Source organism: Bufo bufo, chromosome 5, assembly GCF_905171765.1.
Source record: "Bufo bufo chromosome 5, aBufBuf1.1, whole genome shotgun sequence".
Lineage (NCBI taxonomy): Eukaryota > Metazoa > Chordata > Amphibia > Anura > Bufonidae > Bufo > Bufo bufo.
This window is the reverse complement of record NC_053393.1, coordinates 311319032-311391120: the sequence shown is the minus strand read 5'-3', so window position 1 is coordinate 311391120 and position 72089 is coordinate 311319032. Positions and strand designations below refer to the sequence as shown.

The 72089-nt window shown below is 44.2% G+C and overlaps 2 protein-coding genes across 3 annotated transcripts; one reads left to right on the top strand and one right to left on the bottom strand.

Moving 5' to 3' along the window:
- Positions 1-4060: 4060 nt before the first annotated feature.
- LOC121002503 (secreted RxLR effector protein 161-like) lies at positions 4061-4669 on the bottom strand. The gene has a single exon (XM_040433954.1). It carries the CDS (start codon positions 4667-4669, stop codon positions 4061-4063), a length of 609 nt encoding a protein of 202 aa, XP_040289888.1.
- Positions 4670-33271: 28602 nt separating this feature from the next.
- EXOC3 (exocyst complex component 3) lies at positions 33272-70699 on the top strand. 2 transcript variants are annotated; one of them, XM_040432145.1, is made up of 13 exons: positions 33272-33350; positions 35088-35232; positions 36319-36538; positions 49199-49880; positions 52253-52370; positions 56328-56453; positions 61471-61571; positions 62041-62151; positions 65447-65594; positions 67334-67456; positions 67607-67768; positions 68138-68265; positions 68368-70699. In XM_040432145.1, exons 2-13 carry the CDS (start codon positions 35089-35091, stop codon positions 68540-68542), a joined length of 2238 nt encoding a protein of 745 aa, XP_040288079.1. In that variant the 5' UTR covers positions 33272-33350; position 35088; the 3' UTR covers positions 68543-70699. The 2 variants fall into 2 exon arrangements, with proteins under 2 accessions (XP_040288079.1, XP_040288078.1); XM_040432144.1 differs by having other exon boundaries at positions 33278-33350; positions 35083-35232.
- Positions 70700-72089: the final 1390 nt, after the last annotated feature.

The window sequence follows — 72089 nt, the reverse complement described above, 5'->3', positions numbered from 1 at the left end:
GCCTCCAAATCAGAATATAGAGCAGAAACAACTACCCCCTCCGCCAAAATGGGACCCGGGTCCTCAGAGTTTCCTCCTCCCGGAAAACAGCGAGAGAGAGCATCAGCCTTCACATTTTTTATCCCAGGTCGGAATGTAACAACAAAATTAAATCTGGAGAAGAACAGAGACCATCTGGCCTGTCTCGGATTCATACGCCTGGCCGACTCCAAGTATGCCAGATTCTTATGGTCGGTAAAAACGGTGATAGGGTGCCTGGCCCCCTCCAACCAATGGCGCCATTCCTCGAAAGCCAACTTGATGGCCAACAACTCCCTATCGCCCACATCATAGTTTCTCTCTGCCGGGGAGAGTTTTTTAGAGAAAAAGGCACAGGGTCGCCACTTGGCAGGGGAAGGGCCCTGGGACAAAACCGCACCCACACCCACCTCGGAAGCATCCACCTCAACAATAAAAGGTAAGGAAACATCGGGATGCACCAAGACGGGAGCAGACGCAAAATTCTCTTTAATCTTAGAAAAGGCTGCAAGCGCCTCCTCCGACCAAGAGGAAAAATCCGCCCCCTTTTTTGTCATGTCAGTGAGGGGTTTGACAACAGAGGAATAATTCAAAATGAACTTTCTGTAATAGTTCGCAAAACCCAGAAAGCGCATCAATGCCTTTTGATTCTCAGGAAGCTCCCACTCAAGTACAGCACGGACCTTCTCGGGATCCATGCGAAAACCAGAAGCAGAGAGGAGAAAACCCAGAAATTGAATCTCCGATACCATAAAAAGACATTTCTCCAGCTTGGCGTACAATTTATTTTCCCGCAGAATCTGCAGAACCTGAAAAAGATGATCCTGATGGGTCTGAACATCAGGGGAAAAAATCAAAATATCATCAAGATACACCAATACAAATTTCCCCATTAAATGATAGAAAATACTATTAACAAAATGCTGAAAGATGGCCGGAGCATTCATCAGGCCGAAAGGCATAACGAGATTCTCGAAATGCCCGTCAGGGGTATTAAAGGCCGTTTTCCATTCATCCCCCTCTCTGACCCTGACCAGGTTGTACGCGCCTCTCAAATCCAATTTGGAAAACACCTTGGCCCCAACAATTTGATTGAAGAGGTCCGGGATCAGAGGAAGGGGATAGGGATCGCGAATCGTGATACGGTTCAGCTCCCTAAAATCTAGGCAAGGTCTCAGAGAGCCATCTTTCTTTTTAACAAAAAAAAAACCCGCGGCCACAGGTGACTTTGAGGGACGAATATGCCCCTTTTCGAGACTCTCGGAGATGTAAGTTCGCATAGCGATTCTTTCCGGTTGTGAGAGATTGTAGAGGCGTGCTTTTGGCAGCTTGGCGCCGGGAATGAGGTTAATGGGACAGTCAAACTCCCGGTGAGGAGGTAGCTCCTGAACACCGCTCTCGGAAAACACGTCCGAGAAATCAGAGAGAAATGATGGCACCGTTTTAGTAGACACCTCTGCAAAAGTCGCTGTGAGACAATTCTCTCTACAAAAGTCACTCCACTCATTTATTTGCCTTCCTTGCCAATCAATAGTGGGGTTATGTCTAGTGAGCCAGGGTAACCCCAAAACTAGAGGAGATGGCAATCCGTTAAGGACAAAACAAGATATATCCTCCACATGAGTGTCACCTACAGCTAGCCGGATATTGTGAACAATGCCTTTCAGAGATCTCTGTGAGAGTGGAGCAGAGTCAATAGCAAAAACAGGTATATCTTTATCTAATGTGCAAACCTGAAAACCATGCATGGCTACAAATTGAGTGTCAATAAGATTGACGGCCGCTCCACTATCGACAAAAATCTCACAAGAAATGACTTTGCTCTCTAGCGCCACCCTGGCAGACAGGAGAAAACGGGAACTGCAGGTCAGAGGAAAAGCATCAAATCCTACATCAACTTTGCCCAAAGTAGCAGATGAAGCAGAACTTGATGATTTACCTTTTGAGATTTTTCTCTTATTATCGCTCTTAGTACGGTTCAAGAATCTCCTAGATGGACAAACATTTGCCAAATGACCTATGCCCCCACAACAAAAACAGACCATACTCTGAGGACTAAATCCTCTTTTATCAGGGGCAAGTCGAGCTAGCTGCATGGGCTCCTCCTCAGAGGGGAGCGAGACAGGATGAGGCCCCTGCACACTGAATGAGTCCGCACCACTTCCCCTAGACTGACAATGGCTGGACAGAGAGGTCTCGTTTCTTTCTCTTAGACGCCTGTCAAGGCGTACCGCCAATGACATGGCAGACTCTAAGGACGTTGGTCTCTCATGGAAAGCAAACACATCTTTTAATCTCTCCGAGAGACCATGACAGAACTGACTCCGGAGTGCAGCATCATTCCAACCCGAATCAGCTGCCCATCTCCGAAATTCAGAACAATAAAGCTCCGCAGACCGTTTGTTCTGGCATAAAACACGTAGGTTAGATTCGGCCAGAGCAACACGATCCGGGTCATCATAAATCTGCCCCAGGGCCACAAAAAATCCCTCCACGGATCGAAGGGAGGGATCCCCTGATGGCAGCGAAAAAGCCCAAGTCTGAGCATTACCCCTGAGCAGGGAGATGACAATCCTCACCCTCTGCTCTTGATTACCAGAAGAGTGAGGACACAAGCAAAAATGGAGTTTGCATGCCTCTCTGAAACGAACAAAATTCTCACTGCCCCCGGAGAACGTCTCCGGAAGTGAGACCTTTGGCTCGCAACAGACTCCATGAGCCGGAGCAGGGCCCAATGCTTGAAGCTGAGTCATAGATTGACGGAGATCCGCTACTTCCAAAGAAAGACCCTGCATGCGGTCAACCAGGCCAGAAAGCGGATCCATGTCAAAAAAGGACGGTTTTGGTGGATTATAATGTCACGGCTGTATGGGGGCAACAATAGTAATACACAGTACAGAGCTACTGACTGGACCCAGAACTAGGGAGGATAACGGGTGACCCCTGTCCGACCCTCAACGCTCTCCCTATTCTGCTAAAGCACATGCCCGGATCCAAATGGCGGAAAGAGGCATGCCCACGTGCCTAAGACTAATGACCACTGTAACCCCTACAATAGTGGAAGGGGCACGGCCACCAGTGCCCTACTCAGTATATGGAGGGAACCGTGGCCACCTCAGATCCAGTCAGAAAATAAACAGGAACACAACAATGTCTGCACACTTAGCTGACGGTGTTGCAGCCGCAGAGAAGACGGATCCAAGGACAGGCTGGCAATATCCGGAGTGCTAGCTGCAGCAGAACACAGGTCCAGTGAACTGATAGCTACAAGTGAAGAAACTAAAGCCAGAGCTACAACTGAAGTGAGAACTATAATCCACATCCTATCATAGGAGGAGGGGTGATATAAAGAGAGGAAAATCAAACACATGAAGGACAGCTGTGGTGAAAGAAACCAAAAGTAAACAGAGTAGTGAGAACTCCTCCCAGCTCTAGTAGTGACATCATCACAGGGGTGGAGAAACAGAGCTGTGAGAACGTCCCAAAGCTCTGGTAGTGACAGTAGTGTGCGATCACATTTGCATTTTCCGTTTGTATATGTATTTCGCCATAGCGATCTGCACCTACAGGCAGGTTGTGCTGACCCAACCCCTTATTTTTTTATTTTGATTATAATGTCATTAGATAATATTGTATACGTATGAAAATGCCCAACAATACAAGACATTTCAGCAAACTGTAACAGCAGCCATCTTTGTATAATGAGAGAGAGAAAGAGAAACCAACAAGTATTACATATATACACAACTGGTAACCTTAACATACAGTGCCATCTACTGGTCAAGTGATATTAATACACAATACTGTATATGGTACATGCTGTTGCATCCCCAACACCCCTTCTCAACGGCATGTGCATAATTATACGACATTCAGTCTCTTTTGTAGTAAACAATGACGTTCCCATGGCAAAGGTTTGGTGAGTGCGTCTGCAGTCATCTCCTCTGATGGACAGTACTGGATGTTGATAACTCCTTGTTCTTGCATGTCCCTGAGCAGATGATATTTTACATCAATGTGCTTGGTTCTTGGGTTAATCTTCTCAGAGTGTGTAAGGTGCAGCTGCTATGAATTCCACTTCAGTTGAAGAGAGTGCAACAGTCACTTGTTTCCAACTAGACCAGCTTATTGTTCCTTGTCCATACTGGAAGATTGTAGATTTGCAGTCAGTGGTGTCTCCAGCCCAATCGGCGTCCACATATCCAATCAGTTTTGGGCTTGATGATGCTGGAAGTCGCAGCTTCATCCGATTTGTTCCCTTTAGGTACTGCATTACCCTCTTTACTGCGTTCCAGTCGCATTGACACGGTGTTGCGACTTTCCTGCAAAGTATTCCCACTGCTACGGCGATGTCTGGTCTTGTCACAGTGGCGATGTATAGCAATTTTCCGATTGCCCTGCGGTAATAATCATTGTTAGGTAACAAGTTTTTTGCTCCATTGTTTTTCGGATAATCTGGTTCCATTGGTGTTCTCGCTTCCTTTGCATCTTGCATGTGAAACCGTTCTAATATTTCTGTCATTTTCTGACTTTGGTTAAGATAGCTTCCATCCTCTTCCCGCTCTATTTGAATTCCTAGGTAGAGAGTAATGTTCCCCAACTCTTTAATTTCTAAATTTAGTTTCAGTTTGTGAACTGCATATTTGGTCATAGTCCCCTTCTTGTTCAAAACACGTCAAGATGTCATCAACGTAAATTGGGATGTATGTCCATTTGTTCTCTTGATTCTTTGAATACAGAGATGGATCTGCTTTACTTCTTCAGAATCCTTCTTTTGTGAGTATTTCATTCACTTTTTCATTCCACACTCTCGCAGCTTGCTTGAGCCCATAGATGCTCTTTTGCAGTTTGCATACAAGGTTCTTTTCCTTCTTAAATCCTGGTGGCTGTTCCATGTATAGATCCTCCTTGATGTCTCCATACAGAAAAGAAATTTTGACATCTAGGTTAGGCATGCTCAGACTGCACCCCTTCAGCTGTTGCAAAACTACAACTCCCAGCATGCCCGAACAGCCTACAGCTATCAGCCTACAGCAGGGCATTGTGGGAGTTGTAGTTTTCCAACAGCTGGAGGGCCACAGGTTGAGCATACCTGGTCTAGGTGCTTCACTTGCATTCCCTTTCTGGCAGCAATGCTAAGGAGTGTTCTTATGGTGGAATGTTACACAACTGGAGCAAATGTCTCATCGTAATCTTCTCCAATCTTGCTTTATATCTATAGATGTTTCCTTCTGCATCGTATTTCACTTTAAAAGTCCATTTGCTTCCGATAGTTTTGCGACCAGGAGGGAGTTCCGTTAGTGACCAAGTTTTATTTTCTTGAAGTGATTTTATTTCTTCTTCAGCTGCTTTTCTCCACTGATCGGCTTCCCTTCTTGGCAAAGTTTCTGTCTTCCCAGGATATTGTCTCCTGTGTTTGATGTGTTTTTGCAGTGTATGATAACCTATGGGGTGGAATCCCTTTTGTCATCCGAGAGGATCTTCTGATTTCTTGTTGTTCAGTGGGTTCTACTTGCTCGTTGATTGTAAGTTCTACTTCTTGTTCTGGCTCTTGTCCTGCTTCACATGGGTCAGCATTTCTTGCTGATTCAGTGCACAAATCCTCTCCAAATTTTTCAAGTATTGTATTATCTGGTGCTTCACTTTCATCAAAATAAACACTGTGGCTTACTGTGACCGTGTTGCTCTTTGGACAAAGGTTTCTATATCCCTTACTCTGCTCACTGTAGCCCACCAGAACGCCTTCTATAGCTTTGTTCTCCAACTTGGAGTGTTTCTCACTTTACAGCCAAACACTCCGATGTGCCCTACGTTGGTGTACTTTCAATAGCTTTAGATGGGAGCCTGTTTTGTAGGTATGTTGCAGTCATTATCGCTTCTCCCCAGTATTTGTTAGGTAATGCAGCATCTGAAATCATACATCTGGTCATTTCTACAAGAGTGCGATTCTTTCTTTCTGCTACGCTGTTTTGCTCAGGAGTGTATGGTACAGTTGTTTGGTGTATAATACATTGTTTCTTTAGGTATGATTCCATCTCTGTACTCACATACTCCCCTCCATTGTCAGTGCGTATTATTCCAGGTTTTCTTTAGAAAAACTTCAAGAGTTTGTAGCTATGACAAGCAACAAGTTTCAATGTCTCACTTTTGTGCTTCATTAGATACGTTATTGTGTACCTAGAATCAGGGCCGTCGTTAGGGGGGCGCAAACTGGGCAATTGCCTTGGGCCCCCATCACCAAAGGGGCCCCCTTCAGGTGGTCTTCCTCCAATCTTTACAGAAAACAATGCTGTGAGGCTCTGGAGTCGGGCGCAGAGGTGACCCGGAATCAGTCTGCACTAGCCGGACAGCAGCTACTCCTTCTGTCTGTTAGCAGCTGATGTACAGGCTGTGCTCCTACTGTACACTCCCCGCTCCCCCGACACACACAGATTATCAGCCCCTTAGGACTCTTTCACACGAGCGTGACAGATTAGGTCCGGATGCATTCAGGTTGCGTTCAGCGAAACTCGCACCATTTTGCAAGCAAGTTCAGTCAGTTTTGTCTGCGATTCCGTTCAGTTGTTCAGTTTTGATGCATTTTTCATGTGCGTGATAAAAAAACTGAAGGTTTACAAACAACATCACTTAGCAACCATCAGTGAAAAACGCATTGCATCCGCATGGTCATCACTTCTACCCTTTATAGTCTGACCCCACCCTTCTGACTATGCGGTAGATAGCGTCATTTGGGTTTGGCTGAGCTGGTGTGAGTTTATCTCTGGTGTTCCTGCTCGTCCGTCTCTACAGAAGTTAAGTGTCGCGTTTGTTTGTGTTTGTTATATTCCCTGTTGTTTGTATCTGGGCCTGAGACAGAGACTTCCATTCATCCATATGGGGAGGAATGGGTTGTCTCTGGTCCTAACCTTTTCCAGGGCCTAATAGGGATATGAAGGCCTAGGTATCCTGCATATGAATATTCCTACCTTCAGGGTCTATTCATATTGATAGATAGTTAGGGCCCGGATTAGGGTTGTCTAGGAGGTGACCTGTTTCTTCCCTAGTTTCCAGGCCCAGTTAAGCCCCTTTCACACGGGCGAGTTTTCCGCGCGGGTGCAATGTGTGAGGTGAACGCATTGCACCCGCACTGAATCGGACCTATTCCTTTCTATGGGGTTGTGCACATAAGCGTTGATTTTCACGCATCACTTGTACATTGCGTGAAAATCGCAGCATGCTCTATATTGTTCGTTTTTCACGCAACTCAGGCCCCACAGAAGTGAACGCGCTGTGTGAAAATCGCAAGCATCCACAAGCATCCTAATTTCTAGGTGACGATCGGGATGGGGACCTGATCATTATTATTTTCCCTTATAACATGGTTATAAGGGAAAATAATAGCATTCTTAATGCAGAATGCTAAGTAAATTAGGCATGGAGGGGTTAATTTTTTATTTATTTAACTCACCTCACCCACTTGTTTGCGCAGGCCGGTTCGTCTTCTTTCTTCTTCTTTGATGACCTGGGAGGAAAAGGACCTTTGGCGACGTCACTGCGCTCATCCCTAATTTACTTAGCATTCTGTATTAAGAATGCTATTATTTTCCCTTATAACCAGGTTATAAGGGAAAATAATAACATCTACACAACACCGATCCCAAACCCGAACTTCTGTGAAGAAGTCTGGGTTCGGGTCTGGGTACCAAACATGGCGATTTTTCTCACGCGCGTGCAAAACGCATTAAAACACTTTGCACTCGCGCAGAAAAATCGCGCATTTTCCCGCGACGCACCTGCATCCTATCTGGCCCTTACACGCAACGCCCATGTGAAAGAGGCCTAACTGTTCCCCTTCCTTCCTGTATTCAGTGTGGAGTTTCCCCCCCACACTGATCGTGACAGATATGTAGGATAAATTAGGATAAAACTAGATGATTATGCTCACCTTTAGGCCTCCTGCACACGACCGTATGGCTTTTTCTGTATTTTGCAGTTCATTTTAAATGGATCCATTTTTTTGTTTCAGTAGTGTTTCCGCTTCCGTTCTGTTTTGCCGTTCCAATTTTCCATTAGTTTTCTGTTTGTGATTCGTTTTTTGCGGATCCCAAATGGAAAAGGAAGCATACAATAATGTTTAAACAATAAGTACATAAATAAAATTGGACTGGGCATAATATTTTCAATAGATGGTTCCGTAAAAACGGAATGGATATGGAAGACATACGGATGCATTCCGTTATTTTTTGCGGAACCATTGACTTGAATGGAGCCACGGAACATGATTTGCGGGCAATAATAGGACATGTTCTATCTTTGAACGGAACAGAAATATGGAAACGGAATGCATACGGAGTACCTTCCGTTGTTTTTGAGGACCCATTGAAGTGAATGGTTCCGCATACGGAACATAAAAAAACGGAAAGGAAACTGAATAAAAAAAATGTTTGTGTGCAAGAGGCCTTGAGTGTTGTGCAATCATAGGCACAACACTAGTGAAAGGTGTGTAGGTGCGATTGGTCGGTGCTGCCAGTGTCGTTAGGTCCTCAACACAAAGGGCGGCCAGCATAGGAAAGTTAATAGTATAAGCAAGGGGGTGCAAACGGTCGACACTGTGCAATGTTCTGACACCTCTGGGCGCAAACACGACCACAATAGGAGGGAATAGATTAAAAAGGATTAATAAGTGTAATAAGATTAATAATTAATAGGATGGAATAAATAAATGGAGCTGTTTTTCTTATTTTTTATTTTGTTACCAATAAAGAAAAATCAATTCCATCCTATTGTGTTTGTGTTTGACCCAGAGGTGTCAGAGCATTAAAGAGTGTTGATCATCTGCACCCCCTTGCTTATACAGTCCTGATCAAAAGTTTAAGACCACTTGAAAAATGGCAAAAAATCATATTTAGCATGGCTGGATCTTAACAAGGTTCCAAGTAGAGCTTCAACATGCAACAAGAAGAAATGGGAGTGAGACAAAACATTTTTTGAGCATTCAATTTAATGAAAACAACGAATAAACTGAAACAGGCTGTTTTTCAGCTGATCAAAAGTTTAGGACCACATGCCTTTAAAAGGCCAAATCTGTGCAAAGATGTGGATTTATTGTCATTTTCTGTCAGGTAGTCACACGTTGTGATGGCAAAGGCAAAAAAACTCTCCCTTTTTGAACGTGGTCGGGTTGTTGAACTGCATAAGCAGGGTCTCTCCAGGGCCGATCCTAGGGTCACAGGCGCCTGGGTGCAGAAATATTTCTGGCGCCCCCACATGGGCGTGGTTATCTTACTAACTCCTCCCCTTTACAATGTAGTGGTAATAGAGTCTGAAGGGTCTATAAAAGCAGCTACACTATTTTTACAAAGCATTGAAGCTCTATTAACACTACTATCAACATAAGGTCATCTAGAGAAACCGTAGGTTTTTATTTATTTTTTCTTTCTCTTTAGGTGTTAAAACATAACTTTAATTAGATTGCTCTAACACCTAAATGGGAAAAATAAGAATTTTAAAAACCTGCTTTTTCTAGTCTAGATGACCTTATGTTAATAGTTAATAGTAGTGTTAATAGAGTCTCAAAGGTCTGTAAAAATAGTGTAGCTGCTTTTATAGACCATTGAGACTCTATTACCACTACCATAAACATAAGGTCATCTAGAGAAACAGCAGGTTTTTAAAATAATTTGGGGGATCTGTGGATGACACATTGTTATGGGAGATCTGTGGATAACACACACTGTTATGGGGGACATTATACAGGGGTAATATAACTGAGGGGTATCAGGTAAATTATACAGGGGGTAATATAACTAAGGGGTATCAGGGTACACTATACAGGGGTAATATAAGTTATATTACCCCTGTATAATAATGTCCCCTGATACCCCTTAGTTAGGCCCCAGAATTCAGAACACAGTGTTACCTGAAGTCTGGGGCCGGATGCGGCAGTGTGGGTCAAATTCTATATACCCCTTACCCTACCGAGAAACAGATATGTGCATGGGTAATATTATTACAGGAGAATGCCGCACCATACCTGTTACATCCAGTGACGTCTCCTGTGATGTACACTTTTCTCAACGTCTTCATCCAGAGATAAGACCGCCATGACACCTTCTTTCAGCCGCTTCTCGTCTCTGCAGAGTTTCACAGATTATTTTTTAGGTTCCTCACTTTACTCTCATCCTCTCCTTCCTGGGGTCTCAACAACTCATCCTGCTGCCCCCCAATACTGTGCTAGAGCCAGACAGGTAGTCCCCCATTCCTCATAATATTATTCCCCCTGTATATTATAATGGCCCCCTCTTCATCATTAATGTAATGGCCCCCACTTTATTATTAATATAATGGCCCCTCTTTAATAACAAAGAGGGGGCCATTACATTAATAATAAAGAGGGGGCATTACATTAATAATAAAGAGGGGGCCATTATATTAATAATAAAGAGGGGGACATTATATTAATAATAAATAGGGGGCCATTATATTAATAATAATGTATTGGCCCCCTCTTTGTTATTAATATAATGGCCCCCTCTTTATTAATATAATGACCCCCTCTTTGTTATTAATGTAGTGGCCCCCTCTTTATTAATATAATGGCCCCCTCTTTGTTATTAATGTAGTGGCCCCCTCTTTATTATTAATGTAATGACCCCCTCTTTATTAATAATATAATGTCCCCCTCGTTGTTAATATAATAGCCCCCTCTTTATTATTAATATAATGGTAGTCTCTCCAGTCTCCACTCTTATTAATACTATGATGTCCACTGACTGAGTACTGTCAGTGGTCCTCCTCTCGTGCCCCCAGTGCCTCTGCAATAAGGGTAGAACGTAGGGTACATAAAAAAATAATAATAATTAATACTTACCTCTCTCTCCTTCACAGCTTGTGGCATCCTGGTACAGGCGGTCATCATGCCTCACTCACTGTGCCTTCCCGCGCCGCGTCATCTCGCGAGATCCGACGCAGGAGGTCACAGTGAGGTACGTGACTAAGTCCTGCGTCGCACCTCAATTGAAGCCGCTCCCCCGGCCCCTCCTCCTCACTTCGCCTGCCCAGCTGCCCTGCACAGTGCGCGTCACACAGGGCCTCTCCTCTCGGCCTCCGCTCCGCCCCCTGTAAATTGTATCTTAGTTATTCAGCTGCGGCTGCGTTCTCCTGGCTTGAGGGGGCCCTGTGGGCCCCCCTGACTAAGGGGCCCGGTCGCAATTGCGACCGCTGCGACCCCTATAGCTACGCCACTGCGGGCATTATAAAATAAAATAAAATAAAAAGTCAAAAAAAAAAAAGTCCCGGCGGCTCGCTCGGCGCCTTTCGGGTGACAGCGCTGGGGTGCGGGGCACCCACTGCACCCCGTGTAGGATCGGCCCTGGGTCTCTCACAGTGCGCCATCGCTGCTGAGGTGGGACGCAGTAAGACAGTCATTTGGAATTTCTCAAATGATCCTGAGGGTTATGGAACAAAAAAGTCAAGTGGAAGACCCCAAAAAATTTCATCAGCACTGAGCCGGAGGATCCAATTGGCTGTCCGTCAAGACACTGGACGATCCTCGACCCAAATTAAGGCCCTTACTGGTGCTGACCGCAGCCCCATAACCATCAGACGGCATCTGAGACTGAAGGGCTACAAAAACAAAAAACGTCTTCAAAGACCTCGTCTCCTTGAACGCCACAGAACTGCTCGTTTGGACTTTGCAAGAGAGCACCAAACATGGGACATTCAAAGGTGGAAGAAAGTTTTATTCTCTGATGAGAAAAAATTTAACCTAGATGGTCCTGATGGTTTCCAACGTTACTGGCATGACAAGCAGATCCTACCTGAGATGTTTTTTACGCGCCACAGTGGAGGGGGCGCCATAATGGTCTGGGGTGCTTTTTCCTTCAGTGGAACAATGGAGCTTCAGGAAGTGCAGGGGTGTTAAACGGCCGCTGGCTATGTCCAGATGTTGCAGAGAGCATTCCTCATGACTGAGGGCCCTCATCTGTGTGGTAACGACTGGGTTTTTCAACAGGACAACGCTACAGTACACAATGCCCGCAGGACAAGGGACTTCTTCCAGGAGAATAATATCACTCTTTTGGCCCATCCTGCGTGTTCCCCTGATCTAAATCCAATTGAGAACCTTTGGGGATGGATGGCAAGGGAAGTTTACAAAAATGGACAACAGTTCCAGACAGTAGATGGCCTTCGTGCGGCCGTCTTCACCACTTGGAGAAATGTTCCCACTTACCTCATGGAAACGCTTGCATCAAGCATGCCGAAACGAATTTTGGAAGTGATAAACAATAACGGCGGAGCTACTCATTACTGAGTTCATGTTTGGAAGTTGGATTTCTGTTTTGGGGGGTTCAGGTTTTTTTGGGAGGTGTGGTCCTAAACTTTTGATCAGCTGAAAAACAGCCTGTTTCAGTTTATTCGTTGTTTTCATTAAATTGAATGCTCAAAAAATGTTTTGTCTCACTCCCATTTCTTCTTGTTGCATGTTGAAGCTCTACTTGGAACCTTGTTAAGATCTACTTGGAACCTTGTTAAGATCCAGCCATGCTAAAGATTTTTTGCCATTTTTCAAGTGGTCTTAAACTTTTGATCAGGACTGTACTATTCAGTAGTGGTAATGGTATGGTAGTGGTTATGGTGCCCCATATATTGGTATTATTGGTAATACTGGCCCTTGTACAGTTTGTTTTGTTGATCTTTAGTGTGGACGTTGGACTGGATAAACCTTTTTTTTCAATCTTATCAACTACACAACTAATAAATTTATATTTAATCAATTTATAGTGGTAACATTTGGTCCTGGTATAGTAGTATTATTTGATAATTACTATATACACGACACTATATACATGACATTCTGCGGATTTCTAAATCCACATGACAGGTCACTTTGCACAAGGAACAAAGAAGCAAAATGTACATGAGATTTGTCTAATCTTATACACCTTGCTAGTACTGCATTACGTTGCAGTTTCTCCACATGAGAATCTGCGTGATAAAACCATGCTTATCTGCAATCTGCGCAGGTAGGCTATATATGACTGTGTGTTTGGGCAATATTTCATTTAGGGCCCCACTTAAAATTTTGCCCAGGGCCACTCTTTGTCTAAAACCGGCCCTGCCTAGAATAATCGTCGATGAAAGTCAGTAAATATCTGTTTCCACCGGGTGTGGTGGTTTTCATTGGTCCGAACACATCACTGTGTATCAGTTCCATGGGTTTAGTGGTTTTACTCTGACTGGTCTGTGGAAGAGAGGTTCGGGTGGCCTTTGCTTTGATGCAACACGTGCACTTGAGTGCAAGGCAATATTTTCATGTCTTCTGATAGACCTCCCTTTGCAAAGTCCTTTATAGCTTCTGGGTTTCGATGCCCCAATCTTCTATGCCACAGGTGGATGCACTTGTCACGTGGGTTATGAGTTGCCGCTTTAGCTTTCTCACTTTCAGTGCCGAGTTTGTACAGATGTTCATTTAACCTTCCTCTTGCTAGAATTTGCTTTCCATTTTGAATTGTGCATTCATTACCGGCATTGCTGGCAGGGGTTTTAACTGATAGGAGGCTTCCTTCTAGACTTGGAACATACAGAACATTCTTTACTAGGATGCTCTGCTTGCCCCCTGATGGCGTTTTGCAATTCATAAACCTCTGACCATTACCTTCCGCTGTAATACTTTTCCCATTTGCTAGGAAGACTTTGTCTTTTACACTAAAATCTATTTCTGTGAAGAATGTTTCGTCGTTGTCATGTGACTTGTTGCCCCTGAATCAATGTACCATCCGTGTGAGGTACTATTCTGAGTCACTTTAAAAGTACCACTCCATGATGCACTTTCATTTTCTTTCATGACTGCTTTAGCTGTTTCTCTTGTGGGTAGCTCCCGCTGCTCAGCTTTCCAGATTGAACAGTTCTTTTTCAGATGACCGACCTTTTTGCAGCGAAAACATACCCTGGTTTCTTTGCTTTGTCTTATGCCTTCATGCACCTTCAGAGCTGTTTCTGATCTCTCGTTCTCTTCACTATGCAGATTTTCCTTTCTTCTGCTGTATTCATCAATTAATTTTCCCTTAACATGGTCTAGCGTCAGTTCAGTTTCCGGTCTAGTTAGTAGAGCATTTATAAGGGCACTGTATGATTCTGGAAGGCTGCATAGCAGTAATGCTACTACATGATTGTCTTTCATTTCTTCACCTATTGCACCCAGCTGGTCCACAATCTCTAGCACAGCCTTTACATGTTCACCCATTTCCTGCTCTTTTTCCAGCCTCATCTTATACAGTTTGCGCAGCAGATATAGTTTACTGTTTAGGCTTGCACATTCATGCAGTTTTTGTAATGCAGTCCACATACCTTTAGCTATGTTTCCTTATATGAATGAGTTGATCATCCTCCACTAACAGGCTTATGACTGCTTTTGCTTGTCTGTTTTTCCTGTCCCATTCTTCCGGGTTGTCATTGGATCTATGTGTATCTAGTACCTGCCACAAGTCATCTTTGTATAACAACATTTCAAGGTTAAACTTCCATAGCTGGTAGTTGGTATTGTTGAGCTTTGCTATTGTAAACTTCATATCTGAAGCACTTGCCATCTTTTAGTGAATTGGATGCAGTTCTTGTTTCCTCACACAGGATTTGGTAAGATCGTAGATGCAGCACTTACTTGCTTGCAGTTTTCCTTTTTCTAGTGTCTAGATCTGGGCCATAACCTGTTGGTTGTGGGTTGGAGAAGACACTAGTAGCTTGTGATGAGGCAGAACTTGGTTTACTTGTGTGGAGTAAGTTCTAAACATACAAGATATTTCAGCAAACTGTAACAGCAGCCATCTTTGTATAAGGAGAGAGAGAAAGAGAAACCAAGTGTTACAGATATACACAACTGGTAACCTTAACATCTACTGGTCAAGTGATATTAATACACAATACTGTATATGGTACATGCTGTTGCATCCCCAACAGGTAGGCCATCCCTGAGTTAGATAACTTCATATTCTGTTGATATAATTTTGCTTAAATCACGGCCGCCTTCGATTTTATTAAACACGATCGTATATAATTAAAAGCAAATTTCAAAGATCGAAGGTCCACTAACAAAGGGAATGCAATGGTTAACCTTTAAGGACCTGCGGTGACATCATCAAAGGTCTTTTAGTTTTAGGATCATAGACGGATCAAATAGCTATTGTCAATATTTCTAATGGCTTTCATAATGCCTTAGTAAGAGGTTAATATAAGCTTAATTTAATTTTATTTTTAAAGATATTAAAACTTAATTGGACTTCCGGTTCCGGCGCGCACATGTGAGGACGTGCGGTGGAGGAGCTCCGTACACCCTGCTATATATCGGGGGTTTGCCGGGACCAGAAGCGGGATCGCAGCTACCTATCTTGAACCGGGTGGCTCATGGACAGGTACCTGGTCCGCAACGGCCCCCCACTGATGACCTCTTCACTCCTGCAGAGAGAACTGGCGCTGACGCGATCCGACAAGATGGCGGAGGGTAAGCGGAGAACAACCCGCTCCTCTTCACAGCCCCCCCTACCCCCCGATGAATCATCTAGAGGGGAATCGCCACCGCAATCGCAGCAGTCGCTGCAGCTCCAGGAGCTGGAGCTCCCTAGCAAAGAAATCGCTTTGGCGGTGGCGCAAATACTGGCCCCAGATATTAAGGCCACGTTGGAGTCCACCATTGCTGGGACTATGAAACAGCTACAGCTGGACATTGCGCAGAACTCTTCCCATATTCGGGAATTAGAGCAGAGGACAGGGACCCTGGAAGACGAGCTTTGCAAAACTCAGTCTCAAGTAAAAGACATAATTCGTATTAACCAGGCCCTGCAAGATAAAGTGGAGGACCTGGAGAACCGCTCCCGTAGGAGTAATATTCGCATAGTGGGTCTCCCTGAAGATATCCCAGCACATCATTTGGCGCACTTTTGCTCCTCAGAACTCCCGCAGGCGCTGGGATTTGAGTTGCCGCTCACTGTAGAGAGGGCCCATAGAATTGGCCCCCCCAGAGAACCACGCGTGGATAACCAGCCATCCAGGCCGAGGCCGGTTATTGTTAAATTTCTCAATTATGCTGACAAGGAGGCCATCTTGGGGAAATACAGACGCCTGACTCAACCCCTCAGAGTTAAAGGGAATAAGGTCCTTTTATTCGGCGATTATTCTATGGAAGTAGCTAAAAGAAGGAGAGCGTTTTCCCAGATATGCACACAGTTGGTCCAGAGGAAAATCCGCTTTGCTCTCATTTATCCGGCTGTATTGCGTGTATTTAAACAAAATGGAGGAACTGACACCTACTTAACACCGAGAGAAGCGACAGAGGCCTTAGAAGACGGCGACTCCTCGGACGGCTCGAGGCCCAGGTCAACACCCAGGGGTCGTACTTCACCCAGAGGAGGACGCTCTGGTGGTCAATTATCGCCGAGACCTGGTGACATGTCTCAGAATAGGCCTGGTGAAGCCTTTAGCCAGGTATCCCGATCAGACTGGGACTGATATCTGCTGTAACAAACAGCTATGGCGGGAAAATGAATATACATAACTTGTGAGTTGTTAACCTGATATTGCCGGGACTATGTTTATTCTTATACCACTACCTTCTAGATGGTCATTGATAGAAATACCTTTAAATGAAAGCAAGGTGGAGGAGGGAAGGGAGAATAGAGTGGAGGGTTTTGTTGGTTAATCATCTATGGGTTGTGGAGTTGATGGTAAAATGTATTTTCACAGGAGGGAATCTGGCGGGACAGAGTCCGTATGTACTCGCCAGTTCAGTGCGAAAAAAGTGAAGTCTAAAGTGCCTTATGACGGATTTATGTGGGGTATACTCACTCAATGGTTTATTGTTAATGCTGTTGTTTACAGGTTGGGGGGAATGTTTTTAGCCACTTTTACAGTCATGCTCCATGGATGTTCTGCACTGTCTATTTCGAGTATAAGCTGCTGGGGGCGGCCTCTCCCAGGTGATACCCCTTGCAAACCCTTTATTCGGAATCAATTATGAAAGTAGTCACTTGGAATGTAAAGGGCCTTAGAGCCCCGCAGAAAAGAATGATGGTCCTCAAACACCTCAAGAAATTGAAAGCAGATATTGCATTACTGCAGGAGACGCACCTGGGGGAGGCTGACCTATGGCGCATGAAGCGTCTTTGGGTATGGCATGTCATGGGATCCTCATCATGCGGTAGGAAAGCGGGGATGATAATTCTCATACATAAGCGAGTAAGCCATAATGTGATCGCTTCTGAATGTGATGAAGAGGGCAGGATTGTACATCTTAAATTGTCCACGGACGCGGGTCTTATAGACCTATTCAATGTTTATGGACCTAACACTGGTCAGGCCCCTTTTTTTAGGGTCTTAGAAAGCCAAATTCTACAGGAGGCAGGAAACCAGATTTTAGTCATGGGGGATCTTAACGCAGTGCATAATCTAGAAGAAGATAGGAAACAGACGCACCCTTCGCTCCAATCTACGCAGCCTAGCAGGGGTGGAAGATTTTCTTTAGAACCTCTTATTAAATCCACGGGCTTGATAGATATTTGGAGATTCCTGAACCCAGTAGAAAGGGAATTCACCCATTTTTCACATGTCCACCGGTCGTGGTCCAGGATCGATTATGCCCTGACCTCGCCACAACTTTCGAAAAAAGTCCTTCAGGCTGAGATCACGGACATGGTGATATCTGACCACGCCCCGGTGTGCATCACTATTGCAGAAAACACCCCCAGAGGCACTGATAGGGTTTGGCGTTTACCTAGCTACCTTATGGCCGACAATGATTTTTTAGATAGACTGAAAGGCTGGTGGTGGGAATTTCTGGATAATAATTTGGGCCATCGTGATAATCCTTGCCTCCTGTGGGATACAGCTAAAGCAGTTATTTGCGGTAATATAATTTCATATACAACAGCAAAAAAAAGGAAAATATGGCTAGGGCTCCAGCATGCCACCGATGAGGTCCGTTCTGCTTACACTTCTTACTTAAAGGGTTTCTGTCACCCCGCAAAACTCATTTTTTTTTTTTTGGATAGTTAGATTCTTCATAGTGCGATATAGGAGAATATAATGCTCTTACTTACTTTCATGCGGCCGATTCTTTATAAAACGAACTTTTATAATATGTAAATGAGGGCTCTACCAGCAAGTAGGGCGTCTACTTGCTGGTAGCTGCTGCAGAAATCCGCCCCCTCGCCGTGTTGATTGACAGGGCCAGCCGTGATCTCCTCCTCCGGCCGGCCCTGTCAGTAATTCAAAAATCGCGCGCCTCTGGTCATTCGGCGCAGGCGCTCTGAGATGAGGAGGCTCGTATGCTCAGCACTCCCTCAGTGCGCCTGCGCCGATGACATCACCGAAAGAGAAGACGTCATCGGCGCAGGCGCACTGAGGGAGTGCTGAGGAGACGAGCCTCCTCATCTCAGAGCGCCTGCGCCGAATGACCAGAGGCGCGCGATTTTTGAATTACTGACAGGGCCGGCCGGAGGAGGAGATCACGGCTGGCCCTGTCAATCAACACGGCGAGGGGGCGGATTTCTGCAGCAGCTACCAGCAAGTAGACGCCCTACTTGCTGGTAGAGCCCTCATTTACATATTATAAAAGTTCGTTTTATAAAGAATCGGCCGCATGAAAGTAAGTAAGAGCATTATATTCTCCTATATCGCACTATGAGGAATCTAACTATCCAAAAAAAAAATAATGAGTTTTGCGGGGTGACAGAAACCCTTTAACGAATCCTACCGACATAAATAGGATTAAGTGGGTGACAGCAAAACACAATTATGATCACAAGTTAGAGCAACAAGTCAAACTCCATATGGATTATCACTCGGCCAAGTTGTTTAAATATGGCAATAAGGCAGGTAAAATGCTAGCTAATTTAATTAACACACAACTTTATAACCCTGCCATTAGGTCAATTTTAGATGAAGGGGGGAAAAAGCTCACTAGTCCGAAAGACATAATTGAATGCTTTAGAATATATTATGAAGCACTCTATTCCCAAGACGAGTTTAACCAGTCACGAGCGGAAGAACTTCTAGCTAATGTCTCTCTCCCCAAACTTTCAGAAGATATGTTAAATAGCCTTAATAAACCAATTACAGTAGAGGAGGTTCAGGACACCATTAAGTCACTTGGCAACGGGAAAGCTCCGGGTCCGGATGGATTCCCGGCGGAGTTCTTCAAGGCCCTTGCGGCGGATGTCTCCCCGGTTTTGCAGGAGCTTTTTGACTCCTGTTTACACGGGGGGGACATTATGTCTACAGGGAAGCTGGCCCATATCAAACTGATTCCTAAACCAGGTAAAGATATTGCTCAGATGGGATCTTACTGCCGAATATCGCTAATTAACCAGGACCTAAAAATTATGACTAAACTAATGACCAATAGACTAGCAGATCTCATGCCATCCCTGATCGGACCACACCAGGTCGGGTTCACAAAGGGGAGAGCAGCGGTCACTAATATCAGAACAGTTTTAACGATACAAGATCACCTTTTTTATAATCAGAATCCAGCTGATTGCCCTGCCCTGCTGTCTGTGGACGCGGAAAAGGCCTTCGACAATGTTAATTGGAATTGGCTTGGGAAAACGCTGGAGGCCTTTGGCTTTACAGGGCCTTTCCGGACGTTCCTAGATAAACTATATGCTGGCCCAATGGCCCAGGTCCATCTACCTGGTTTTCTGTCAACGCCTTTCTGCCTCCACAGGGGCACGAGACAGGGTTGCCCCTATCCCCTCTCCTCTTTAACTTAGCCCTGGAACCTTTAGTTAGATTCCTGATACATTCTGATGTGTATCAAGGGATTAAGGTGGGAACTAAAGAAACTAAACTTATATGTTTCGCAGATGACATACTTATCTTCCTTAACTCCCCAGAAACAGATCTTAATAAAGTATTAGATTCTCTACAATATTTTGGGGAGGTGACAGGCTATCGGGTGAACGTGAGCAAAAGTCAATTGCTATATTTAAAAGGATATACTAGAGATCGCACCGCACCAATTATACTCCAGGAGGTAGAAGTAGTCCCCCAATATTTGACCTATCTGGGGATTAAAATAGGTAGAAGTCCGCTGTCCCTTTATAAATTAAACTATAGCCCACTAATCAGAAAAATAGAGGAAGAACTTGATAAGTGGCTGAATTTGCCATTGTCTTTATTCGGGAGAGCCCATTTAGTGAAGATGGTCAGCTTTGCTAGACTACTTTATCCCATGCAAACAATTCCTCTCCTGATAACACATATGGATGTTGCCAAGATCCAAAAGGCTTTCTCACGCTTTTTATGGCGAGGTAGGAGACCGAGGATTGCATACGCGAAGCTATGTCTATTGAAATGGGAGGGGGGCATACAGATGCCTAATATCAGGAATTACAACCTTGGAGAAGGAATTAGCCGCTCCATGGGATTTGAGAGCTATTTTACACACCAGAATCCGGAGACATTCCTCTGGCTTTGAGGAAATATACACTTCTGAAGGACACTTTAGCTACGTGGAGAGGGGTTCGTAAACTTTTTAGATTACCTATGTATCTATCCCCATACATGCCACTATGGACCCTCCCAGCCTTCCCAGCAGGGAGACAATCAGTAATGTTTACACTCTGGAAAGGGAAGGGAATTATTACCTTGAAACAGTTGCTTAACCCTATGGGAAGTGAGTTATTGTCCTGGCAAAATATCAGGTCCCAGTTCCGGTTGCCTCCCTCGCACTTTCTCCCATATAGTCAAATTAATTCCTATTGCCGGTCTCAGTCACTGGACATGGGTGACCAAGAAAGGAGAGTCTGGTTCGATGCCCTAATGGGAACTCTAAATAATTCTCTTTCAGATCTATACAGGAAAATTCAAAATACTCATTCGATTCCTATTGAAGCAAAAGTTTTCCAGAAATGGGAAGTTGAGCTGGGGGAAGAGGCGTTGACCCCAAAGCTAAGGGAAGGCTTGGAACGTGTGAGGCAGGCAACAGGAAATGAGACTTGGAGGGAAATGCACTTCAGGATTTTGCACAAAGCAACATATGCGTTTGACTTATCTTATAGGGATGCTCCAGCACACTATCTTAGATGGTGCCCAAAATGTCAACTCCAGAAAGCCAATCTGTTGCATGGGCTGTGGAGCTGCCCGTCTTTAATTCCCCTGTGGAAGGGTGCGCTAGAACTCATGAAACAGATCTGGGGGGTGGAAGTACAATTGAATCCACTACATTGTATTTTTCACTATATACCTTGGGATGCTAAGGGGGAAATAACTCACTCCATACATATCAAAGGTATTCATCTGTTTTTACTAGCAGTAAAGAAAACGATAATGAGACACTGGATATTCCCCACCATTCCCACTTTGGATAAAACAGTGGGCATTATGAGCCGTATTCTCTATATGGATAGGCTGGAGGCAGAAAACAATAAAGATAAATCCACGAAATCCTTCTTCAGTAAGTGGAGGAAATTTATCAGCCATGTTCTAACTCCTACGGAGATTCAGGAGGTTATGAAGCCTTTTCGCCACACTAAATGGTATCTGGAAGAACAGATAAAGGGGACATTAGGTGCACTAGAGATAGATACCCCGTGATGGTAGCTTTCGCTAACTAGAGGTGTAGACATGATTCCTTTAGGTTATAGATATAGGGGCCGGCAAGCGACCGTGAGGAAGACATCTTTGATGGAGAGTTCTTTTACTTGACCGAAGGTTGGGGCACACAGTTGGGGTGATAAAAGTTCATGGGAGGGGGGAAGTGGGTGGGAGAAAATGGAAAATTGGGAAATATTATTATCTTTTGCAATATATGACACTCTATTGTACGTGTATCTGGAAATGACATGTGTATCTGCTAAGTGTCTTTTTTCATATGTATCCTGCTAATTAATGTTTTCCTAAATAAAAATATAAAAAAAAAAAATATTTAATTACGGACGTAATATCAGATCTAACAGAATAAAGGGGATGTGAATGGGCGGTATTTAGGCAGAGTTTAGGGACTGGGAGGGGTTGTTGGCAGAGTGGGTGGGGTTATGGGCAGAGAAAGGGGCATGTCCACCTATCACTTTTAATTTGATGAGGAGTATCCCCCTATACTACTGGTCAGGCAGGAGCAGTGTCTGAATATAGGCCAAGGTAGTCAGTCATCTAGTCAGGGCCGGTAGCATAGGTGCAGGCTGGGTCAGGAGCAGGATATCAGAACAGGGATTATAGGTCAAAGAACAGGAACACAAGCCGGGATCAGGTACATGGATAAATAGATAAAATTTCTCCCTTTTATTAGAACATGTACTTTCCTTATAAATATCAGAAAGGGAGTACACGCCACCGGAAGGGCAGACACTATGGCCTCAGTTGAAGCAAGTGCATGTGTATCCCAGCATGGAGGAGCAGTGTACAGACAGCATATATGGAAGTTAACATGGTTGCTGTCTATATAAGCCGGGGACCTCTCCTACATGACAACTTCTTAGTATATAAGAGATGGAGAAGGTCTTTCTGGAGTCTGGGAAATAGTCATTTCTATATAAGCCGGCTAAATACCATCCCTCAGAGGGACCTCTCCTACATGACTCCTTCTCAGTATATAATAGACGGAGAAGGTCCTTCTGGAGTCCAGGAAATAGTAATTTCTAAATGAGCTGGCTAAATCCCATCACTCAGAGGGAACTCCCCTACATGACACCTTCTCAGTATATAATAGATGGAAAAGGTCCATCTAGAGGAGTCCGGGAAATAGTAATTTCTATATAAACTAGCTAAATCTCATTACTCAAAGGGACCTCTCCTACATGACTCCTTCTCAGTATATAATAGATGGAGAAGGTCCTTCTGGAGTCCGGGAAATAGTCATTTCTATATGAGATGGCTAAATCCCATCACTCAGAGGGACCTCTCCTACATGACACCTTCTCAGTATATAATAGATGAAAAAGGTCCTTCTAGTGGAGTCCGGGAAATAGTGATTTCTATATGAGTCGGCTAAATCCCATCACTCAGAGAGACCTCTCCCACATGACTCCTTCTCAGTATATAATAGATGGAGAAGGTCTTTCTGGAGTCTGGGAAATAGTCATTTCTATATAAGCCGGCTCAATACCATCCCTCGGAGGGACCTCTCCTACATGACTCCTTCTCAGTATATAATAGACGGAGAAGATCCTTCTGGAGTCCAGGAAATAGTAATTTCTATATGAGCTGGCTAAATCCCATCACTCAGAGGGAACTCCCCTACATGACACCTTCTCAGTATATAATAGATGGAAAAGGTCCATCTAGAGGAGTCCGGGAAATAGTCATTTCTATATAAACTAGCTAAATCTCATTACTCAGAGGTACCTCTCCTACATGACTCCTTCTCAGTATATAATAGATGGAGAAGGTCCTTCTGGAGTCCGGGAAATAGTCATTTCTATATGAGTCGGCTAAATCCCATCCCTTAGAGGGACCTCTACCACATGACTCCTTCTCAGTATATAATAGATGGAGAAGGTCTTTCTGGAGTCTGGGAAATAGTCATTTCTATATGAGCTGGCTAAATCCCATCACTCAGAGGGAACTCCCCTACATGACACCTTCTCAGTATATAATAGATGGAAAAGGTCCATCTAGAGGAGTCCGGGAAATAGTCATTTCTATATAAACTAGCTAAATCTCATTACTCAGAGGTACCTCTCCTACATGACTCCTTCTCAGTATATAATAGATGGAGAAGGTCCTTCTGGAGTCTGGGAAATAGTCATTTCTATATGAGATGGCTAAATCCCATCACTCAGAGGGACCTCTCCTACATGACACTTTATCAGTATGTAATAGATAGAAAAGGTCCTTCTGAAGTCAGGGAAATAGTCATTTCTATATAAGCCGTCTAAATACCATCACTCAGAGGGACCTCTCCTACATGACACCTTCTCAGTATATAATAGATGGAGAAGGTCCTTCTGGAATCCGGGAAATAGTGATTTCTATATGAGTCGGCTAAATCCCATCACTCAGAGGGACCTCTCCTACATGACACCTTCTCAGTATATAATAGATGAAAAAGGTCCTTCTAGTGGAGTCCGGGAAATAGTGATTTCTATATGAGTCGGCTAAATCCCATCCCTCAGAGAAACCTCTCCCACATGACTCCTTCTCAGTATATAATAGATGGAGAAGGTCCTTCTGGAGTCCAGGAAATAGTCATTTCTATATGAGTCGGCTAAATCCCATCACTCAGAGGGACCTCTCCCACATGACTCCTTCTGAGTATGTAATAGATGGAGAAGGTCCTTCTAGAGTTCAGGAAATAGCCATTTCTATATGAGCTGGCTAAATCCCATCACTCAGAGGGACCTCTCCTACATGACACCTTCTCAGTATATAATAGATGGAAAAGGTCCATCTAGAGCAGTCCTGGAAATAGTCATTTCTATATGAGCCGGCTAAATCTCATCCCTCAGAGGGACCTCTCCTACATGACTCCTTCTCAGTATATAATAGATGGAGAAGGTCCTTCTGGAGTCCAGGAAATAGTGATTTCTATATGAGTCGGCTAAATCCCATTCCTCAGAGGGACCTCTCCCACATGACTCCTTCTCAGTATATAATAGATGGAGAAGGTCCTTCTGGAGTCGAGGAAATAGTCATTTCTATATGAGTCGGCTAAATCCCATCACTCAGAGGGACCTCTCCCACATGACTCCTTCTCAGTATGTAATAGATGGAAAAGGTCCTTCTGGAATCCAGGAAATAGCCATTTCTATATGAGTCGGCTAAATCCCATCACTCAGAGGGACCTCTCTTACATGACACCTTCTCAGTATATAATAGATGGAAAAGGTCCATCTAGAGGAGTCCGGGAAATAGTCATTTCTATATGAGTCGGCTAAATCCCATCCCTCAGAGGGACCTCTCCCACATGACTCCTTCTCAGTATATAATAGATAGAGAAGGTCCTTCTGGAGTCCGGGAAATAGTCATTTCTATATGAGTCGGCTAAATCCCATCCCTTAGAGGGACCTCTACCACATGACTCCTTCTCAGTATATAATAGATGGAGAAGGTCCTTATGGAGTCCAGGAAATAGTTATTTCTATATGAGTCGGCTAAATCCCATCCCTCAGAGGGACCTCTCCTATATCACTCCTTCTCAGTATATAATAGATGGAAAAGGTCCTTCTGGAGTCCAGGAAATAGTCATTTCTATATGAGTCGGCTAAATCCCATCACTCAGAGGGACCTCTCCTACATGACACCTTCTCAGTATATAATAGATGGAGAAGGTCCTTCTGGAATCCAGGAAATAGTCATTTCTATATGAGTCGGCTAAATCCCATCACTCAGAGGGACCTCTCCTACATGACACCTTCTCAGTATATAATAGATGAAAAAGGTCCTTCTAGTGGAGTCCGGGAAATAGTGATTTCTATATGAGTCGGCTAAATCCCATCCCTCAGAGGGACCTCTCCCACATGACTCCTTCTCAGTATATAATAGATAGAGAAGGTCCTTCTGGAGTCGAGGAAATAGTCATTTCTATATGAGTCGGCTAAATCCCATCACTCAGAGGGACCTCTCCCAAATGACTCCTTCTCAGTATGTAATAGATGGAGAAGGTCCTTCTGGAGTCCAGGAAATAGCCATTTCTATATGAGCCGGCTAAATCTCATCCCTCAGAGGGACCTCTCCTACATGACACCTTCTCAGTATATAATAGATGGAGAAGGTCCTTCTGGAGTCTGGGAATTAGTCATTTCTATATGAGTCGGCTAAATCCCATTCCTCAGAGGGACCTCTCCTACATGACACCTTCTCAGTATATAATAGATGGAAAAGGTCCTTCTAGAGGAGTCCGGGAAATAGCCATTTCTATATGAGCCGGCTAAATCCCATCCCTCAGAGGGACCTTTCCTACATGACTCCTTCCCAGGATATAATAGATGGAGAAGGTCCTTCTGGAGTCCAGGAAATAGTCATTTCTTTATGAGTCGGTTAAATCCCATCACTCAGAGGGACCTCTCCTACATGACTCCTTCTCAGTTTATAATAGATGGAGAAGGTCCTTCTGGAGTCTGGGAATTAGTAATTTCTATATGAGTCGGCTAAATCCCATTCCTCAGAGGGACCTCTCCTACATGACACCTTCTCAGTATATAAGAGATGGAGAAGGTCCTTCTGGCATCCAGGAAATAGAAAATAACTATAAAGACTTTATTGTCCACCGTTCACCTGTGTTACTTTAGTCAATGCTACAAAGTGAAACAAATACAAAGAACAATGTCACCGAAGCTTTACCAGAATGGTTCTTGTGCAGAGAATGGGATTTAGCTAATTCACTGTGAAGCTAAATACTATGATAGATCAGGTCCAGGACAATAGGGGAATAAATGGTCCCTGCAGATTATAGGACATAGATGGCTGCTATAGAGCTGGCTATTTTTCATTATTAGTGAGGAGCAGGTCCTTCTAAATCATGTGAAATAGCCAATTCACTATAACATGGCTAAATACTGTATCTATACAGGACCCCACCACTAGGGGGCAAAAGGGTCCTTACCAGTTATGGGAAATAGACTGCTGCTGTAGAGCCGATGTAACGTTACATTACCCTACTTCGTGAGATTTCCCTACCTCCTAACTTCCGGTCGCACTGCTAATGACGTGAGGAGGCGTTCCTGAGTTTTGACGATCTGCGCATGCGCAAACGGACAGTTTTGGGAAAATCTCACAGCGGAGTTCAGCTGCACACCGGGACACTGCGCATGATGCGCCGGAGAGCCTCAGTAGGGAAATATTACGGCCCAGTGCGCAAGTGCGGCTAACTCCAGAAGATCCATCCGATCTCCGCGCCTGCGCAGTGTGGGGGTAGGGAGATCTCATGGCCATATTTTCTGTTAAATAAATATATATATATTTATTTAACAGAAAATATGGCCATGAGATCTCCCTAGGCAAAGTGTGGATAAATTTATAGATAAATAATTATGGATTTATAAATATATATATATATATATTTATTTAAAGGGAACCTGTCACCGGGATTTTGTGTATAGCGCTGAGGACATGAGATGCTAGATGGCCCCTAGCACATCCGCAATACCCATTCCCCATAGCTCTGTGTGCTTTTATTGTGGAAAAAACCCTGATTTGAAGCATATGCAAATTAACCTGAGATGAGTCAGAGCTTGAAAATATGACTCTTCTCTGGTCACACAAGTAAGATATGACTCTTTTATGTTAATTTGCATATGTATCAAATCAGTTTTTTTCCACAATAAAAGCACACAGAGCTATGGGGACTGGGAATTGTGGATGTGCTAGCGGCCATCTAGCAGCCCATGTCCTCAGCTCTATACACAAAATCCCGGTGACAGGTTCCCTTTAACAGAAAATATGGCCATGAGAACTCCCTACCCCCACACTGCGCAGGCGCGGAGATCGGATGGATCTTCTGGAGTTAGCCGCGCTTGCGCACTGGGCCGTAATATTTCCTACTGAGGCTCTCCGGCGCATGCGCAGTGTCCCGGTGTGCAGGTGAACTCTCCGCTGAGATTTTCCCTAAACTGTCCGTTTGCGCATGCGCAGATCGTCAAAACCCAGGAACAAGTAGGGTAATAGTTAATTTCTAACGATAATTTGTTTTCCCTTAGTCCTAACAGTGGCACAAATGGGGTATTCTGCCCCTGTGGACTGGTTAGGACAGGTGGAAGTTTAATGAAACAATAAAAATAAAAAAAACACTGGCATGCACACGCCCTCCCTGCCCCCAATAAAGAGGGGTGTGACCCTCCAAACCATGTGTAATTACAAGTAGACAACCATAATCTCAATTAATAAACATAGGGGGGGAAATTTGTGTGCCACTGTTAGGACTAAGGGAAAACAAATTATCGTTAGAAATTAACGATTCCCTTACGTCCTAACCAGTGGCACAAATGGGGATTTAGCAGGTAGAAACCCCCATGGGAGGGTCCTCATGCCTGGCGGAAGATAACACTGTCCGGCCAAATGAGGAATAACTATGTATTCTGGTATCCACTCTATAGTGTGAGATAAAAGTGGAGTGAGAACTCCAAGAAGCTGACTTACAGATCACGTCCAATGGGATCGAGCTTCTCTCTGCAAAAGAAGTGGCCACTGCTCGAGTAGAGTGGGCCCTTACAAATTCAGGGGGCTCCGAGCCCTGAGACATATAAGACTCCCGAATTGCCTCTTTAATCCAGCGACTGATGGAGGGCTTAGAGGCTTTCCTCCCCTTATGGGTACCGGAAAAAAGGATAAGGAGGTTTTCATCCTTCCTAAATACCTTGGAGCGTTCCAGGTAAATCCTAAGACATCTCGCAATATCGAGGGTATAGAGCCCTCTTTCCTCAGAGGAGGGGGGTGGAGCCAAAGTTGGTAGGGAGATCACCTGATTGATATTGTCAAAGGAAGGAACCTTTGGGATGAAGGTAGGTAAAAATTTTAGAAGTACCCGATCCTGTAGGAACTTCGTATATGGCTCAAAGGCAGAAAAAGCCTGGAGTTCCCCAACTCCCCAACTTGCAGAGGTAACAGCTAACAAGAAGGTGATCTTCCAGGTCAGGAACCTGAATCCCGCCTCCTCTAGGGGCTCAAAGGGGGGAGATGATAACCCCCTGAGCACGACCGACAAATCCCAGGACGGGATAGGTCTGATTACTGTAGGCTTTAATCTTGAGGCTCCCTTCAGGAACCTCTTGATAAGGGGGTCTTGAGAAATAGCTCTGTTGAGACAAGCAGAGATTGCTGAAATCTGCACTTTAAGGGTAGCTGGTGATAGCCCCCTGTCCAGACCGTCCTGAAGAAATTGGAGGATCATCGGGATGGAAGCTTCAGCGGATCTTTGCTGATGTCTTGTACACCAGGATGAAAAGATCTTCCAGATTCTGGAGTAGGCCTTATTGGTAGCTTCTGATCTGGAGTGCTCCAGGGTTCTCAAGACAGACCCCGATAGCCCTTCTATCCCTGGAAGGGACTGATCAACCTCCAGGCCGTCATGTTGAACATTTGAGGAGACCTGGGTGCCCCCCGACACCAGTACTCTCTCTGGGGGAAGCCTCAGAAATTGACCCCGACTCATCTGTAAGAGTTGGGTAAACCAAGCTCTTTTCGGCCAGTATGGGATAATGGCGATAACTGACGCTTGGTCCTGCCTGATTTTCATCAAGACCCTTGGTATCAAGGAAATTGGAGGGAAGATGTAGGCCAGCCTGAACCTCCATGGGATAGACAGCACATCTATTGCCACCGGGTTGTCCTCCCTGTAAAGGGAGCAATACTTCTCCACCTTGGTGTTGAACCTCGTTGCCATGAGATCGATCTCTGGCATGCCCCACCTGAGCGTTATCTCCTTGAAGACCTCTGGATGAAGTGACCATTCTCCGGTTGGAAGACCTCGGCTCGGACGATCCGCAATCACATTGGGAACTCCGCGAATGTGAACGGCTGATAAGTGGGTGAGGTTCAGTTCTGCCCAATCCAAAATCACCCCTATCTCTCTCAGGAGACTTTGTGACCTCGTGCCTCCCTGCTTGTTGATATACAGTACAGCGGTTATGCTGTCTGACTGTACCTTCACTGCCTTCCCTCGCATGATGGGAGCAAAATGAAGAAGAGCTAGTCTGATTGCTCTGATCTCCAGGAGATTCGATGACAATAACCTCTCCTGAGGTGTCCAAGTTCCCTGGACTGTTTTGTCCTGAAGATGCGCACCCCAGCCTACTAGGGATGCGTCTGAAGTAAGTATGATCCAAGAGGGTTGGATCAGGGACTTGCCGTCCGTGAGGTAGGACCACCACCCCAGAGAGGATCGGACTTTGTAAGGCAGGGAGAGCACGGAATTGAGTCCCACCGGACTGTAATTCCACTTGGCTAATACTTCCGACTGGAGCCGACGTAGGTGCCATAATGCCCAAGGTACCGCCTCTGCGGTTGAAGACATTAGTCCCAACAACCTCATCCACGTTCGAATCGTTACCTGTTTTGGTACAGAGAGAGAACGGGCTGTTTGTTGCACGGATTGCCTTCTTTCGGGAGTGAGATGAATTGTCATCCTGATTGAATCCACCATGAACCACAGGAACCTTACCGAGGTGGCTGGTTGAAGTTGGGATTTGTCCCAATTGATTATCCATCCTAACTGATGTAGGAATGTAACAGCCTGTTGGATGTGTTGGGACAGGATCGCTTGGGAAGGAGCTCTGAGGAGCCAGTCGTCCAGGTATAGAACTATGCTCAGGCCCTGAAGCCTTAGAGCGGCCACCACAGAGACCACTACTTTGGTGAACGTGTGTGGGGCTGAAGAAATCCCAAATGGGAGGGCCACAAACTGAAAATGTTTTAGGACCCCCCTGATGTTTACCGCGATCCTTAAGAATCTTCTGGACCCAGGATGGATGGGAATATGGAGATAAGCATCCTTGAGGTCTAAGGTTGCCAAGAAATCTCCCGGCATAAGAAGATTGGTCACTGACTGGATAGTTTCCATACGGAACTTCTTCTGTTTTATGAAACGGTTGAAGAACCTCAGATCTATAATCATCCTCCAACCACCGGTACTCTTGGGTACCAGGAAAACTGGGGAGTAGATACCTGTTCCCCTCTCTTGGAGAGGAACCTCTTCTAAGGCCCCCTTCTGGAAGTATTCTAGCAAGTAGCTTTCTAGAATCTTCTGCTTGTTGCTGGGAAGAAGCCTTGTCTGGACAAACTTGTCCAGAGGCAAACTGCTCAAGTCTACAAGGTAGCCATGAGAAATTACACGCAGGACCCAACTGTCCTGGATATGATCCTGCCAACAAGGTAGAAAGTGCTGTAGGCGGCCGCCTACGGGAATGTGGGGAGAAGGGAGCCCGAGATCTCCAGTCAGACCGGCTAAATACCAAGAGCCTCGAGGAGGCCCGCAATCAGAGCGCCGAGGACTTCTTGGGGGGTCTAGAACCCCGAGAGGATCTTCCTCCTCTACGGGAACCCCAATTCCTCTGGGGTCTGGGTTGCGGTTCCGCTCTGGAACTATACCCCTTGCCCCGACCACGAAAGGACTGCTGGGGAAGGGACTTGCCCTTCTTGTCCGACAGCCCCTCCATTATGTGGTCCAGCTCTGCACCAAAGAGTTTGCCGGGTTCATATGCCATGGCACAGAGGTTATGTTTTAAGGTCGTATCGGCCTTCCAAGGTTTCAACCAAAGCGGACGCCTGCCCGCGGTTGAAAGAGCCATGGTCTTGGATGCCAGCTTCAGTTGTTGTGGAGCTGCGTCGCACAAGAAGTCAATGGCTAAGCTGGCCGTCTTACATGAGGCCAGAATGTCGTCCCTAGAGACCCCTTGGTCCAGGTCAGACTGGATTTGAGAAAATCTAGATTTTAGAAAATTCGCCACTTCGGACGAGGAAATTGCGACTGAGGCAGAAGCGGAGGCTGAGGAGTAAGCGCGCAGTCCGCCTTCCGGTCCATCGGGTCCAGCAAACTTGACCCGTCGTCAGAAGGGATCAGGGTCCTTCTGGATAATTTTGCTATCGCCATGTCCACTTTGGGGACAGGCCCCCAGGACGATACCTGATCCTCTTTAACCGGGAACACCGCCTTGAACCTTTTGGTCAACACTGGACCTTTCTCTGGCTTTCTCCACTCTGTTTTCATCAGAGACAGGAGAGAATCATCCGCTTTAAAGGCCCTAGGCCCCCTAGAGGCAGAGGATGAGGCTTCCCCCGGATCAACGTCCTGGTCCCCCGACCGGACGGATTTTAGTAGTCGCTGGGCCTTCTCCAGCGGAAAAAAATATGCAAAACCATCCTCCTCATCCGAGGAGGAAGAGGCTGAACCCTCTCTCGCCTCCTGACCCCCCGAGACCTCCATAGCACGATGGGGGGAGGAGGGACGATGACGCTTGGAGACCAGGGCACTCTTCAATTCCTGAATGGAGGCGTTGACCTGGGTCATGTTGGACTCCATGTACCCCTTCACCCAATCGACCACGTCGTGGACAGATGGCTCCAGCTGGGGGAGGGTCTTGGCCCTGCAGGATGGGCACCGGGAGAAATCGTAAGAGTCCTCCAGGACGATCTGACAGTCATGGCACTGCAGGTGGCGCCTCTTGCCCGCGGACTTCCTGCTGGGCTCTCGCTCACCGTCACCGGTAGACGACATGGCTAAAAATTAAAAAGAGACATGAATTTAGCAAAATTCAAGAAAACAGCGCTTAATCGCAAGCTTCAGGATCTTTACCCAGAAGATCCTAGCAAGCTCTATATAAATCAGCACAAAGAAGATTTTCAGCACACAGAGGTAACAACACTCTAGCACCAAACCACACTCAAGGTTAACAGTAAGCTGCGCTCCAGGAGACTGAACCTGGAGCTTCATCCAGTTTAAATAGGGTTGCTGGCGCCAAAAAGGAAGCCCCGCCCACAAAGGGGGCGGGGTAAACCTCTGAGTTTATATCTTTAACTAAAAGAAAAAACTAAAAGAAAAAACATTATATTTTGGACCCAGAGAGGGACCCTGAAGCATTTAAAGGCCCCCCACGGCCTTATAACATGAAAATACACCTCCGGCCGACGATTTGATCGGCCGGAGCGAAAACCCGGAAGTGACATCACCTGACGTCACTTCCGCAGGAAGGCGGCGCCCGGCCGAACATGCGGGACGCCACCACCGCCGCTCCAGCACTCCGGCTCAGAAAAGGTAGGCCCCACAGTAGCAGGGCTCTCTACAAGGGAGGCAAACAGCGGCATAAACCGGAGGAACATCCTCCACCGCATCGGAGGAGCGGCGCAGCTCCCAAGGGAACACACAAGACCCCCGAGATTTAAACAAAAAAGGGGGGAAAAAACAAACACTCTCTCCACCGAGGGATGGAGGAGTGCACCACCCGTCGCGTCCTGTCCGCAGGACAGAAAAAAACACATGGTTTGGAGGGTCACACCCCTCTTTATTGGGGGCAGGGAGGGCGTGTGCATGCCAGTGTTTTTTTTTTTTTGATTGTTTCATTAAACTTCCACCTGTCCTAACCAGTCCACAGGGGCAGAATACCCCATTTGTGCCACTGGTTAGGACGTAAGGGAATGTAACGTTACACCGACTATTTCCCATGACTGGGGAGGACCAGGTCCCTGTGAGTCATGGGATTTAGTCACAACCACCATACACCTCCTCAAAGTAACCTAAGCAAGCTGACGTCGTCACCGAGCCGCCCCTTCCTAACAGTCCCGCCAATCACAGCAGGCGTAAGACGTAGTGGAAGGGTCAGCTGCTAAAATGAGCGCGGTGATTGGCGCGTCTGCCGTGTGGTGGGCGGGACCAGACAGTAGGGAAGTGTATTGCTTCCGGTAGTGGCCGTCACAAGACTGAGCTGCGCTAGAGCTGGGTATGATGCTTCTTGTCTCCGCTGTGGTGGTACTCGGGGCGGATCCGCTGCGGTTTGGGGACGTGTGGGCTGTGTGCCCCGAATCCCGTACACGTTCATAGTGGTTGTCCCGGCCCCCAATAACGGTGCAGCTCGGGCTCCTCATAGTGTAGGGCATGACGGAGTGCCACATTCATGTCTGCTCCTGCCATTCATTCCCAGAAGGAGAAAGTGCCAGTCTATCACCACCCTGGTCCTTAGATCCTGCACGGGGTGAGGTGGGGTCACGGAGGTTTTAGGGGTTCTGATCTGTGCCCGGGTATTATACTGGAGTGCAAGGAAAGCAAAACATAGTACTTACCTCTTACGTCTCCCCCGCCCCTGATGGGTTTTGTTTACATATGGGGAGTAGTGCCATGGTGTATAACCGCATGTGGGCATAAGCAAAGACTGGCACCGGAGAGGTGACTCATTTACCAGGAAGGGTGAGCTCTACCAAGACTGGTGGAAAGGAAAACTGACCTAGTTGCCCCTAGCAACCAATCAGATTCCACCTTTTATTTTTCCGCACTCCTTTGGAAAATGGAAGGTGGTTTCTGATTGGTTGCTGTGGTCAAGTAAGCCGTTTTCCATTCCACCTGTTTTGAATAATCTCCCCGTGTTTTCGTTCAGTTTCACCTGCCGGACTTGCCAGCTGCTGATAACCGATCGTTGTTGTGGCGTCACTGCTGTGACAACCCATTTAAGATAAGTGGGTGTCCTTAGGGTTCATGCACAGATCCCCGCCGTGTGCATGCTGCCATTTTCTTTTTCAGTTCAATAGAAATGTCCTATCCTTTTCCGGACATGTTCAATCTTTTTTGTGGGGTCATGGAATGGACGTGCGGAGTCCGAAACTGATTTGCAAAAAACGTGGATCGGATGCAGATCAAACTTAGTCATGTGCATGAAGCCTTAGGGTACTTTCCCAGTAGCGTTATTCTTTTCCGGCGCTGAGTTCCGTCCTAGGGGCTCAATACCGGAAAAGAACTGATCAATTTTATCCTAATACATTCTGAATGGAGAACAATCAGGAGGTCTTCAGTTCAGTCACTGTGCGGTTTTTGGACAGAGAAAATACTGCAGCATGCTATGGTATTTTCTCCATCCAAAATTCCGGAACACTTGCCGGCATTATTTTCCATTGAAATGTGTTTGTGCCGGATCCGGCCCTAAGTGTTCCGTAAAAAGGGATCCGTTTTCCCGAATAACACCGGAGAGACAGATCCGGTATTGCAATGCTTATGTGGCGCACACCGTCATCCTGCTGTGGTACAGGTCGTGTGTTTTTTAAGGAGGACCTGTCGCCTTTTCTGACATGACTAGTTTAGTAATGCCCTGCATTCCCAATGTTAAGAACAATTCTGGAGAAACCATTCTTATATAACTCTGTGTCATGCTATTCTTCTGTTATTCCTACTAGACGTTTATGAATGCATTGCCATAGTCAATAATGGTCCATCTGGGTGCTACCATTTGGGGGAGGGACATTATCCAGTCCGTGCAGAAACACACTCCCAACTGGTAACATCCCTTTACTGCAGAATACTGGCAATTCATTAATAAACTTCTAGTAGGAATAGTAGAGGAATAGCACAACGTAGAGTTATGTGATGCTCCAGTATTATTCCATGGGGAATGTAAGTAGTCAGGAGAGGCGACAGGTCCGGGTTCTTTATGATATATGTGACCTTTGTCTTTGTTTTCCTATAAGCTCAGCATGGAGGAGCCAGACAGAGAGGCAGTGGCCACTGCTGTGCAGCGCGTGGCAGGGATGCTGCAAAGGCCAGATCAGCTGGATAAAGTGGAGCAGTATCGGAGAAGAGAGGCCCGGAAAAAAGCTTCTGTGGAGGCCAGGCTAAAGGCAAGCTTTTATGTTATGGGCCCTTCTGTAGTTTATTTTTTACGACCACCTCCTTGGTTCAGTTAGGCCTTATTCACACATGCATGATGAAATCCGTGATAAGAGGGTCAGTGATCCATCCGAGAAGATTTCTGTTTGGTCCATGTGTCATCCATGTTCCACAGACACTACACAGTTTAAAATTAATTTTCAGAGCATCTCCTATAGGTGGTCCATGAAACACGGAACGTGTCCGTGTTTTTCACGGCTCCATAGACTATAATGGGTGTGATGCAATTTTAAAATGAATGGATATGTGTGCTGTCCGTGTAAAGCACGTACAGCCCACGTCCATAATTCACTGACGTGTGCCTATGGTCTTAGACTGGTGGCCAGGGGCCCACTGAGAATTTAGAGTGGACCTAGCCTGAGGATAGGCCATCAACATCTGATTGCTTGGTGTCCGACACCCAACACCCCTGCCAATCCGCTGTTTCACACCAGAACGACACATCTCTGTCCCCTGTGCAGAGGGCGCAGCGTGTAGCTGCAGCACTGCTGCCATTACAGTGTATGGGAGCAGTGCTGCAGTCACCAGCTCCGTCCACTGCACAGGGGACAAAGGTGTATAGTTTGCTCTGGACCTACTCAAGACCAGCTGACTGGCGTGGGTGTGGGGTGTCAGACTCCCCAATGATATTGATTGCTTGTCCTGAGGATAGGTTATCAGTGTTAAATCCCAGAAAACCACTTTAAATGAGTTGTCTTAGCGTAAAGTAAAACTGACAGCAGAATATGTAATAAATCAAAACGTGTTACTCACCTGTTAAATTTTCCACTGCAAAAGCGGAGATGCTTCCATGATCCTCCACTGGTATTTGTCTATATGCCACAAGTGATGGCATGCTATACTGGCATTAGTGTTCATGTGCCGCTTTTACTGGCATCACCTCTGCAGCCAGTCTTTGGTATGGGGCCACTGGAGCATTGATGCTGAGGCGAACAGGGATTTAACAGCTGAGTAATGTTTTTTTTATTTTATAAATTTTCTTTTGGCAGCCTTTTTTAACTCTAGGCAAGTGACTTCTGGAAATGCTCTTTTTATAGGCTGCCATCCAGTCACAACTCGATGGTGTGAGAACAGGCTTGAACCAGCTTCACAATGCTCTGAATGATGTAAAAGACATCCAGCAGTCTTTAGGAAACCTCAGCAGAGACTGGCGGCAGAGTATAAATACCATTGAGAGCTTGAAAGATGTGAAGGACGCCGTCGTACAGCACAGCCAACTTGCAGCAGCAGTGGAGAACCTCAAGAACATTTTCTCTGGTAGATCACAAAGAAATGTGTATTATATAATCTTGTTTTACCTGCAACAACCATTGCATCCCAGTACGTTATATACCGTCTGTGTCTAACTGATTGTTCACTGAAAGGAGGTGTCCAGCCGTTTCTCTTCATTTTTATTTTTTAAAGAAGTGGCAGAATTACATTTAACCCCTTAAGGACTTATGACGTACCGGTACGGCATGGTTCCCGAGTCCTTAAGGACCCATGACATACCTGTACATCATGTGTATTTCCGATCACCACCGCCCTGCGGGCGGTGATCGGAACCCGGTGCCTGCTCAAATCATTGAGCAGGCACCTTGGCTAAATGCGAGGGGGGAGTCCCGCTACCCCCCCCCCCCCCCCCGTGTCTGCGATCGCCGCAAACCGCAGGTCAATTCAGACCTGGAGTTTGCGGCTTTACCTGGGGTTTGCGGCGGCGTGTGGCGGTGCCATCGAGTCCCCTGGATCTCACAGGCCCCGGAAGCTGTATGAGTAATACAAACAGTATTACTCATACAGCCAATGCATTCCAATACAGAAGTATTGGAATGCATTGTAAAAGGGATTAGACCCCCAAAAGTTGAAGTTCCAAAGTGGGACAAAAAAATAAAGTGAAAAAAAAGTTGAAAAAAATAAATTTTTTGGGGGGAAAACTTTAAAGTTTCAAGTAAAAATAAACAAAAACGTAATTTTCCCTAAATAAAGTGAATTTTTTTTTGTAAAAAATAGGGGAAAAAAAAAAAGTATACATATTAGGTATCGCCACGTCCGTATGGACCGGCTCTATAAATATATCACATGACCTAACCCCTCAGATGAACACCATAAAAAATAAAAACTGTGCTAAATAAACCATTTTTTTGTCACCTTACATCACAAAAAGTACAACAGCAAGCGATCAAAAAGGTGTTTTCCCACCAAAATAGTACCAATCTAACCGTCACCTCATCCCACAAAAAATGAGCCCCTACCTGAGACAATCGCCCAAAAAATAAAAAAAACTATGGCTCAGAATATGGAGACACTAAAACATCATTTTTTTTTTTTTTTGTTTTAAAAAAGCTGTTATTGTGTAAAACTTACCAAATATGTATACATTTTTTTTTATTTATGTAAGTTTTACACAATAACAGCTTTTTTAAAACAAACAAAAAAAATGATGTTTTGACTTTACATTGAAAGTCAAAACATTGTGAACTAAGTATGCTGCCATGGAGAGCGGCGCCCGGGGATCTCACTGCACTTACTATTATCCCTGGGCGCCGCTCTCCATGGCAGCATACTTAGTTCACAATGTTTTTCAAGGTGAAAGGTCCTCTTTAACCACTTAAGGACCACAGGTTTATACCCCCCTAAAGACCAGGCCCTTTTTTACAAATCGGCACTACACTACTTTCACCGTTTATTGCTCGGTCATGCAACTTACCACCCAAATGAATTTTACCTCCTTTTCTTCTCACTAATAGAGCTTTCATTTGGTGGTATTTCATTGCTGCTGACATTTTTACTTTTTTTGTTATTAATCGAAATTTAACGATTTTTTTGCAAAAAAATGACATTTTTCACTTTCAGTTGTAAAATTTTGCAAAAAAAACGAGATCCATATAGAAATTTTGCTCTAAATTTATAGTTCTACATGTCTTTGATAAAAAAAAAATGTTTGGGTAAAAAAAAAATGGTTTGGGTAAAAGTTATAGCGTTTACAAACTATGGTACAAAAATGTGAATTTCCGCTTTTTGAAGCAGCTCTGACTTTCTGAGCACCTGTCATGTTTCCTGAGGTTCTACAATGGCCAGACAGTACAAACACCCCACAAATGACCCCATTTCGGAAAGTACACACCCTAAGGTATTCGCTGATGGGCATAGTGAGTTCATAGAACTTTTTATTTTTTGTCACAAGTTAGCGGAAAATGATGATTTTTTTTTTTTTATTTTTTTTTTTCTTACAAAGTCTCATATTCCACTAACTTGTGACAAAAAATAAAAACTTCTATGAACTCACTATGCCCATCACGAAATACCTTGGGGTCTCTTCTTTCCAAAATGGGGTCACTTGTGGGGTAGTTATACTGCCCTGGCATTCTAGGGGCCCAAATGTGTGGTAAGGAGTTTGAAATCAAATTCTGTAAAAAATGACCAGTGAAATCCGAAAGGTGCTCTTTGGAATATGGGCCCCTTTGCCCACCTAGGCTTCAAAAAAGTGTCACACATCTGGTATCTCTGTATTCAGGAGAAGTTGAGGAATGTGTTTTGGGGTGTCTTTTTACATATACCCATGCTGGGTGAGATAAATATCTTGGTCAAATGCCAACTTTGTATAAAAAAATGGGAAAAGTTGTCTTTTGCCAAGATATTTCTCTCACCCAGCAGGGGTATATGTAAAATGACACCCCAAAACACATTCCCCACCTTCTCCTGAGTACGGGGATACCAGATGTGTGACACTTTTTTGCAGCCTAGGTGGGCAAAGGGGCCCATATTCCAAAGAGCACCTTTCGGATTTCACAGGTCATTTTTTACAGAATTTGATTTCAAACTCCTTACCACACATTTGGGCCCCTAGAATGCCAGGGCAGTATAACTACCCCACAAGTGACCCCATTTTGGAAAGAAGAGACCCCAAGGTATTCGCTGATGGGCATAGTGAGTTCATGGAAGTTTTTATTTTTTGTCACAAGTTAGTGGAATATGAGACTTTGTATGGAAAAAAAAAAAATAAAAAAAAAATCAGCATTTTCCACTAACTTGTGACAAAAAATAAAAAATTCTAGGAACTTGCCATGCCCCTCACGGAATACCTTGGGGTGTCTTCTTTCCAAAATGGGGTCACTTGTGGGGTAGTTATACTGCCCTGGCATTTTCCAGGGGCCCTAATGTGTGGTAAGTAGGTAAATGACCTGTGAAATCCTAAAGGTGCTCTTTGGAATATGGGCCCCTTTGCCCACCTAGGCTGCAAAAAAGTGTCACACATGTGGTATCGCCGTATTCAGGAGAAGTTGGGGAATGTGTTTTGGGGTGTCATTTTACATATACCCTTGCTGGGTGAGAGAAATATCTTGGCAAAAGACAACTTTTCCCATTTTTTTTATACAAAGTTGGCATTTGACCAAGATATTTCTCTCACCCAGCATGGGTATATGTAAAATGACACCCCAAAACACATTCCCCAACTTCTCCTGAGTACGGCGATACCAGATGTGTGACACTTTTTTGCAGCCTAGATGCGCAAAGGTGCCCAAATTCCTTTTAGGAGGGCATTTTTAGACATTTGGATACCAGACTTCTTCTCACGCTTTGGGGCCCCTAGAATGCCAGGGCAGTATAAATACCCCACATGTGACCCCATTTTGGAAAGAAGACACCCCAAGGTATTCAATGAGGGGCATGGCGAGTTCATAGAATTTTTTTTTTTTTTGGCACAAGTTAGCGGAAATTGATATTTTTTATTTTTTTCTCACAAAGTCTCCCGTTCCGCTAACTTGGGACAAAAATTTCAATCTTTCATGGACTCAATATGCCCCTCACGGAATACCTGGGGGTGTCTTGTTTCCGAAATGGGGTCACATGTGGGGTATTTATACTGCCCTGGCATTCTAGGGGCCCTAAAGCGTGAGAAGAAGTCTGGAATATAAATGTCTAAAAAATTTTACGCATTTGGTTTCCGTGAGGGGTATGGTGAGTTCATGTGAGATTTTATTTTTTGACACAAGTTAGTGGAATATGAGACTTTGTAAGAAAAAAATAATAATAATTCCGCTAACTTGGGCCAAAAAAATGTCTGAATGGAGCCTTACAGAGGGGTGATCAATGACAGGGGTGGTGATCAATGACAGGGGGGTGATCAATGACAGGGGGGGTGATCAGGGAGTCTATATGGGGTGATCACCACAGTCATTGATCATGCCCCTGTAAGGCTTCATTCAGACGTCCGGATGCGTTTTGCGGATCCGATCCATCTATCAGTGGATCCGTAAAAATCATGCGGACGTCTGAATGGAGCTTTACAGGGGGGTAATCAATGACAGGGGGGTAATCAATGACAGGGGGGTGATCAGGGAGTCTATATGGGGTGATAACCACAGTCATTGATCATGCCCCTGTAAGGCTTCATTCAGACGTCCGGATGCGTTTTGCGGATCCGATCCATCTATCAGTGCATCCGTAAAAATCATGCGGACATCTGAATGGAGCTTTACAGGGGGGTAATCAATGACAGGGGGGTGATCAGGGAGTCTATATGGGGTGATAACCACAGTCATTGATCACGCCCCTGTAAGGCTTCATTCAGACGTCCGGATGCGTTTTGCGGATCCGATCCATCTATCAGTGCATCCGTAAAAATCATGCGGACATCTGAATGGAGCTTTACAGGGGGTAATCAATGACAGGGGGGTGATCAGGGAGTCTATATGGGGTGATCACCACAGTCATTGATCATGCCCCTGTAAGGCTTCATTCAGACGTCCGGATGCGTTTTGCGGATCCGATCCATCTATCAGTGGATCCGTAAAAATCATGCGGACATCTGAATGGAGCTTTACAGGGGGGTAATCAATGACAGGGGGGTGATCACCACAGTCATTGATCATGCCCCTGTAAGGCTTCATTCAGACGTCCGGATGTGTTTTGCGGATCCGATCAATCTATCAGTGCATCCGTAAAAATCATGCGGACATCTGAATGGAGCTTTACAGGGGGGTAATCAATGACAGGGGGGTAATCAATGACAGGGGGGTGATCAGGGAGTCTATATGGGGTGATCAGGGGCTAATAAGGGGTTAATAAGTGACGGGGGGGGGTGTAGTGTAGTGGTGCTTGGTGCTACTTTACTGAGCTACCTGTGTCCTCTGGTGGTCGATCCAAACAAAGGGGACCACCAGAGGACCAGGTAGCAGGTATATTAGACGCTGTTATCAAAACAGCGTCTAATATACCTGTTAGGGGTTAAAAAAACACATCTCCAGCCTGCCAGCGAACGATCGCCGCTGGCAGGCTGGAGATCAACTCTCTTACCTTCCGTTCCTGTGAGCGCGCGCGCCTGTGTGCGCGCGTTCACAGGAAATCTCGGCTCACGCGAAATGACGCCTATTGGCGTTAGCGTAGCCTGGGGGAGCCGCCGCAATGACTCCTTTCGGCGTTAGCGTGGCGGCAAGCGGTTAAGGTGAAATAGGGCTGAGTCCTTAAGGGGTTAAAGGGGTTTGCTGTTCACTTCCTGGTTTCCTACTTCTAAGGCTTGGCGGGCTTAGGCAGTTTGAGTGAAGGCCAGCCACGCCTCCTTATGACATCACAATGAGAACTCAGTCGTTCATGTGGATAGGATGAGTCATCAGTTCGGCAACCTGCAGTGTCTGTGAGGCCCATCCCTCCTGCTGGGGAATCATCACTCAGAGAGCTACAGTTTTACACACAAAACCCATTCTGAGCAGCAAAACAATAATTCACTACTATACATCAGCCCAAAAGCATGTTAGCAAGTAGCCAAATGATCTGTGCTTTTGCCTCCCCTAAAATATTACCATCCCCCACCCACCAGCAGTGATGCAGATTTGTTTCCATTACAGCTCTACTACAGTTGTATGTGTATAGATGCATATACAGCCTGCTACATCTGTCTTCCCCAATCCCTCTAGCACTGTGGCTGACCAGTTTCCTATACAGCTCTGCTACATCTGTCTTCCCCAGTCCCCTTTAGCACTGTGGCTGACCAGCTTTCAATACAGCTCTGCTTTATCTGCCACTAAATAAACTTGTCCCCCATTGTCCCTCCACTAAATAAAATTGTCCCTCCACTCTCCTCCGATCGCTCCAGTGCTCACCCCCTCTATGTGCCGCTCGATCCAGAGTCCGCTCTGCATACAGAGCATGTGCGGCTCTGTATCAGACGCGGCAGTGAGGAAAGACGATATGCGCGGCAGCGTGCGCGTACTCGTCTGAATCGCCGGCCGCCTGGGTGAAAAGGGAGAGCGGTCTGTTCAAGCGCGGCCCAATGATGCGGCCGTGGAGTGGTGGCCGTATCTATGGGTTGCCAAATGTCAACAATGGGGTAAGAGGGAAGTGTATTTCTCTATATGGGTGCATTTAAAAAAATAGAAGCTTTTTACAAAAATGATGTATGGCACCAGTGTAAACTTTTAAAAGATGATCTTTCAGATGGAAATACCCCTTTAAAGAAGAACACAAATTACAGTCGGGTCCATAATATTGGGACATCGACACAATTCTAACATTTTTGGCTCTATACACCACCACAGTGGATTTGAAATGAAACTAACAAGACATGCTTTAACTGCAGACTGTCAGCTTTAATTTGAGGGTATTTACATCCAAATCAGGTGAACGGTGTAGGAATTACAACAGTTTACATATGTACCTCCCACTTGTTAGGGGACCAAAAGTAATGGGACAGAATAATAATCATAAATCAAACTTTCACTTTTCAATCCTTTGCAGTCAATTACAGCCTGAAGTCTGGAACGCATAGACATCACCAGACGCTGGGTTTCATCCCTGGTGATGCTCTGCCAGGCCTCTACTGCAACTGTCTTCAGTTCTGCTTGTTCTTGGGGCATTTTCCCTTCAGTTTTGTCTTCAGCAAGTGAAATGCATGCTCAATCGGATTCAGGTCCGGTGATTGACTTGGCCATTGTACAACATTGCACTTCTTTCCCTTAAATAACTCTTTGGTTGCTTTTGTAGTATGCTTTGGGTCACTGTGAAGCGCCGTCCAATGAGTTCTGAAGCATTTGGCTGAATATGAGCAGATAATATTGCCCGAAACACTTCAGAATTCATCCTGCTGCTTTTGTCAGCAGTTACATCAATAAATACAAGAGAACCAGTTCCATTGGCAGCCATACATGCCCACGCCATGACACTACCACCACCATGCTTCACTGATGAGGTGGTATGCTTAGGATCATGAGCAGTTCCTTTCCTTCTCCATAGTCTTCTCTTCTCATCACTCTTGTACAAGTTGATCTTGGTCTTATCTGTCCATAGGATGTTGTTCCAGAACTGTGAAGGCTTTTTTAGCTGTCGTTTGGCAAACTCTAATCTGGCCTTCCTGTTTTTGAGGCTCACCAATGGTTTACATCTTGTGGTGAACCCTCTGTATTCACTCTGGTGAAGTCTTCTCTTGATTGTTGACTTTGACACACATACACCTACCTCCTGGAGAGTGTTCTTGATCTGGCCAACTGTTGTGAAGGGTGTTTTCTTCACCAGGGAAATAATTATTCGGTCATCCACCACAGTTGTTTTCCGTGGTCTTTTGGTGTTGCTGAGCTCTCCGGTGCGTTCCTTCTTTTTAAGAATGTTCCAAACAGTAGTTTTGGCCACGCCTAATGTTTTTGCTATCTCTCTGATGGGTTTGTTTTGTTTTTTCAGCCTAATGATGGCTTGCTTCACTGATAGTGACAGCTCTTTGGATCTCATCTTCAGAGTTGACAGCAACAGATTCCAAATGCAAATAGCACACTTGAAATGAACTCTGGACCTTTTATCTGCTCATTGTAATTGGGATAATGAGGGCCATGGAAGAGCTGAGAAGCCAATTGTCCCATTACTTTTGGTCCCTTAAAGCCTCTTTCACACGGGCGAGTGCAATGCGTGAGGTGAACGCATTGCACCCGCACTGAATCCGGACCCATTCATTTCTATGGGGCTGTGCACATGAGCGGTGATTTTCACGTATCACTTGTGCGTTGCACGAAAATCACAGCATGTTCTATATTGTTTTTTTTACGCAACGCAGGCCCCATAGAAGTGAATAGGGCTGCGTGAAAATCGCAAGCATCCACAAGCAAGTGCGAATGCGGTGCGATTTTCACGCACGGTTGCTAGGAGACGATGGGGATGGAGACCCGATCATTATTATTTTCCCTTATAACATGGTTATAAGGGAAACTAATAGCATTCTTAATACAGAATGCATAGTACAATAGGGTTGGAGGGGTTAAAAAAAATATTTATTTTTTTTAACTCACCTTAATCCACTTGTTCGCGCACCCCGGCTTCTTTTCTGTCTTCATCTTTGCTGTGCACAGGAAAAGGACCTGTGGTGACGGCACTACGCTCATCATATGGTCCGTCACCATGGTAAAAGATCATGTGATGGAGCATGTGATGAGCGCAGTGACGTCATCAAAGGTCCTTTTCCTCAAAGAAGAAGACAGAAGAGAAGCTGCGCGAACAAGTGGATTAAGGTGAGTTAAATTATTTTTTTATTTTTTTTAACCCCTCCAGCCCTATTCTACTATGCATTCTGTATTAAGAATGCTATTATTTTCCCTTATAACCATGGTATTAGGGAAAATAATACAGTCTACACAACACCTAACCCAAACTTCTGTGAAGAAGTTCGGGTTTGTGTACCAAACATGCCGATTTTTCTCACGCGCGTGCAAAAAATACAATGTTGCACATGTTTCCGCAACGCCCGTGTGAAACCAGCCTAACAAGTGGGAGGCACATATGCAAACTGTTGTAATTCCTACACCGTTCACCTGATTTAGATGTAAATACCCTCAAATTAAAGCTGACAGTCTGCAGGTAAAGCACATCTTGTTTGTTTCATTTCAAATTGTGGTGGTGTATAGAGCCAAAAATGTTAGAATTGTGTTGATGTTCCAATATTTCTGGACCTGACTGTATGTTCACAGATCCTCTCCGCTCCCATTATGATGCTTTGGGACCTGGGAAGCTGCAGAACAGGAGTGGTGGGGGATCAATAAGTATTGCTTAATTCAGTAGAGCTGTGATGAAATGCTCCACCCAGCTTGGGTGCTATTCTGCTTTTGTTCTAGATATTGGTTAGGATTTCAGCATTCGGAGCCTCTCTCATCAGACATTAAAGGGGTATTCCATTATTATCAGTCATGTGTACATGCCTGTTTGAGAGCGCACCCCCTTAGTTTTAGGCTTCAGTGGGGCTCCAATGATCAGATGCCTACCAGTGTATTCTGTTAATATCACTGTGAAGGACATATTTACTATGTCCTGATTCATGGCACTTGCAATGACAAGAATATTAGGAAGATTGTGTTGTCATATTAAAGGCTAAAATCTTCATTTTCAAAGATATTGTAGGTGCAGTATTCTGGGAAACAGCATAAAAAGTTTTACTTCCATGTTCTGTATGTTTGTAAGGGCTCTTGCACACGACCGTATGTACTTTGCAGTCTGCAAAACATTGATCCGCAAAAAATACAGATGATGTCCACGTGACATCCGTATTGCATCCAGAATAGGACATACAGAAACAGAATGCACTCGAAGTCACTGCCATTTCTTTTTTGCGGACCCATTGAAGTGAATGGTTCCGCATACAGACCGCAAAAAAAAAAAAAAGTAACGGACATGGAAACAAAATATGTTTGTGTGTGTATGAGCCCTAAGAAAGTGGTAGGAGACTACAGAAAATAAGGCAACAGCCTTTTACTGTGACCCCAGGGGGAGATGTAGGAACTTTCCTTCATGTTACCAGTAAGAGACGATATGTCCTCTCTGATTCACATTTGTCAGGGTCTTTTTTAAAGGGGTTTTCCAAGACTTTAATACTGATGACATATCTTCTGGATAGGTCATCAGTATATGATCGGTGGGTGTCTGACACCTGGGACCGCCGCCGATCAGCTGGCTGAGCTGCGATACCAAGCACAGCTGCTATACAATAGTAAGCACGGTAAAAGCCGTGGCATTCACAAGAAGTGCCTTCCCAAACAGCTGATCTGCGGGGGTCCTGGGTGCCGGACCCCCACCAATCTGATACTGATGACCTAATAAAAATAAATACATAAATAATAAAAAATATAAAAATCATGGGCATTACCGCGTCTGAAAATGCCTGTACTATTAACATATAAAAATATTTATCCCATATGGTGAATGGTGTAATGGAAAAAAGTATCAAAATGGCAAATTCAATATTTTTTTCATTGCTTCTCTTGCCCCAAAAATGTAATTAAATGTGATCAAAAAGTCTCACACACTCCAAAATGGTATCAATTAACCTACATATTGTCCTGCAAAAAATGAGCCACACAGACTGGCGATGTGCAAAAAAGAAATTTTTTTTCAATATTAAAACAAAAAAAAACCTGTGGTATCATAATCATACTGACTCAGGGCATTAAGGGCACAGGTCAGTTTTTCCGCATAGAGAATACTGTAGGGACAAATCCCATAAAACTGGCTTGATTGAGTATTTTTTCCAATTTCACCCCATTTGTTTTTTTTTTTCCCGTTTCCCACTACAATGTATGCCATATTAAATGGTGGTATTAAAAAGTACAATGTATCCTGTAAAAAAAACTGCATGTGAACGGAAAAGTAAAAAAGTTATGGCTGTGGGAAAACAAACAAAAAACCTCTGGTATACAAGGGGTTAAAACATATCAGGTTGTCATTTTGTGTTTAGGAAGCTATTCCCAACAATGCTGCTAAAACCAGGAAAAAAACTATAATATGTATAGTATAATAAACTACCATTGACAATAGGCTCCCATTTTACAAATAGAGATGTATGCTCCTATGACCTGTAATCGCTGTGAGGAGGGGGGAGATGACAGGTCAGCTTTATTACAATGTGGGTTAGATTTCCGTTGATTCATAATAATTGGTGTAAATTTTTTCTAGATTAGTGTTTCTCTTCCTTTTCACTCCATATACCCCATAATGACAAGAAGTGCAAACCAAGTACCCCCCAAGGAAGCGACAGTGATGAATGGTAATAAAATAAGGCCATTCTCATGACGCAGTCGTGCTCTGTTCTATGCCTCTGACAGCAGTTCCTTCAGATTTGACCTAAAGAATAGCGCAGCATGCAGCACTAATCTGTCAGTCAAAGTGACAGACCCATGATGGATTAGGACCCATGATAGATGACTATTACTTTTTACCAACATACAGGAGCAGAGATGTCTCCTCTATTGTAGACGTTCTTTTTCCTCATCTCCATTCATACCAGACCACCATGATGACTTATCTCTGCCAGGTTTGTCCTGCAAGATCCTACTTTTCCATCATCCTCCCACCTTTTGAACACCCGATCATGCTATCCCCAATACTGTGCCCACTGTGCTCCCCAGCAATATACTGCAGAATCAGATAATCCTCTTGAAAAAACAGTACGACTCAGACAGTGTCTCCTTCAATAATTATTGGCACACAGTGCCCTCAAAAATAACTGCGCCAAGCAAATAGTGCCCCTGACAAGTGACGCAAACATAGTGCCTCCCAACAATGACTGCTAGGCTGATACTGTGCCAGGGGGCCCCCATAGTGATAATGTCTCAAAAATCCCACCAATAGTAATAATTCTTTCCCAGAGTGCCTTTAGTAGTAATAGTGCCCCTACAGTGCACCTGATGATGATAATAATAATGTACCCCTTTGTGCCTCAGAAGTAATAATGTTTCCCATGGTCTCCCATTAGTAATAAAGCCCACCATAATGCCCCCAGTTTTAATAATTTACCCTATGGTGCCCCAGTAGCAGCAGGGCCTACTATAATGGCCGTCTGTAGTGGCACAGTAGTATTAATGCCACCTATAGTGCAAGTAGTAATAAAGCCTACCAAAGTGCCCTTCAGTAAAGACCACCATAATGCCTGCTGTAGTATTAAGGCCCCCGCAGTAGGCCCCAGTGTTAAATATTCCGCCTTTATAGTGGCCCCAGTAGTAATAAAGTCCCCATTGCGTGTGCTAGTAGAAAAAATGAACCCTTATAATTGCACCAGTTGAGAAGAAATGCCCCCCCATAATATGTGCCAGTAGTGGAAAATCCCCTTTATAATGTTTGCCAGTAGTCCTTTAACCCATAATACAATGCCATAGCCTTACTACATTGAGAATAGAGGTTTTCTATACTTGGGCTAGTTTCAGACTAGTGTTTACAGATCTGGCAGGCTGTTCCAGATCCTTCACTGCCGGCCAAGAACATGGGCAGCACGGTGGCTCAGTGGTTATCACTGGTGCCTTGCAGTGCTGGGGTCCTAGGTTCGAATCCGACCAAGGAGAACATCTGCATGGAGTTTGTATGTTCTCCCCATGTTTGCGTGGGTTTCCTCCAGTTTCCTCCCACACTCCAAAGACATACTGATAGGGAACTTAGATTGTGAGTTGGATGCCAATGTCTGTAAAGCGCTGCAGAATAGGTCAGTGCTATATAAGTGCATAAAATAAGAATCGGGCGGACAAATATCGCTGCGCGCAATGGTTTGTGTTTGGTTATTCCCTGCATTCTGCGTGGGAACAGCCTGCTGGAAGTGTCTACTGGTGTCTGTCAATCATAGGGAGGGGGAGTGTGCGGAGGTGTTACAAAAGCAGGGCTCCGATTAAGCTGGTGCTCCAACGTGCTTATTTGAATATGAATAAAATGTAGATATCTCTGCAGTTGTTTTAGATAGAGACAAGAGAAAGGTATTTTTGTCAGCCGGTGAACCCATGCCTGGTTTAATAGGGTTGATCATGCTGACAGAGGCTCTCTAACACCTTGCTGGCTGCTGGAGCAGTCCCGCTTACCACCTCACAAGTTGAGAACCACTGTTCTAGAATGTACTAACAGTACAGAATAACCAGCATGTAATAAACAATTGTTGCTTTATATCATATTTTTTTTATCCCAAAACCTAAAAGATTCTTTGCTATTTTACAGTGCCAGAAATTGTAAAAGAGACACAGGATCTCATTGAACAAGGGGAACTATTGGAAGCACATCGCAATTTGATGGACCTGGAATGTTCTCGCGATGACCTGATGTACGAACAATACCGGATGGACAGCAAAAATACTCATGACATGAACCTAATTCAGAATTATTTTGGGGAAGTTCAACATTTATCCGATGAGCTGGCTAAACAGTTGTGGATGGTGATACAGAGATCCATAACCTCTGTTCGGAAGGATCCCACCTTGCTTGTCTCCGTTGTCCGCATCATAGAGAGGGAGGAAAAAATAGACCGCCGTATGGTGGACAGGAAGAAACAGACTGCTTTTATTCCTCCAGGAAGACCTAAAAAGTGGAAAGAAAAGATGTTTCTGGTTCTGGAAAAAACCATTGGAACCAGAATTGAGGGCAGTCAGGCAGAAACCAGAGAGTCAGATAAGATGTGGTTGGTCCGCCATTTGGAAATTATCCGCCGATATGTGCTGGATGATCTCATAGTAGTTAAAAATCTAATGGTGCAATGTTTCCCCCCGACTTATAATATATTCAGCAAGATGTTAGAATTGTATCACCAAGCTCTGTCCTCTCGAATCCAGGAGTTGGCATCAGAAGATCTTGAAGCTAATGAGATTGTCAGCCTCCTCACTTGGGTTTTGAACACCTATCATAGGTAATGCTGCTAAGGTTTGAACAGTCTTTGTTAACCATTTATTGTAAGTATGTATTGTGTTGAGCTTTGAAACCTGGGCGTGCACCTCTGCGGCCAGATTCCGATATTCTGTGCTGTCCTCACCGGACACTTCCAGCGCCAGACAGATCCATTCACACTAATGGGGTCGGCCAGGTTTCCAGTAGGAGTGCTCCCGCTTTTCTAAACAAAATACTGCTGCATCATCCATTTCTATTCTTTTTGTGATATCTTGTGAACCTAGCCTTAGTGGTATCCATCATTACAATGAACAGTTTTTTTTCCATAGTGTTCTAAAGAGTGAGACTTGAAGTGTCTACCCGGGAGCTTTCTTCCATCTTCTCCCTACCCAGCTCAACTTGGTGGACAGGTCTTTTCCTGTTTGTGCATAGGCAATAGATACATACAAATGGGGGTCTCTGTTATCTTTTATCTGCCTGACATTGACTTACAGGGTACCTACCCATAGTCAGCACTAAAGAGACTATATTCTTCCTTCTGGAGGAGAGCGAATGTACATACATTCATGCATTTGTATAGGCAAGTCCCTGCAGAAGACAAGCTCATCCTACAATCTCCTACTCGCTTTTAATGAACTGATAAAAACATGGGGATCTATAATGCTAATTTGTAGACGATAATCTATCCATGAAAATGCTGGTCTGTCATCGATTTCAAATGGCTAAATGCTTGTCCACTCGTCTAAATCTGCCGTTCCACAGTGAGCAACCCCTGTAATCACAACTGCAAAGCCATCAGTCCTTATCTGGGACTAAAGAGAACATGGAGCTGGTCTATGAATGATTTACCGGAGGGTTTGTGAAGTGATTGGGGGTGAAGGTTACAGAAGATCACGGTCGGATTCCCCCCTATCACGCACAGGGTTCTTGCAGTTTGTTTTTATGCTGGGTACTTTGCATCTTCTCACTACAGTAAAGCAAAGTACACATAATCATAAACCTTCGTTATACACTTAGAATTATTTGTGTATGAGATGAAAAAAATACATGAACTTTGCCAGAGAATATCTCAAATGGCAGAATCTGAGGGCGCATTCACAGTCGGCAAAATGCTGATCTCCAAAAAATATGAATGAAGTCCGTGTCACATTATTTATTTTTTTTGGCGGACCCATTGTAACAATGCCTCTTCTTGTCCGCAAGGAGGACAAGAATAGGACATGTTCTATCTTTTTTGCGGGGCTATGAATCGGACATGCAGATGCGGACAGCACATGGTGCGCTGTATGCATATTTGCAGCTCTGTTGAAATAATAGGTCTGCATCCATTCCACAAAAAATGCGGATCGGATGCGGCGCAAAATTCGGTTGTGTGAATGGGGCCTAACTAGGTATTTTTATGACCCAGTAAAGGTCCCACCGATTTCTGTAAAAATGAAAGGTATCAGCACTTGCAGTTTTTGATCCTTTTTTTTTTTTTTTTTTTTCTTTATGGATTCACTCCTGGCTATGGGTCCTGGCTAGTGTTCATTGGGTCACACATCCATGTCACACTGATCCAGAATAAGGCGATGATTATGAACTGGTGAAAGAAAATCTTGGGTTAAAGGAACACCAAGTAAAACTGGTACTGTGTGTTAGGGCGCTGTCACATGAGTGAGTTTTCCATCCGCGTGTGATGCGTGTAGCGATCACATAGCATCTGGACTCAATCCTGACCCATTCATTTCACTAGGTCCGTTTTTCACGCATCATCTCTGCTTTCAGGAAAAATCGCAGCATGTTCTATATTGTGCGTTTTGTAACTCCGTTCTCGCTCCAAAGAAGTGAATGGGCATCCGGATGTAATGTGTTTTTCACTGATGGTTGCAAGGAGATGTACAGTAGATTCTTCTTTTTTTTTTTTTTTTTCTTCACACCTATGAAAAACGCAGATTCCAGATGGAAAGAACACACACTGAAGGCGATCGCAGGGAAAACTGATTAAAATTGTGTGCAAAACCTCCAACTTTTCCTGAACGGATCCTGACACAATCTGTATTGCTCGTGCGAAAGAGGATTTATGCATAGTGCACAGCCTGAAGGTGTGGTGCATTTAAAGGGCAGATCCCAATCAGGCCCTGCAATAAGCATATCACATCAGTTTTCTCTGTAGTGTTCCTTTAGGGTATGTTCCCACACAACAAATTCTTTGCAGAAATCTGCGCAACTGAAAAATCCATTCCATTCATCTGCACCTCGCTGTATGATGTGGGGTATAGTGGGAAATAATGCTTCATCCTAGTCAAACCTGTATTTAGAAGTTTGGCTTAAATTTGTCCTTTTTAATGTTTTTTATGACATTTTTTTATTCTTTACTCAAGGAATAAAGATTTGTTCTTTTCTCTGTCACAGTTCAGAGATGATGGGAAATGCAGAACTGATTCCAGAAGTAGACGTAAAGACTATGAAGCCTCTTCTTTCCCAAGACATTGTAGACCAGCTTCTCCAGAAGTACATGGCGACTCTCAAAGTAAGGTGTCATTCTTCAATTTCTATAGTTGGCTATATATACAGTATACATTCGCCTAAAGAATTATTAGGAACACCTGTTCTATTTCTCATTAATGCAATTATCTAGTCAACCAATCACATGGCAGTTGCTTCAATGCATTTAGGGGTGTGGTCCTGGTCAAGACAATCTCCTGAACTCCAAACTGAATGTCAGAATGGGAAAGAAAGGTGATTTAAGCAATTTTGAGCGTGGCATGGTTGTTGGTGCCAGACAGGCCGGTCTGAGTATTTCACAATCTGCTCAGTTACTGGGATTTTCAGGCACAACCATTTCTAGGGTTTACAAAGAATGGTGTGAAAAGGGAAAAACATCCAGTATGCGGCAGTCCTGTGGGCAAAAATGCCTTGTGGATGCTAGAGGTCAGAGGAGAATGGGCCGACTGATTCAAGCTGATAGAAGAGCAACGTTGACTGAAATAACCACTCGTTACAACCGAGGTATGCAGCAAAGCATTTGTGAAGCCACAACACGCACAACCTTGAGGCGGATGGGCTACAACAGCAGAAGACCCCACCGGGTACCACTCATCTCCACTACAAATAGGAAAAAGAGGCTACAATTTGCACGAGCTCACCAAAATTGGACTGTTGAAGACTGGAAAAATGTTGCCTGGTCTGATGAGTCTCGATTTCTGTTGAGACATTCAAATGTCCGAATTTGGCGTAAACAGAATGAGAACATGTATCCATCCTCTGGCTACTTCCAGCAGGATAATGCACCATGTCACAAAGCTTGAATCATTTCAAATTGGTTTCTTGAACATGACAATGAGTTCACTGTACTAAAATGGCCCCCACAGTCACCAGATCTCAACCCAATAGAGCATCTTTGGGATGTGGTGGAACGGGAGCTTCGTGCCCTGGATGTGCATCCCTCAAATCTCCAACTGCAAGATGCTATCCTATCAATATGGGCCAACATTTCTAAAGAATGCTATCGGCACCTTGTGGAATCAATGCCACTTAGAATTAAGGCAGTTCTGAAGGCAAAAGGGGGTCCAACACCGTATTAGTATGGTGTTCCTAATAATTCTTTAGGTGAGTGTGTATGAATCCAAGTATTGTCAGTGCAGTGTTATGTCCCTTACAGGAACAACATGGCAGCCTTGCTAATCCCGTATGATATGTAGACAGTGTAAATTTAGATCAGGGAGTCTAAAGTAGGGCTGCAGCCATCGATTATTTTAGTAATCAAGTATTCTACCAATTAATCGAGTACTCTAATAAGAAAAAAATTATTAAAAGAACATTTTCTATAAAAACTCATCAGCCCCCCCCTTGCCATCAGTACTCGGCACCATCAGTTTTGAATCAAGGATTTTTTGGTGTCAAGTTACTCGATTGAGTAAACATTTTAGCCCTAGTCTAAAGATACACGATTTATTACGGTAGCTCATGCAGTAGGATAAATCTGGTGCACCTTAAGGGTCCATTCACACATCCGTATGTGTTTTGCGGACCGTACATCGACGGTACTCTAATAGAAAATGCCTTTTCTTGTCCGCAATTGCGGACAAAAATAGGACATGTTCTATCTTTTGGCGGATCCGGAAGTGCGAATCCGCAAATGCGGACAGCACATTCCAGCCTCATTGAAAATGAATGGGTCCGCACCTGTTCCTCAAAATTGCGGAACCGATGCGGACCCATTTTGGGGACGAGTGAATAGACCCCAAGACATTTTTATCTAACATTACACCACTAATTGGTTGCTCCAGATTTCAACCGCCTTTTCCTCTAAACCATGACTTCTTGTCAAGTGTCTTAAACATATAATAAGTGTGGTGGCAGGCATGTACGGCGGAATTTGGGTGCATTTAGCGTTGTAACATCTCCCTAACAAGAGGTCATCCATATCAAAGTTCTGGAAAACCGTTAAACACTTCCCTCTCACTCACATACTACTACCCCACTGTGATACGTTTACGCCATAGCTTGCAGATATCAGTTTTATTATACAGCTGGCGAGTGCTGTTACTACTGGGTTCCCTGCAGTTTAACCCATCAGATGCTTCGGTCAATAATGACCACTGCCTCTGAACAGTTAGACAAAAGGAGGAAGCTCCCTGTGCTCTATGATTAACACCCCACAAAAGCAATCACGGGGTGCTGAGTAGTTGTCACGACTGTCTGTGGGCCTCAACTTTATGCCTGTAGTCATGCAAGTCAGTGTTCATGCCGGTAAGTATAGATGAGCCCAAATTTCTTTTCCAGTACTTTGAGTTCAGCTTTGTGGTGTAGTGGAAAATGTAGAGGATTATAGGACTCAAGTCCTCTATTACATGGAAGGGACAGATTCATTATTAATACTGGTGTTTAGCATGTCAGTCTTTGGGGCAGTTCACGCAGTTTTTTAGGTGCTGATTTTGGAGCGTTTCTGCCTCAAAATCTGCTCCAAAAAAACGCTGATTTGTAAAAAATGAAGCAACATGCCCTATCTTGGGTCAGAATTGGTGCTCAATCTCCCATTGAAATTAATAAGAAGCTGAAAAAAAAACAGTTCCAAGTAAGTCCATGCGTTTTGTGTGTGTTTTCAGTGCAGATCTGCTTCAAACACCTAAAGCTTCAAATTCACCTTTGTATTGAACCCATTGTTTAAAAAACAATTTTTTTTTGAGCGTCTTTTGTTTCAAAATCAGTCATGTGAAAAGCAGAGCAAGATAAGAAAAATTAATCTTTGCGCTGTAATTTAAGCCAGGTAGATTTGCACTGTAATTTAAGCCAGTTATGGTGTAAATTAGAGAATCTGTCAGGCTGTTGCAGACCATGCAGTCTTTTGAAAAGTGTTGAGGAATATAGTAAGTCACAAATTGTAGTGCAGATATGGTGTGGGCCATAATTTGCAACTTTTTTATGCTATAAAACTAGGATAAAACCTTTAATGAATCTGCCCAAAGTTTCTGTTTAAAGGGGTTGTCTGAGTTATTTTTCTAACTAGGCAAATGTAAGGACTTTACAATTCACTTACTTTATCTCCAGTTGCTGCTTTCTAAGATTTCACTGAGGGTCACATGACCTGTGATGTCAGCCTCTCTCCCTGCTCTGATGATTTGTGAACAAGCCTGAGAGGTCAGATAAGAGTCTGTACACCAGATGTCACTGTGCTGGCCACGCCCCCCTTCACTGCTGTCTGCTTTCTCCCTGGATTTTTCAGGAAAAACATTTACCCCTTCAGCTGCACAGACTCGGGGCTGAAGGCTTTACTGAGTAGCTGCAGGCAGTAAGGAGACAAATGTGGGGCACAGGAGCTGACAGGAGTTCTGCAGAGCATTGCACAAGAACAGGTAGGGGGATCAGCAGTGTCCTTGTACAGCTAGGACTTGTAGTCCTACAAATACAACAAGCTGTAGAGTCTCCCAGCAGGCAGACATGTCACTCAGGGCAGCTTTTGTAGACACTCCCTTAGCAGTGCAGGGGGAGGAGCAGAGATGGTTGTTATTGCAGGTAAACAAAGGGCCAGAAGAGAACCAGGGAAATGAGGAAATAGATTTTCTTTTGGCCTAAAACTTTCTTAGCTTAGTTATATATTGTTGCCCATCAGATTTACAGTGCTATATTTATTTATTTATTTTCATAACTTAGACAACCCCTTTAATGTTAGAGGGGGGCGATCATATGACCGTCCTTCTGTAGGCTTAAGGAAAGGGCTGTGTGTATGGACTCATTGCAGCTTGGATGCAAATACAACAAAAGGGCTAGTTTAGAATCTATTAAAGGCATATTGAGAATGCATCGTGCACATTAGTATTGCCTTTCCTGATTATGGACCATGGTCAGAAGATACGATCTCCAGACAGGACCATAACCAGTCGGCATGCGGTACTTATACAGAGAGCTTTGCGCTTCTTTTCTGCTTCAGCATTTGGGTTTGCGTTCATACAAATGTAACCAGTACTTCTGATTATGTATCTTTTAGTCAAATATCATTGGGTGGCTGAGAAAAGCCTTAGAGACAGATAAAAAGGACTGGGATAAAAACACAGAGCCTGAAGCGGATCAAGATGGATACTACCAGACCACTCTGCCAGCTATCGTTTTCCAGGTAACTGATAATAGCGACATCTTAAAATTTTAACATTGGTTTGAGTACCATAATGACAGCAACCATCTGTGTATATGAATTCATGTGAAAAAGTATGTTTAAAAAAAATATATATGTTTTTAACATGTGCGTGCACAGAAGAAAATATAATTTCTAGGATTTTAACCCCTTCTACTCCGTTGCGGTCCTTTTTTTTCGTCGCCATATTTTGACCCCTATAACTTTTTTGTAGTATGTGTATGGAGCTGTGTGGGGGCTTATTTTTTGCGGGGCGATCTGAACTTTTCATTGATGCCATTCTGGGGTGTGTATGACTTTTTGATTACTTTTTATCTATTTATTTTTTTTGGAGAAAATGAAGCGACCAAAATCAGGATTGACCACGGCATCAGAGGGGTTAAATGTCCGCTATCGGCATTACTGCCGGGTGCGGACATTAGCCGTGGGTGTCTGCTATAAGAAACAGCAGGCCACCTGCGGCTATGGCACCCGCACCGCTCAGGAGCGGGCGCCATCTTTATAGACCCCGCCAGCGCGTACTAGTACAGCGCTGGTCGGGAAAGGGTTAAGACTGGCGTTTTAGACGCTGGTCTTAGTAAGCCCTATACCTGGTGGTGTATCCGCCGGAGTTATGAAGACAAAACTTCGGCGGATCCACTGCCAGTTCTAAATGTAATGTAAGACTGCTTCCAAGATGTCTTACATTTAGACCATTTTCTACGCCTAAGGGTACTTTCACATTAGCGTTTTTCTTTTCCGGCATAGAGTTCCGTCACAGGGGCTCTATACCGGAGAAGAACTGACCAGGTATATCCCCATGCATTCTGAATGGAGAGTAATCCGTTCAGGATGTCTTCAGTTCAGTCATTTTGACTGATCAGGCAAAAGAGAAAACCGTAGCATGCTACGGTTTTATCACCGGCGAATAAAACTGAAGACTTGCCTGAATGCCGGATCCGGATTTTTTTTTCCATAGGAATGCATTAGTGCCGGATCCGGCATTTAAAATACTGGAATGTCGGATCCGTCCTTCCGGTCTGCGCATGCACAGACCGTTAAAAATTACAAAAGAATAAATACCTGATCCGTTTTGCCTGATGACACTGGAAAAACGGATCTGGTATTGCAATGCATTTTTCTGACTGACCAGGCATTTTTCAGACTGATCAGGATCCTGATCAGTCTGAAAAATGCCTGATCAGTCAGAAAAAATGACATGCAAACATGCATTTGCATACAGTTTGCCTGATCAGGCAGTCAGTTCAGGGAACGGAACTGCCTGCTGGAATCAAACAACCCAAGTATGAAAGTACCCACGTCATGCCAACTTTTTTAGACCTGGCGTGAGCGGAGAGAAGTCATAGATTGCGGCGCAAAGCACCTTTGCGCTGCAATCTGCACCAGAAATACACCTAATTTAGGTGTATTTCTGTTTAATAAATGATCCCTTTAGTGTTTGTGTTCAAGTACATTACTTGTATTCTTATTTTATTCCAAGGATGGACACATTGTGGCTTGCAGTTCATGTGACTCCTGGCTGTGCCACCCCATCCTCTCTGTACAGAATGTAGTTAAACTGTCCTGTGATCTTTCTACTCCTTTGCTGATATGTGATCCCAGAGAATAGAGGAAGAGTATCTTTGTGTCATTTACTGAATATTGCTTGCATGTGTATTAACAGTTAAGAGAAGTGCATGATCATGGTGGAGTTTAGCATGTTGAGTTAAAGTGGCACTGTAGCTGGCATATTTGTATGGGCACTGCAGTGGCTGAGCACAGTGTTGTAACCGTAAGTACAGGGCATGCTGTGTGCTGGAGACTCTCTTGTGGCTGGAACAATATGAGGAGTAGTGGGTTATTCTGTGTGGTGGTCACAATAATGTGGGCTCTTCTGTGTAGATTAGAGTGTTGACACTGAATTGATCTAGTCCCCAAGATGGCATCCAGAGCAGACACTGTTACTGTGAGACCTGGCCATTCGTATACCTTGTGATTGCATGTTCCTGTAGCATAGGGGTATCCAGGACTGACAGCAACTTGCAGTCTGTGGTCTGGATGCCATCATTGGGACCTGAGCCATCTAGAGTAGAGGTTGTTAATTACAGCCAGACCTGGACACACTATGTAACATTAAGGAGCAATCATTAGGAAAATGGGGGATGCAAATGCACGATCCCTCTGTAGACTGGGACACTGTTAGCTGTCATATATTAACATTAAATGATTGGGAAAGGTTTAATCAGTGATTTTACCACATAATGCAGCTATGCAAATCACACACAAATAGGTAAAAGTAGGGGAGGGGTGTGCACCTCACATTCTGGATAATTTGTAATATACAGGGGGATGAGGAGAAAACACCAGTAAGGGATCACTGATGGAGAATGGCATGAAAACATCTTGTAACTCACTTTTCCACCAAACATTCACTCTAAGTAGAGTAGTACAAAATAACAATTATGCCCATACTCACCCTGTAAATTCCCAACTGGTGTAATGGGCTGTAGAGATGACATGCCATACTGGTGTGTAACCATAGCACTCAATCACTAGACATGCCATACATAGTGGCATCACCCCAACATGCAACCGCCATGTAGCAGATGGGTCAAGTTAGCTACAACATTATCACAGCCATTTTAAAATTAGTTATTTATTCTTTAAGGCTACTTTCACACTAGCGTTCGGAGCGGATCCGTCTGATGTTTCATCAGACGGATCCGCTCCGATAATGCAGACGTTCGCATCCGTTCAGAACGGATGCGTTTGCATTAAAACTTAGAAAATTTTCTAAGTGTGAAAGTTGTCTGAGCGGATCCGTTCAGACTTTACATTGAAAGTCAATGGGGAACGGATCCGCTTGAAGATTGAGCCATATTGTGTCATCTTCAAGCGGATCCGTCCCCATTGACTTCCATTGTAAGTGTGGACGGATCCGCTCGCCTCCGCACGGCCAGGCGGACACCCGAACGCTGCAAGCAGCGTTCAGGTGTCCGCTCACTGAGCGGAGCGGAGGCTGAACGCTGGCAGGCGTATGCATTCTCAGTGGATCCGCATCCATTGAGAATGCATTGGGGCCAGACGGATGCGTTCGGGGCCGCTCGTGAGCCCCTTCAAACGGTGCGCACGAGCGGACACCCGAACGCTAGTGTGAAAGTAGCCTAACACAGGTCGGCATTTAAGGAGGCATAGACACATACTTGCGCTCTTCTTATCCTTAACTGGTAATAAATGAGCATAGGGAAAAAAAATATGGATTAACTGGCTACAAAAAATAAAAAATACAATGAATTTTTTTATTTTTATTATGTCCCGTCCCACCCCCAAAGTGCATATCTTACCCATGAGCAATCCTGTCTTGCTGAATGTACTTGGATGATTAGCACTATTTACAGAGTCTACGTTAAAGGGTAACTGTCATGTTTTCATCAAGAAATCAATTTTAGCATATGTTACTGCTGCAGCAGCATTATGCATAAATCAATCTTTAGTTTCTTCACATATCACTGTTTTCCTTGAGATTTCCCTTCGTTACGACTGTTTTAAACATTTACAATATGAGCACACTCTCAAGATGGCTCCTCTGCCAGTTCTCTGAGGCCAAAACTGCTTTCCCTCACTTCCCATACACACTTGCTGTAGCCAGCAGCTCCCTGCCAGCCAATCAGATTGGATTACTGGGAGACACACCTCCTCACTCTGAAGCCTAATGCAGACATGCAGCGTGAAGGACCGCCCCTCCGTCTTCTGTTTATACTAAAAGGAAGACAGACAAGCCATAGTAACGGTCTTTTAAGGGAGCAGTGGAAAGGGACAGAGGACATTAATGAAAGCTGTTATTATAAGGTAATTACAGATCTTTTGAGAATTATTGACAGACTAACTCAGGTATACATGCCTAGCTCTAATAAACTAGCAAATAAAAAAAATATGACAAGTTATAATAAAACTCCCCTAGTGCCCCCAAATATAAAGAAATAATCAAAGAACACATAATCATCACTTAAAGGGTTTGTGCAGTGCTACAATATTGATGACCTATCCTCAGGATAGGTTCTCAATATCAGATCGGTGGGGGTCCACATCCTAGCCCTTCTGACGGTCAGCGTTTCTAAGAGGCTGCAGCGCTCGTTTAACTGCATGCCATTTTTGCCATTATTATCATTATTATTATTTATATTGTATTTTTCTTACATTGGGGGCACTGGAGGACTTTTCTTAAAACTCAGACAATGGGGGGAATTTATCATGAGGGTAATAGTTAGTCAGTTTTGCTCGAGTCTGTGTTGGAGTAGTTTATGCCACATTTATCAAATGTTGCCTGTTTGATAAATTTGTCTTATCCTTAAAGGGTTTCTATCATCAGAAATTCTGTTATGTGACTTTACATTGAAAGTCAATGGGGAACGGATCCGCTTGAAGATTGAGCCATATTGTGTCATCTTCAAGCGGATCCGTCCCCATTGACTTACATTGTAAGTGTGGACGGATCCGCTCGCCTCCGCACGGCCAGGCGGACACCCGAACGCTGCAAGCAGCGTTCAGGTGTCCGCTCACTGAGCGGAGCGGAGGCTGAGCGCTGGCAGCGGATGCATTCTCAGTGGATCCGCCTCCACTGAGAATGCATTGGGGCCAGACGGATGCGTTCGGGGCCGCTCGTGAGCCCCCTCAAACGGTGCGCACGAGCGGACACCCGAACGCTAGTGTGAAAGTAGCCTAACTACACCGACTTTTCTACCCACATTACAAAACTGGAGTGAAAAAGTCGCAAAAGCCCTTTTTTCCCACTTTTTTGATGCCAGAATTCTGGAGTGAAGAAACACTAAATCAGGGCCAGTGTCTTTAAGAGAGAGGGATATGTATGTAAATCTAAGCTAGGGTTTTTGTGCACACCCGCGGTCATGAAAAGGTTAAACGAAATAAAATCAGAACACAAAAAAATGGCTTGACGGTTACGAAATTGTACAGAATCTTTGACGTCCTTTATCCATGAATAACAAATTTATTTTTTCTTTAGATGTTTGAGCAAAATTTACAAGTAGCAGCTCAGATTAGTGAAGAGCTGAAGAAGAAGGTTTTACACTTGTGCCTGCAGCAAATGAATGCGTTTCTCAACAGGTATGGACAAGTATTAGTTACTGATGTTACTGCATGTCTCCCAAATTCATCATATCAGACAGTGGGCTCTCCTTCAACTTCCTTTTTGAAAGTACCATTTTAGTGTGATTGGCTGCTGGTTAGTCAGACTGTGTTGCAGACGTTGGCCATTATGATTTCTCAGCAATGTGGGCACATGTGAACATGGGATCAACACAGATGCCCTCCGCTGCCAGGCGCACATGCAACTGGAAAGCCAGTTCCATAGGTACAAATAATAGGCCACATTCTCATTTTCAGAGCATTAAAATGTTGGGTCGCTAGTGGTTTTCATCTGCATTATAATATAAAATATGTTAACTGGAAGTTTGTGGCAGTTACAGTATGTACTGAAATATAAAGTTATTCTAAATGTTGAATCCCTTTAGAGAGCTACTTGCTCAGATTTTTATTATGGGTGCTCACAGGAATAATGTGTCTCCATTTACAGGTACAGTGAGGAAGCACAGCTCTATAAAGAGGATCACTTAAGGAACCGGCAGCTTCCTGCATGTTATGTCCAGTATATAATAGCCATCATTAACAACTGCCAGACATTTAGGTAAGCCTGTTTTGCTTCTATTTAAAGTGTTTCCGAATTTCATAGTCATATGTAAGAACTGCAGTCTGTCCCACAAAAAACAAGTCCTCACAAGCTGCCGCGACAGAAAAGGAAAAATGGTATGGGTCTTGGAATATGGTGACAACAATAATAAAAAAATATATATGATTTTATGGTGCAAGAGTAGTAAAACCAAAAATATGAAAACTGTGGGTTTTAATTTTTCACAACGCCTCTAGATGAATTCCTTGGCAGGTGTACATTTCAAAATGAGGTCTTTGTGGCGAGGGGGCTGCTTATATTTTAGCAACTCAAGGCCTCCGCAAATCTAAAATAATGCATGAAAATTATTGTTTGAGTCTAGTTGCACACTAAAACTAAACATGGGATATAAAAAAAACACAAGCAGGATAAGAATCGTTGAATTTTGTTTCTCTGTTACTCTGCCTTACAGAAAAAATAGATTAAATTGAAAACTGCCCCAACTCTTTGATTTAAAGTGGTTTTCCATTTTCGGGGGTCTTTTGGGCAACCCACCCCCCTCATGGACGGACTTGTAGAGGGAAGCATATGTGCTTCCAGATGCTGGGTTCCAGCTCCTCCGCTGTCCAAGGGCAATGTGCCACCACTACGGCCAACGATTGGTAGGGAGTAAGTAAGTATGCTTTCCTCCACCTTGAGGGGTCTGCCCGAAAGGCCCTGAAGATGATGGAAAACCCCTTTTGATGTGTATGAAACACTTAGAGGGTGAGCACATTTACTAAATACTGCCTTGAATATTTTGAGGGGTGCAGTTTTTTAAATGGGTGTCAAAGCCACTTCAGAACTGATGTAGTACCCCATCTCTTTGTTCCAGTACTCTGTACAGGAAGAAAGCTGTCATTTGTGAGGAGCTTAAGAATATGAGGACTACCAAGCTTGATCTGTGTTGGTAGACTCCAGTGCTCGGCTCAGGCTGGAGCTCACTGCTGACAACAGCAAAACGGGGCCGTTTAAAGGAAGTGACCCAGTGTTTTGCTCATGGTATCTGTCACCAGCTTGTGCTCCACGCAGGTAGGACAGAATCAAACTGGTGACATTTCCTTTTAACAAATCATATTAAAAAACTTTAGCACATAAGTTGGATATACACATACAATTTTTGTAGCAGCTGGCTAATACAGAAAATCAAAAATATCCATTCCGGGCTTTAACTTAAAAAAATTAAGTGTCTCTTTTTTTTTTTATTATATAACTTGTCATGCCCAGCAAAGAAATCCAAAAATGTTAATCCCTTTACTATTTTAAGCCTTTAGATGACTGTCCTCCTCCTGATTGCAGGACTGATAAGGGAATCCATGATCAGAAAATATCCTATTTTTTTATCAAGTTTTATTTAATTTTTTTAAACCTATTTGTAACTACTTGTAAACAGCATTTAGCTCTGAAAGGATGTTCCTGAATGTCCTTGCTTAGACTACAGCTTCACGGAGACCATAAAACGGCAGGAGCTTATACAAGGCTACATAGATTCTGTTCCTGGCACTTATTGATCGCCCTGTATACAACTCATGAAGCGGCCGTGATGCTTCGTGATCCTGTACCTGCAATCACCTGATCACTGGATAACTTCAAAGGCTTATAAGTCTCCCACAGTTGTTTTTCCCTGGTCACTGGAGCTAATCGTAGCCCCAGTTACAGGAGAAATCAGAAATATAAAAAAAACTATAAAAGAATGTAATGTTAAAGGGGTTTTCTGTGATAAATACATAACTCAGCAGCAATAAATATAATTTAAAAAAATTAAAATCACACTTTTCTCCCCTGCCTCTTATAGCGTTGCTCTCTATTCTGGCAGTGCTGCTGTCATTTTCCGGGCTGCAGCTGTGATGTCACGTGCACACAGGTCACCGTGCACCCTCACCAGCCTCAGCAGTGTAGGGGACATCGCGGTTGAGGCCAGTTGCAGTGGTGTCTCTAATATGTACACACAATATGTAAATTAGAAAAGACAAAACAAGAATGTTACTAAGGCCCCTTTCACACGGGCGAGTATTCCGCGCGGATGCGATGTGTGAGTTGAACGCATTGCACCCGCACTGAATCCTGACCCATTCATTTCTATGGGGCTGTGCACACGAGCGGTGATTTTCACGCATCACTTGTGCGTTGCGTGAAAATGTCAGCATGTTCTATATTCTGCATTTTTGACGCAACACAGGCCCCATAGAAGTGAATGGGGCTGCGTGAAAATCGCAAGCATCCGCAAGCAAGTGAGGATGCGGTGTGATTTTCACGCACGGTTGCTAGGATCCGGATGGGGACCCGATCATTATTATTTCCCCTTATAACATGGTTATAAGGGAAAATAATAGCATTCTGAATACAGAATGCATACTAAAATAGGGCTGGAGGGGTAAAAAAAAAAAAAAAATTTTTTTAACTCGCCTTAATCCACTTGTTCTCGCAGCCGGCATCTCTTCTGTCTTCATCTGTGAGGAATAGGACCTTTTGATGACATCACTGCGTTCATCACATGATCCATCACCATGGTGATGGATCATGTGATGAACGTAGTGACGTCATCAAAGGTCCTATTGCTCACAGTTAAAGACAGAAGAGATGTGGGCTGCGCAAACAAGTGGATTAAGGTGAGTTAAAAAAATATATATTATTTTTTAACCCCTCCAGCGCTAGTTTACTATGCATTCTGTATTCAGAATGCTATTATTTTCCCTTATAACCATGTTATAAGGGGAAATAATACAATCTACAGAACACCGATCCCAAACCCGAACTTCTGTGAAGAAGTTCGGGTTTGGGTACCAAACATGCGCGATTTTTCTCACGCAAATGCAAAACGCATTACAATGTTTTGCACTCGCTCGGAAAAATCGCGCATGTTCCCGCAACGCACCCACACCTTTTCCCGCAACGCCTGTGTGAAACCAGCCTAATAGTCCACTCCACAGCGTCTAGCTCAACCTGGCGATCGCAAACTATAACGGAAACGGAAAGGGGAAGCAATATTAAAAGTATTTTAGTTGCACTTTGTGATTTAAAAAATTCCTTTTTCCCTCAGTTTTACTTGTATGAGACTGAGCTGCAGCAACCAGGATGGCCACTAGACAGTGGGTGCATCTGTGCCTGGTTCTGCTGCGCTGAAGGGGTTGCCACTCTCACTGATCTAATCTTGATGACAGAAATCCCTTTAAACGACTTTGGACATCTTTGACAAGGAAGATATGTAGTGGGTGCCGTGAATTAAAATGTGGTGCTAAGTTTAAGAATGCAAACATAATGTCCTGTTTTGTAGAGAGTCCATTGTAAGCCTGAAACGAAAATATTTAAGAAGTGAAGAGGACTTTGTGACATCTGGCTCCACAAATATGGACACCATATTGGACAACATTGCCAATGATGGATGCAGGAATCTTCTAGATGAAGTATTTATGGACTTAGAGGTGAGGACAATTTTACTGGTGTTTCTGTTCCATATTTCAAAGGTTTAAGGAGATGTCCACACGTGCCTGAAAATGCAGCAGAAAAGTCTGCAGCGGTCTTTGCTCCAGAAAAGGCTGTGAACGTCACCCTCTCTATTGCAAAGGGTGAAATCTGCAGCATAAATTGACATGCTGTAAATTTCAAATCCGCACCACAGGTCAATTTACACTGTGTTCTTTGTTTGCGGTGTGTGGATGAGATTTGTTAACAGCTTCCTGCGGCATGGCAAGCTGAACAATAATTCACCGTGCATTTACAGCATAGAGATAGCAGCCGCTGAGGAACAGAGTCGCCACCATCAGCAGCGCCTGTCAGCTGACACCCTGCTGCAATGACCAAAATGGGTGCTAGTGTAGATACCAGCTGTTTAACCCTCCTGTCAGTAGCAACCACTTCCTCTGAGGGGTTTAGCGATCTCCCCGTGATGCGATTGCAGGATCCCGACCGTTGCCATGGCAGCCAGAGGCCTTACAAGTACGTAAGCCTGCCAGGGGCAGGGTCTCATCAGGCCAAATGTCTTTGTAAAACTGACAGGACAGTACACTGCAATAGATGACTATTGCAGTGTATTGTACCATTGACTGCATTGTTTTATGTTTCATTCCCCATGTGGGAGTTTGAAAAATGTTTTTAAAAGAAATAACATTTTCAGGTAAAAAAAAAACACATCAGTTATATTTTGTGGAAAAATAAACTACACATAGTACTGCCACGTCTGTAACAACCTGATCTATAAAAGGATCACGTTACTTATCGCACACAATGAAAAATGAAACGCTGACCTCCCAAAAAATGGTACAAAAAACAAAGAAAAATGTTCCCCAAAATGGTACCAATAAAAACTATAGGCTGTCTGACAGAAAAGCCCTCGCACAGCTACGTTGACAGAAAAATAAAAATGTTGAGTCTTAGATGCGGCGATGCATAGAAAAAAAAAGATTTTTAGTAAAGTGATTGTATGATGAAAATGTAGTAAAAAATGAAATAAATATATATAAATTTGCTACTGCCATATTCGTATCGCCCCGCAGTATAAAGTTACTGTATATCATATATGCTACATGGTGAACCCCACAAAAAATAACTGAATTACTACTTTTTCCCACTTCACCTCCCCAAAAATAGATAAATCCTAATATGGCATCACTTAGGTTTGAGTGAATTGATCTTCGGATTATAGATCCGAAGTCGATTCGTTCAAAACCCTAGTTTTTATTGCTGTTTCCATACATCATTAAAATGTATTGGCTCCGTGTAGGCAAAGTTCGTATTGTCTGAAGTCATGCAAGACTCTGTTCAGTTATTACTGTGTTCATATCTGTATATTTTAAAATAGAAAGTTGGCTTTGGTGTTACAGGGTTTGTAACAAAGCAGTGCTCAAAGGATTCAGCCCGGCCTCCTGGTGCTCAAACTTCTCATTTGCATATTAATAAAAACACTGATTTCTCTGCAGCTGTTTCGCATACACACAGCATGATGAGCCCTACCAGCCAGTATGCCTGGTTCAGTAGTGTTGATCCTGGTGACGGAGCCGCTTTAAGTTTGTGGCTGTGACGTAAAAAATGTACAGTACACAATGGAGTAATTGTGGCTTCTACCATCTAGAACTCTCCATACAGACGTCACATGGGGCTTATTAGAAATGGGCACCTCTCTGCTTACCATTAATAAAGCTTTCTTTATTTTTTTATTCTTTAGCCGCATCTTAATGACCTAATGACCAGGAAATGGCTTGCTGGCTCTAATTCCGTAGACACTATATGTGTCACCATAGAAGACTATTTTAATGACTTTGCAAGGATTAAAACTCATTACAAGCAGGTATGTGTAACTTTCATTTAGCGAGCGGATCAGACGCCGCTTCCTATTTACTGGTCTAACGGTGGACATTTGTGTACGCCGTGTTTTATTTAGTCCTTAGTTCTCAGGTTTGCTGACTCATAACATCTTCTTTTTTTTTTCTCTTCGTAGAAAATGACCATTAAGGCCCACAGGAAAGTAGTAACAGAATATATCAAAGCAATAATGCAAAGACGAATTTGCTTCAGAAATGCAGAGGAACGCAAGGAGGGTGCAGAGCGCATGATTAAGGAAGCAGAACAGTTCAAGTTTCTGTTTAAGCGTCTCACATCTGTACGTGTCTAGTAGTATTAATACATACATGACGGCTTTGTTGTATTACCAGGCAGGACTACATCTCTCCACAAAGGATGTGTCAGGCCTATCCGTAATAATGTTCCAAAGATACATCCTGTCTGCCACTTGTTCTTTTATTGCATTGTCTGTATTATGAGCCAGTCATTTGGATTTTATAGCCTTCGTATATTCCAATACATTGGAAGCTACTTGATGTCATTCACTATCTGACAGGTTCTGAGATGGCTCGTTCTCCACCCTCATTGAAGCTGAATTCTGACCAAATCAACTGTGACCACTAAATATGGATCTTCTGTATTAGAAATGTGTGGAGATACTTAACTAAGCCTCAATCTTATTCTCTAGGGATTTGGTGAAGAGACAGATGGACTCTGCGATACCATTATTGATATTGCTGAGGTTATAAAGCTCACAGATCCTTCCCTTCTCTACTTGGAAGTCTCCACCTTGGTCACTAGATATCCGGATCTCAGGTAATTGCTGGTGTATTTTCTCATTCTTGTTAGTGTATTATCTAGGAATTTAGTATAGTTAGAACATGAAAAAGTTTACCTTTTTTCTTGTTCTTCTAACAGGGATGATCATATTGCTGCTCTGCTTCAAATGAGAGGAGATGCCAGCAGGGAAATGAAACAGACAATAATAGAAACTGTGGATCAAAATCAGAGGCAACAAGGTCAAAGCTACACCCCAATCTTTAAAGACATAACTGTTCCAAGCATGGCAACACTTCCAAAACTTCTGAAGTAATATTGAATGTGTGTGGCTGCAGGTTTGGTGCTTAACCTTATAAATCTGCTCCGGAGGTGTCTGATCGTTAATATCCTCTGCCGCCTTTCCCAGCAGTGGGAGCTTGTATGTCTAGTGCCACTTTCCTTAAAAAGACAAAAAAATACTGGCTTACAAACGTGCATTTATGTCACATCTGATTATGGTCTATTGGCCTGAATGAACGGATCTGTACCGCCATGGTGCTAGCTTCCTCTGGCATCAGCTTTCCTCAGCAGAAACTGCTTGTTCTGGAGACTGCACTCATGTTGCTGATCATCGGGAAGAAGAGTGTAAGCCGATGGCCGCTTATCTCCTGCGAGAACGAAGGATCGGACATGGTGAAATTCAATATGACCGATCCCTCCTTCCCCCCAACATCATATGTAGGGGAAGATTTTACACCCCCTTACACATAAGAAAGCCACTTAGTCCTGCTGAAGTCAGTCGGTTTGGCTTATAAACTATTGCTTTTATTGTAATATTTCACAAAATCTCCAGCAGCGGTTGAAAAAGGCCTAGCGCCGTGCTGTAGTGGAAAATTCATGAGTTCCCATTAATTAGCATATACATGAAACGTCACTACTAAATGCCTTGTGCAGACGGCCATATAACTCTTTATATGGAGAAGCACTGATTCCACCTACAGAATACCACATGCTCCCAATAAGAAGAAGTCACAGAAGCAGAGTTGGCCCTCCAGACTTTATACTATAGGTAAATGACAAACCTCTTATGTTCTTGTTAGTTGAGCACTGGCGAGACACAGAGGAAATCTTGTGTAAAAGACATAAAATCTGACAGTCTTGGTCGTCTTAGACTTCCAGTACAGAGCTGCAAAATAATCTGATCAGACAATGAAGACCGAGCAGAAAGCTACCTTATGAGTACCTATCACCGACAGAGGGCCGATTAAAATGAGGATCCAGAGGAGGGGAGCTGTATGAAGCACAACTGACGGCTCTTTTGAATGAACCCACGGATGATCCATTGTTTAGCACTAGAAGTAGGAGTGATTATAATGCTTTAGTGTGTCACTCCTTGTATAATAGGTGAGCATGCCATATACTGTGCAGTCTGTTACTATGCTATGGCTGAAGACGGAGGGTGGATTTACAACCTGGTCGGCATTTTCCTTCCTTCACACAGCGTTCGAGAAGTTTGAATTCTGCAGTTTGTAAAATGTGCTCTTTTCTTAAGTTTGGGGCATTTAGGGCTGTAATGTTTTTAGTTGCTCCTAATGCCATATTTATGTAATGGATTCTTTCTGCACAAATGCGTGGGTGGGATTGCTCTGTCACTATTCATGTATCTGTTTTAGTAAATGCTTTAATTCCCTATGGAAGAATTCTGGAGCACCTTTCCTTATTCTATATTGTGCAATTTCTCTGTTATTCCTCATAGAAATGTATGAATAAATGGACAGCTGGATGTTACCACTTGGGAGCACTTCCCAACAGACTGACATTATCCAATCAGTGCAGACCTTATAGGGAAGTGGAATGGTATCACCTAGCTGTCAGTCTGTAGGAGTACCAGCACCGCATCCTGAAGACTACATCTTGTAAACCAGAAGTGTCTGGAGGGGGACTTGTTCTCCTGAAAGGAAACAAAACATGCTTACCAAGTGCTGGAGAAACAAATTGTGGGCAGCTTCCAGGCCGTCTCGTCACCATTTTTCCGGAGTACACTGGGTGACAAAAGTGTCCCTTATTTTTGTGTCACTGCACATCACAGATGAAGCTGGTTGCCAGTCCTAGAGCATGAAGTGTTAATTCATTTCTTTTTATTACAGTGCTTTTATGGAGAGGGAAGTAGTATTGTGCAAATTGTACATTTTTCTAATGATTTTATGAAGTTTAATAATTTACTTAACAGGTACTTTTGCCGTGTATGTGTAGTGAATTCGGTGTACAATGCCTGTCATCTCAAAATGCAGTGTAATCTGCAGGCAGCATGTTGTAGCGCAGAAGGAGCTGAGATTAAAGGTTCAAACGAGGTAGGCTACTTTCACACTGGCGTTTCAGGGTCCGCCTGTGAGATCAGTCTCAAGGCTCTCACTAGCGGCCCCAAACAGATCAGTTTAGCCCCAATGCATTCTGAATGGATGCGGATCCATTCAGAATGCATCAGTTTGGCTCCGTTCCGCCTCCATTCCGCTCTGGAGGTGGACACCAAAACGCTGCTTGCAGAGTTTTGGTGTCCGCCTGGCGGTGCGGAGCCGAACGAATCCGTCCTGACTGGCCACCAATGCTTTTAATACTGTGGATGGAGGGGGGTCTGGCCCCTGCTGCCTAGCAGCACCCGATCAGGGGGCTGAGATCCGCACAATTAACCCCTCAGGTATGGCACCTGAGGGGTTAATTGTGCGGATCACAGCCACCTGTAAGAGATCGGGTGCTGCCAGGCAGCAGCGGGCAGTTATGTACACAGTTCTTAGTATATTCTAACTTGAAGCGTCCACACAAAACTCAGATCTGAAAAAGCTGTTATGCAGACGGATCCGCACTGAACGGATACCATTGTTTGCATTTATAGGTGCGGATCCGTCTGTGCAGATACCAGACGGATTCGCACCTAGCGCAGGTGTGAAAGTAGCCTAAGGCTACTTACACCCGTGCGGCAGCAGGGCCCGGCAGGCTGTTCCGGATCCGTGCTAATGCTGGCCCACCGTGCTGCCGGAAGTCCGGCCACAGCACGGTAAACATGCTGAGAGGCGGCTTGACAAAAACTACAACGTACTGGACCCTGCTGCCACAAGTGTGAAAGTAGCCTAAATTGCAAGTTTTACTGAATCTATTCCTGCATAAGTATGTATCAGTCTGCTCAGCTCCTCCTGCTCTATAACATGGTGCCTGCAGATTTTACTGTGTGGTGACAGGTTCCCTTTAACTAGAGAAAGCTACCTGCCACTAATGGAGTTGGTACTGCACATTAGGACTTCCGTATGAATACCACTACATCAACCAGCATAGTACTGTAATGGACTGTGGAATATCTAGTTTCTCGCCCATATTCCTTGGGGGACACAGGAAACCATGGGTATAGCTCTGCTCCCTAGGAGGCGTGACACTAAGTGAAAGCTGTAAGCCCCTCCTCCATCAGCTATACCCTTCAGCCTGGAGAAGAGACTGCCAGTTTTTGCTTAGTGTCCAAGGAGGCAAGACACTCCCTGCTTATGCAGGGTTGTTTTCCTATAGTTTTTTATTTTTTGCGTTATTTGTTGTTTTAATTCGATTTTTTTCTACTTACAGGGACAACAGAGGCGCATTAGACCCCTCTGTTTCTCCCGGGGTTGAGTTGCGCCAGTGCCGGTAATTCCGCACTGCCGCCTCCCCCACAGAAGACAAGGTGGACCAGGGCAGCCTCGCTCCCCTGCGTCCCGCCAGCTCAGGGTCGCCCGCACGCCAAGTCCCTCCCCCGGCTTCCTGCCACTGCGGTGCCAGGAGCTGAAGGGGCGACCCCGCTGGATGGATTGAGGGCGAAGACAGCATATGGTGAGAGTGGCTGCTCCAGCCTCCCCTTCCTA

Bases quoted from the DNA above. Each gene is read 5' to 3' on its own strand.
- LOC121002503 (XM_040433954.1), bottom strand. From the start codon at position 4,669: ATGACCAAATATGCAGTTCACAAACTGAAACTAAATTTAGAAATTAAA.
- EXOC3 (XM_040432145.1), top strand. From the start codon at position 35,089: ATGGAGGAGCCAGACAGAGAGGCAGTGGCCACTGCTGTGCAGCGCGTG. The intron at 65,595-67,333 runs GTGAGGACAATT...TTTATTCTTTAG, and splicing joins AAGTATTTATGGACTTAGAG to CCGCATCTTAATGACCTAAT. The intron at 67,457-67,606 runs GTATGTGTAACT...TTCTCTTCGTAG, and splicing joins TTAAAACTCATTACAAGCAG to AAAATGACCATTAAGGCCCA.